This window comes from Dunckerocampus dactyliophorus, chromosome 11 (assembly GCF_027744805.1).
Source record: "Dunckerocampus dactyliophorus isolate RoL2022-P2 chromosome 11, RoL_Ddac_1.1, whole genome shotgun sequence".
Taxonomy (NCBI): Eukaryota; Metazoa; Chordata; class Actinopteri; order Syngnathiformes; family Syngnathidae; genus Dunckerocampus; species Dunckerocampus dactyliophorus.
In genome coordinates, this window is record NC_072829.1 from 14,097,841 (window position 1) to 14,169,929 (window position 72,089).

The window sequence follows — 72,089 nt, forward strand, 5'->3', positions numbered from 1 at the left end:
TTTTGAGCACTAAGCCATATAAAATATACATAACATATTATATACAATTTAGTCATAAGCCACATAAAATTTTAATGACAAACATAAACAGAAGTCACCCACACACACCAACAAGGACACGTCCCACACACACACACACACACACACACACACACACACACACACAGTAGACCGTGATCACTATTATCCCCAAACAAAACAGACTAAAAGAACTATTCCCTGCACTCCAATTTTCCTACTTGACCTTTTTCAATTCCCCCTTTTTTTTCCAAGCCAATTTTTGTTAGATCATAAACCCCGTGTCAAACCCCGCTTATTTAGCCCACAATTTTTAACCCCAAAATAACCGGTTAAAACATAAAAATTGAAACAGAAAATTCAACTCTCACCAGGTGCTGGAATCGTTTCTGTTTGTGGATCGCAGCAGAGTCACATCTCCAACATTTTTGCTGAAGGTAGAGGTGGAAGGACGTCCCTAACTGTTTTTCCCTAACTGACCCTACCAGTCACAAATTACTTTCTTCTATTTTATGTTTTTTTGAGCCAAACACGCTGTTTTCTCTTCTTTTTTTTCTTTTATTTTAGAACTACACTCTCACGCGACGTCTTTCACTTATACGTTTGGAGGAATTTCACCTCAAGGTCCGCAACCTCCGAGTGGTACTTAGGGGACCCAAACCCCGGGCCTCAAACCCTAGTTTAATGGACTTTAACCACAGAGTCCGCAACTCTCACGACGTCAACCAACTGCGAAGCTCTCCTGTCTTATCTTGATAGCGGCAAACCATGTGTTCAGAAACGTTTAGGAGTATCTTTATGCGACAACAACCAATATGAAGAGTTTGAATAAACAGGTCTCTTCTTACCTTTATGTGGGCCGGTCCTGATATTCCAGACACCTTTCCGTCCACCCGAAAATGTCTTTTCCTCCTCTGGAGATCACGTCAGGGTCACCATTAATTGTTGGAGATGAAATTCCCCACAACCTCCTAAAGGTCAAAGGACCAAAAGGACCAAAATTAATTAAGCCAATTTCACCTTCCCCTTGCGTGCTCTTTAATCTCTCAAAAAGACTCTCTCACCAAATTAGATTTACAAAATGTATTGAAGAATAAGTCAGACAGGATATCTCGCAGTCTTACATAGCCCTGGACCCCGTTTCCCATCTTCTGGCCGAATGAAAGAGTCTCCATCGATTGTCCCATCTGTCATTTTTATACTTGTTTTGCTCAGACCATTGGCGCCGGTCTCTCCAAACATAACTTTCTCCTGGATTCCTTGACGAAGCTTGTGACGCCAGCAGATGATAGCAGATGACACTTACTGTAGTTGTTGACATAAACAAAACATTCTTTTCCTCAGCCTCTCAAGGCTTAGGTCAGTTTTGTCTCTTCCCTTATTTGGTTGGTGATCCCAGCTAGCCTATGCTATGATTGACCTCTCACTATTTGACCTTTGACACACTTAAACAGTCATCATCTCTACAACTAGTTGTTTGATAAGGCATTACTTCTATAAACTACTGGTAATCGCTTACTAAGTTTATTCGATTACTTGATTAAACAGTTATATCTATACTCTACTTATTTGAAGGCTCTCAACTAATGATTAAATCAATAAACATAAATGCAAACAGTTATTGTAAAACCTACTTGTATATGTTATTTACCCACTCCGTATTTTTTTCCTACAACCCCGATCCACCAAGGAAACAACATGTCATTAACATAAACTCAATATCAAGGATGACTTTGTTGTGGCTGAGTGGCTAAATAACAAACCACAAATAGCCTCATGTGCTGTTCTGTTCTATTCTGTGTTGTCCTTATTCCAACCCCAAATCAAACTGCAACAATAAATATAAAGACAATGTAGAGTAAAATCTTTATAATTGGCCAACATTTACATTATTTCCAGTGGGAAAAATTGCATTAATGGATTTGCATACATTACATTTTTTTGTCTGATCTTTTGGAAGGAATTAATAATGAAAATCGTATTTCTGAAGCTGTGGTTGTGGGCTGCATCCGCAATTCTTTTTTATATGACAAATAATATTCATTTATTAACTTATTTAACGTTTTTCAACAACCAGCAGAACATGAACATGGGCTGTTCTCCCGGCCTCACAAAGGTGATGTTCATCTTGTCATGATGTTGCTTGGCATTGTTGACATTTTCTACCGCCTTGGAGATGGTTTCAGCCACCACCTTCAGCAGCTGGTCGTGCCGCCAGCGCTAGCGATCCTCCCCCACGGCTTTCGGCAGCTGCTGAGGAAGTGTTTGAGTGAAGCTCTCCCAGAGCATAGCCCACATGCTGGAGAGTCGCCCTTGCCCCAGAGGTTGACGATAGCTGGGCTGGGTGAGACATTAAGACACTGCTTGGATGATGAACCTGATGCGCTCGGGCTCCGCTTGCCAGATCTCAGCCCAGGACACTTTCCTGTCCAGCGCCCCCTCCCATGTCATCCAAGCTCCCTGCTGCTGCATGCCCACCATCCTGCTGCTTTGCTGTTCATCAACTCCTGCCCGCATCTCCTTCAGGACTAGCTGGTGTTTGAGCCTTTTCATAGCAACTGCTCCCAGCCCTGCAGGCGCTGTGCCTCAATTAGGACTCACGGTAATAAGGAACCAAGTGATTATCAACACAAGATGTGTACTTTTATCTGGTGCCAACAGGGCAGACTGTCGATTTCGGTGCATGTTTATCAAATAAAGCGCAGTGAAACATTTTTATGACATTTTAAAACCAATTGTGGTCAATATGTGCGTAAATAATAAGCTAAAAATCTATCTATATAGCATATAGAATATATCCATTCATACAATATATTACTTAACAAGCTGAAAAATTTATTTTATTTTGTAGTGGTGGTGTGCCACAATCAATTACATGTAGCGGAAACCCTGCGTGCTACCCCAGTATAAGAAATAGACGGGCAGAGGTCCATGCTCTCATTGCATCTAAACCAAAGTTGCATTTGCCAACTTCCAAACATAAAAGTGCACAAATCCTCCATTTACTCTTGTCCTAAAATGATTTGACATGTCGTCTCTCCATTCAAACTCTCCAGGCCCTGGTACCTTTGTAAAAATTTCAAAATCTCAGTGGGGAGTAGTGACCTTTTAGTCAAAGCTGTTCCATGTTTGAAAGATGAAAACGCACACACACACACACACACACACACACAAATGGACACACGCAATGTGAATGCTGACATGCATAGAAGTAGGACAATGCAGAGAGGATGCACTAATGCACCAGCCAAACAAGGACACACATACACACACACCAACAAACACTTCATGCATATTTAGGTCACACAGCCTTCTAACCTGACACACCTATCCATCTCTCTCTAACACACACACGCACTATTTACACGACCCTTTTCCTAATGAATGTGGCAACTATTATGAAATCCCCATGCTTGTTTCCTCCCCTTAACGAGCTTCAGTCAGCTAACGACGCACTTTGAAGTGGCAACAGAGTTCTAATATTACACAACATTGAAAACGCAAACCAAGGAGGGAAGAGGCCAGAGGTTTACAGACAGCAGAGGACATGAAAGAAAAGTTAAAAGACCAAAAAAAAAAAAAAAAAAAAAAAAGCAAAGCAATTCAGACGCAAGAAGATGGAAGACGAGTGAAGACAGCCAATGTTTTGTCCAAAGGGGGGGGGTGGATGCAAAGAAGCAAAGTGCTGCAGACAAAGCAGTTTTTATTTATTTCTTTATTTTTACCAATATCCCCTCCAAGGGAAAAGGGAAGTAAGGAAATGAGATCACGACAGCAAACTACAAGGGAGAATAAAAGAGTAGATGAGGGAAACACACGGAAACATTTTCAGTATTTTATCGTTTCAGCCTCTCATCCACACAGAAACGGCCTTCTGGTTGTCCTGAAAACGGCATCCAGAGTATGGACATCTGAAAATGCCGGCTCATTGTTTCAGTATAGACGAGAAATCCGCTTCATTCATCACGTGACCAGAAGTGAGACTTGACCGCAAGCCAATGTATCTGAATATTTCAAGTGTCATGACTCACCGCAGTGAACATTTTTTTGTCTTATACTCCCAAAATGACTCGCAAAAGTGATTCCTCTTTGTCTTAAGACTAGAGGAGCCTTGGAAAGCGGAAGACGACGGACTTATGCACAAGTGTTCTTTCTTATTTTATAGTGTGGTGTGTCATGTGCTTCCGTATGCGTGTCTGTTCACAGCGCAACACGTAGGTGTGCCTTGTATTACGTCGTTTTCACCCCAGTCATGCCTCCTCGCCAGTGTGTAAAAGGTGCAAGGAGAGAGGGAAGAAGTTGCCAAAACAATTCCTGGTGTACAAAAAAAAAGGGAAATGCAGGCACAAGCCAAAGAAATGAAAACAGCAGAGTAGACGGCAAATACTCAATGTGCAAACCTGACTTTAAACATGCACACTGCACATGCAGGACCGAGGAAATACAGGAGGCAGGTGCACGGACATGCAGGAAGGCGCCTGCAACATCTCGCTCATCCTTGTGGCGTGGTTGTGGCTGACAACAACCTGTTTTGTTCAATAAAGCAATTGTTGATTGATCACCTCATTCAGACGCTACAGTATGTATTCTCTATTACTTGCATAGTTCACACTGTCAGACGGTTAATGATAATGGCTGAAAGGAGCTTCCCTGCTATCTTGTACAAGCGTCACGTAGACCGTTTGTGAAACATCGGGAAGGCAGGCCCTGCGGATGCACTCCTGCTTTACCGAGCAACTGAAGCGATCAGATTATTGCTCGGATAAGCAAGGTGATCTTGAATAACATAGAATCTACGTTTAATTATGTGAAGAATGTGGAGATTGAGACAACATCGAAATTTCAACAAAACTTTAAATCATTGTGGTTTCAATGATATTTCAATGATACTACCAGAAAAAAAAACAGGGCTCATTTAATGTGGTTCAACACCAGCATTTCATAAAAATATTGATTTATTTTACAGTCAGGATGTCGTAGGCTTAAAAGATTTATCGTTTAATCTCTTATAATATCTGACACACAATTTTAAGCGTCACTATGCATGCGCGTCATATCAAGGCACATCTCTCTGTTATGACGGCAGACGGAGCCACAATAGCGTCCCCCCAGAGTCTGCAGCTCTTTAATAACTTTATTCTAACCTGAACACATCAACAGCAGTGCAATTCCAACACCATATATGTATATAGTATCTCCAACTCACAAAAACGTCTCTAGTCAGCTCGTCGGGGGAGCGACACTTCCTCATTGTCACTAGACTACAGCGAGGTGCATTCACTGACACTCCGAAAATCACAACAACATCTTTATTATACGTGTATGTGTGGTCTAAATGAACAGAAAGAAAAACAGATATAAACAGGTATTCTTATCTGTCACTAGCGTAACTCTTACTGCGGAAGTACAGTTTGCTGCATTTAAGTATGCTTGGAAATCCCAGAAAATACATGTACCCTCAAAACATGTGAATTCAAACTTATTGTATTTGAACGTAACCTTTCATGACTCAGAATAACTCAGTTAAATGATTCAGAAGAGAATAGGCGAAGACATTTTCAGACGTGGTATCTTTTAGCTTTATTTACATTTTCAGTTCATTTGGAACTGTTAATACATACAAATATATATAATTGTGTCCAGTCATTTATCTTTCTCTTAATGAAATACAGCAAAATACGCATATTTCACATAGTTGCAAATTGCGATTAATCATGATGAATTAATTTAAAAACTGTGATTAATTTGATTCGAATTTGTAATCATTTGACAGCCCTCGTTTTGTTTAATTTCATTCATTTCCGCGCCTATAACCTCTTGCTCGGTGTGGCGCGTATCGGAGCCACTTTTTCACATGAAGTAAAAACATAATACACAGTACTTTGAACAACTTTTGTGTGTGTAAAGTACTTCTCTCAACCTTGGCCACAGCTCAGACACATCCCTGTCCATCATGAGTCAATGCTTGAAGGTTTTGGGAAACGTTCATCTTCCTGGTCATGAAATTGTATTAAACTGGAGATTGAATGTCACTGCACCTTGAGCTAGGTCGGGAGATGTCCAAGATCTTTCCGATCCCGGGTGACTGGCTGGTTGAAAAAATCGGGGGTTTGGAGAGATGTATTAGGGTGTCTGACTGCTGTTGAGTCATCTGAATAGTTAATTTGTGATGGAATTTTTTCACAACATTAGTAATGACTGTTTGTTCAACTTGACTGGCAAATATGGCATCACGGTTCGAGTTATTAGGCTATTACAAATGGTTTCACAATCAACAGACCAATTTTATTAAGTCCGGTTGTAGACATATTGTTGTATCTCTTAAAAACAAACACATATCTTATTCATGTTCTACACGTACAAAGCCATACACATCGATTTCACCAGCTTCCCTTCTTTTTTTCATTCCTATTCTTCTTGAAATGGCAATTGACACCGTGTGTTACCGCCACAATTAGTGTGTAACAGGACTTAAAGCTGCTAATTTTCAGGTGCGCTGGTCTACCACAAGATGGTCTCCCCCACTCAACTCTAAATCCGTGATTTCATCAGTTTGGTAAGGTTGAATCAGCATCTGTTTTGCATTGAAATTTCAATGTTAACCATTCTGATGGAAAATCGACAACACCCAAGATTGTTTCAATGTTACCTTGCTGTCTGGGTGATTGTAGATTTAGAATATTGTCCATAAAATAAGAAAGAAAATAAAATGAAAAAAAAAAAACCTTTGTGGCAGAGGCAGTATGAATAGATGTAGATTAGTACGTACCATACTTCAAGTGCAATATAATGTTTTACCATCCTAGGGCGCTGGACTTATTGCAGCCTCAGCAGCGCGCAGGTGCAAAAGTACGTACGTAGAGTACAGGAGAATGCGTGCAAGATTTGACAGGGAAAGGCCGTATTTCAGGGTTGCTCCACCCAGTGTGCGTATCTTGAATGAAGGCGCGCAGTGACAGACTTTCGTACAGGGGGAGGATCCTACGCAGCCAGAATCTGCTCAGCTGCACGCCTTTTCCCCCTTACGCAAATGGGACAATTTAGAGCCCCATTAACCTAACATGCATGTTTTTGGAATGTGGGAGGAAACCAGAGTACCCGGAGAAAACCCGCGCACGTACGGAGAGAACATGCAAACTCCACACAGAGATGTCCAACAGAGATTCAAACCCAAATCTTCCCGATCTCCTGACTGTGTGGCCAACATGCTAACCGCTAGGCCACCATGCTACCCCTATAGTAGACATAATAAGAGAAAATAAGACATAAATAAGCGTCATGCTCGTGTGTGTTGCTGTAAATGTGTTCCGGTGCAAGGGGAGCTGAGTGGGGGGTGGGACAGGACGTGACGTCAGTGGTTCAGAGCTGAGTTTTAGCTTGTAGTAGACAACAGTAGCCCGTGTTAGTGATTACTGTGCCTCTTGTGATATAATTCAAATCTGAAATTAAAGCCTATTGCTCCGGCGACCAAGTCTGGTGCTTGTGTGTCTCAACCAACATTGCAGTAACATTACTACACCTAGTGACCGGTGTAGAATACCACATATATCATTCACAGCGCCTTTGATTGCGTCCTCCGAATGCCTTATATTTGTATTTTACGTCATTTAGCCATTTTTATGCTTGAAAATGCTTGATGTTGGCAAAATGTGGAAAATTTGCTTAAATATGCACATTTTTGACTAATAGGGTGCATATATATTTTTCAAAACCCATGATAAAGTGAAGCCGCAAAATTCAAAGGATTACTGAACTTAAAAAATTGATTCATTCCATCTTCTGTATACTTCATTTGTCGCCTTGTTTAGGCACGTGTAGAAACTCGCTTGTACTGAAGTGTATACATGCACGTTTCCAGTCACATAAGATCGGTATGCTAATCCCAAATTTAAACAGTTCAGCACGATCTAATTAAGTTGTTTACAAGCTGTTTTAAGCCAATTCATGCAATAATTCTTTTTTTTTTTAGTGCATGTAAGTGTACTGAGTATTAATCGCATGGCGAAGCTGAAAGGAAAACATCGTATGAATGCATTTATATTCTCATGGTGCACAGTGGTGGCGTGTGCTGAAAGATGTGTTGGGAGATGTTGAATGGTGGCGGTGGAGAGAAAGAGAGAGGACAGAGCAGATGAAGAAAAGCTCATCTCTCTTACCCGCGCATCACACTCACTCTTATCAGCCATGGCCAATTGAGGAAATAATTGTATCTTCCCTGTTCATATTTGAAACGCTGCACTGTATCCCTCCTTGAACAATATGAATGTGCAATATGAATCGGCACCCAGCTAACAGCATTAATATACATTTAATAATCTGTTGTGAATAAGTGGAGAGATGTCGTTGCTTCTTTTCTGTGCCTGATTTCAAAGACAGATACAAAGCACTTGTGGCACGCGTCTTACTCAGGGGAACCAGAGCTTCAAGCATTGGCAATAGAGTTATTTTAACCTCTTGAACCCTGAGCACGAGAGGGATATTTTTGCTTGAAGAAACCTTATCCAAAATAAGTAATGGCAGCATGAGAGTAAAAGAGAGATTTGGAGGATGAACGCAGAATGTTTTTACATATTTTACATATCTGTGTGACTGGATAAGTGTAAATGAAGATGTTACCGCTGAAATGCGTTAGCTTTCAAATGGTGCCAAATTGGCTGCCTTTTCCTTTACGGTGGCTGAGTGGTTAGCATGTTGGCCACACAGTTAGGAGATCGGGAAGACCTGAGTTCGAATCTCCGCTTGGGCATCTCTGTGGGGGGTTTGCATGTTCTCCCCGTTCGTGGGTTTTCTCTTCCCACATTCCAAAAACATGCATGTTAGGTTAATTGGCGACTCTGAATTGTCCATAGGTAGGAATGTGAGTGTGAATGATTGTTTGTCCATTCGTGCGATTGGCTGGCGACCAGTCCAGGCTGTACCCCACCAGCTGGGATAGGCTCCAGCTTACCCCCACAACTCTAATTAGGTTAAGCGGCATAGAAGATGGATGGGATGGGTTTTGCTAAGCTTTTCTGTTTACGAGGGTGAATAGCATGTATTTGTTATTGGGCTGTCAAAATTAACGCATTCATTATCATCATTATTAATCTGAGGAAAATGTTAGCGCAATGTATCCCACCTGCGCTGCAAAATTATTCAAAATCCCTGAACTGTCTCCGGCACCGCATTTTGGGCAGTTTGTCCAAGCTGTGTTACTGTCGCCCATGCCGAAATGAGCCGTTGAAGTGGCGATCAGCTCATTCAGGGGCTCATGACAAGCTTGCGATATCTCACCACTTCTGTAACCACTGTTCCGTGTGAGAGACTGTTCTCAGTTGCAGGCGACGTTGTAAATAAGAAGCGGTCAGCTCTCCTCTTGGATAATGCCAGCAAGTTACTTTGTGCTAGTAGCTGGCTGAAAAGGGAGCAACAATGTGGATAAATGTTGAAGTGCATCTATGTTCCTTTCTTTATTAAGTTTTTTGCTCATGCAAAATGCAACACAATTAATATAAATTTGAAAGGAATTATATTTAATCATGATTAATCAAAATTAATCCACAGTATGCTTGTGATTAATCCAATTAAAACTTGTAATTGTTTGACAACAGTAGTCTATTGATACAAGCATTGCATAGCAATGACCATAGCAACATAGTTGTCCCCATTACAAGGGTCTGGTAGTTTTTAAAGGTAAAAAGGTATTTATGGAACAGGTGCCGGCCAGTGCAATAAAGGTGGTAAACCTCACTCCTTGACTCTTTAAAGTACCTGCTGAATGTCCAGTTGACAGTCCGGGATTTTAGTGCTCTCAACTGTCATTCTGTGAACCTTGCTTCAAGTCCAGGGCGGAACTCATACCTATGGAGGACAAACAGTACAGGAAATGGATGGCTAGATGGATTTAAAATGAGCTTTCATGGCAAAAAATAAGGTTTTGAAAATGAGCGAGATTACCTGACACATTGTGTAAATGTTTCCTATACATCACATTGGCACGACCGGTCAAAAGTTTTAGACACCCCAATTTTTCCAGTTTTTTTCGAAATTCAAGTCGTGCAAATCCAATGGATAGCTTTAAATGGTACAAAAGTAAGTGGTGAAGGGTCAGAAGTTAAAAAAAAAAAAGGTAAGGTTACCCAAAAGTGAAAAATAATGTTTATTTCAGAAGGCCTGTTTCAGGGACCACAAAATGGGTCAACAATTTTAAAGCTGGTCTGCAGAAATGGAGGTTGATCAAGCCTTGGCAGCTGGTGCAACTAATTCTTACAGGTGTTCCAAGTTCTGGAGTACTTATTACCTCCTCTGTCTGCATAAAAACAGTGTTCAGAACACACTGTGGTACTACACCCTCTTGAACATCAACAATGGAAGAGAGACAGAGCATCTTAACACTTAAAAATGTAGGTTTTTCCTCCAGACAAATCTAAAACTTTTCACCGGTAATGTATGGGTTCTTTTGGGTGAAACCCATTTTGTCCCATTAAAATTCCATAGGTTGACACAAAGTGAACATTTCAGTGTATATTACAGTATGTTTCTACTTCACAGGGAAGACGCTGTTTACTGGCAGTTATGCTATAATCCCTGATGCGCCTTAAGCAGGATGCAATAAATACAAATTGTCTATTTTTTTCAATATGTCGATCTCAGTGGAAAAAGCAAGCAGATATAACGCTGCACTGTAACATACTGAGTAGTCAGGCATAAAATCCTGTTATTGTAGTCCCTGTGAAAGGGATTTGGTCTTGGGGCTGTCTGCCGGTCACAATTCTTACACAATCTTTTTCAGACTATCAGGGATTATTGCCCTATAGCTGAGCAAGAACACTTCATTTTTTTATGATATCCTGCACAACATGGCTGCGGCAACTTCGGCCAACTAAAAAGTTAGTAATGGTTGTTTTTGCATACCAGATAGATTATTAAGATTAGTGTTGTATATGAAGAAGCTAGAACTAAAATTCAAGGTGAAAGTGACCGTGAGTTTGAAAGCGATACCCCGATAGTAACAAGATTTTTGGAAATTGTATTCCCTGGGGGTATACAATGAGAGAGATTCACTCCCTTGATCTAGGAAAAGGCAAACTTTCGTGGAACTCCAGAGGCAGCGTCATCTGAAGGAGCAGCTGGAAGAGGCCTGCACAGCTGTCAGTTGGCACATTGTGTTTTACTTTCAGTACAAAGGAAAAGCTCCGATGTACTTGGGTGTGTAACAATAGATGGGGATATTTTTTGCAGACCTGTTGGGCTGTATTGTATATATTCGTATTTCAACATTGCAATGGTTCATGTAGGTTTGTCGTGCACAAACGATGTCCTCGAACAGGAAGGAAACGGAATGCTGGAAGAAAACTGCATTAAAGTGAAAGTATGAGTAAAGTTTGGCACATTTTCTTACCCAGTAAACATGGAGACAACTGCTCTGCACTTGCCCTTTGATAAACTTGTTACTGAGAATTGTTCACGGGAGATTCCTAGAAATAAACTCATTAGAGCTGAAGAGGGAGATTTACTCTGAAGTCTATCGCGGCTTCAGGAGGTAGAGTGCTGCACAGAGAGATAAGCTTTGGTGAAATAAGCGGAAAACTTCATAGGCAGGATGTTAACATGGAAAAGAAGGTGTGAATGCGGAAAGAGCTGCCCTTGGGTCATAATGCTGAGTCATGGGCAAAAGCTCAGTTAAGTTCAGCTTTTATTACTTGGCTTCGGCTCAATCAAAGGTTGTTCTTTATTATCATATTTAATTGTATGCTGTTGCAAGTTGCAAATCAGCAACATATCTACAGTGGAACCTTGGTTTTTGAACCCGCCACTTTTCTTATGATTCGGTTTTCAACACAAATGTATGACAAACCTTTGCCTCGGTTCTCGTACAACAACAAAGGGTTGTATTTTACCCTTTATTACTTTGTGTGGTATTAATAAAGATGTGGACAGACAGAGAAATGCTTGTTCATTCAGCCATCTTGGATCACACACCCAACACCAAATCTGCCAATACAGTAATCTCTCACTACTTTGTGCTTCAAATTTTGTGGCTTCACTTTATCACTGTTTTCATGAATAAATTAGGCTGGTTCGTGGTTGAATATGGCCTAATATTAGTAAAAAATATGCATATTTGAGCACATTTTTACATATTTTTGGCCTAAATTAACCATTTTCAAGCATAAAAATGGCTAAATGAACTAAAATACACATATAAGGCATTCAGAAGACACATTCAAAGACGTTATATGATGATATGTAGTATTCTACACTGGTCACTAGGTGTCAATAATGCTACTATAATGTTGGGTGAGACACGCTAGCACCAGACTTTTATTGCAGGTTTAAATGATCTCACAACAGGCACAATAATCCCTAGTTTTTATGGACTACCGCTACGGCCATAACCCACGCCAAGCTAAAATGCAACTATGAACCCTCGACGTCACTTCCTGTCTACCCCTCTCTCTGCTCCCGTAGCAGTGGAAAACATTTACAGCAACACGCGAGCAAGATCTGTCTTAAATGTCTTATTTTCTCTTATTATGTCTACTATATCAGGTAATAGGAGTAAAGGTGACTATAGAGGTCTTATTTCATGTCTAGAGGGCTCTAATAATGTTAAAGTCGTGTTTAGAAGGTTGTAAACAGGTTTTCTATGCTCTAATTACAACAAGATTTCATTTATAGATCAGGAGAGATTTTAACATTACTTTTAAGAAAAGTAGAATGAAAAAATATTTTCAAATCTGACAATATCTTGCAATCTAATAATGTCATATCTACTACACACTCCATGTGTATGCTACCAGCCCCACCTCCACCCTCAGAGCCAAAGAGACTGTATGACTGACAAAACGGCTCACTCCGTTCATGCCGTTCTTCTATAGAAGAAACATGCCAAGGCGCTAAAACCAATGCACAGAGTGAACTCTCCTCCTGCCTGTTTGGAGGCAGGGGACAAAGAAAAAAGACATGCACGCACATGGCAATATACTGAAACCGGCAAAATGATCAAGTTCATTTTCATTTATTGTGTGATTATTTCATGATTTAATTATCATTCCAGGCCTAGTGCCCACGAGAAACATTTCTGAACGAGAAATCTCGTCCCGTTTTAATCTTGCGAGATCTTGTGACACGAGCTCTTGTGATACCTCTATTAGTTTTAAAAAAGCATGTTTTAGCAAGTTTTACATATTTTTTGTTTTCATGAAGAATTTTCATGCATAAAAATGACTAAATCAACGAAAATACAAATTCAAGACCTTATAAGAAGACGCATTCAAATAGTATTCTACACTGGTGGCTATGTGTCAGTAATTTTACTGTAACGTTGGGTGAGACACACAAGCATCAGACTTGATCACCTAAACAACAGGCTTTTATTGCAGGTTTGAATTATCTCACAACGGGCACAACAATAATAACATAATAATCGTAATAATAATAATCATAGTAATAACATGGGCCTACTGTTGCGGCCGTAACCCATGCCAAGCTAAAACTCAACTCTGAACCCCTAACATATCGGAACACATTTACTGCAACACACACAAGCACAAATTTTATATATGTCTTACATGCCTTATTTTGTCTGATTATATTTTATATTGGGTAATAGGAATGTAAAGGTGAGTATGGGGTGTATTTCATGTTTAAAGGGCCCTAACAATGTTAAAGAAACTGTATTTCTAAGGTCGTAAACATGTTTTCTATGCACAAACTACAAAAATATACCATTTATCACAGTCAGGTCTGGAATTAATTAACTGCCATAAACGAGGGAAAAGTTGCTTCAGTTTTTGTACGGATCGTCTTGTGTATTTTGAGATTGATTCAATGCTGGCTTCTGAACAATGCCAGCACCACAAAGTTAGGAATACATTGGACTCTCCAACATATCGGTATGCCAACCTGTATACCTTTTGGAATGAATTAAGAAGAAAAACTGAATACGGACAACACAAATGGAAATGGATGGGTAGAAGATTACTTCAGTCATGGCCAAAAACATTGGCATGGCAAAGATATCAATGTTTCTGGCCACAGATGCCAATATTTTGGCCATGACTGTATAGAGATATGGACAGTTATGTGGTGGAACTAGTGTATGCTACGTTAAGTGGTTTTCTCAGGTAATTTAATGAATTAAAAACAAATTGAATGTTCATTCCTATTACCTGCAACACATTAATTGCTAATGTGTTGTGTCATGTAGTCTATCGTCGTTCAGGTTAGGCCCAACGTGTGAGACAAGCCTCTTTATCATGCCTTTAACATCCTGCAATGTAGCAACACTGCAGCATGGCGGTGTGCACTAATTAACTCAGCTGGCAACTCATCATGCTTTGTTTATCCCACTCCTCTTTTCTGCATATTTATCAGGCTGGAGTTGGACATTGCTGTGTGGGTCTTTTTATTCATTCTCCACAGAAATGAATAAGATGTAACAATATCTCCAAACACTCCAAGGTCAGCAGAAAAAATAATCAAACAACAAGGCATGCACAAAGCATCCAAAGGAAAGCCTGGCTAGAAATACTAACAGTCCTTCATTCAGGACTTGGAAGATAACAAAATACAATACAAGGGAGGCTTGTCAACCCAGTTCTTTTAAAAGACAAATCTATTCTCTCAGTAGGGACTGACTGATGCTTGTTAAAACAGATTGTCTTGCCAGTCATGTAAACAGGACAGTGGGTCTCTGTTTGGAACCACTTTTAAATATTTCCATCATAGTCATCCAGATAAATTTTTCTTTTGAGGTATTTGTCTAGACCATTTTGAATATGTCAGTTTGAATATGACATGTATATGTGACTTATTTCCCTGCACAACATGAGAGTGGCACATCATTTTGACGGATTTCTATAATACAAATGTGTCGTTGAACAGAAGAACCTCCAAATTCAGTTTTCTCATTGTAAAATAAAGTAATAATAATCCATTCAGCACAGTTGGCAACACAAAAACATGATTAAAGATGCACACAATGTGTAACAGGTAAAGTCATATTTTACCACAAAACAAGTGACAAACATATAGTAGCTAGTGGTTACCTCGAACAGCCAACTTAGCAGTGCCCAGTGGACCCCCACACATTCACTGACTTTGATGATTTTCGGTCAAGCAATCATTTTTTATTTTTTTTTTTCTCCAAAAGAAGGTCATGTTTCTGCAGAAAACACATCTCATTCACCCAAAGTCGGTATGAATTTATAAACACGTGATAATACAGGTAAAAAGTACAATATACAGTCGTCCCTTGTTTATCACTGTTATTTGGTCCCAGACCCGACCGCTGAGTGAATTTCCGTAGTAGGATTCAATATTAATACATTGATTATTTTCGTAGTTAGAGCATAGAAAACCTTTTTATAACTTTCTAATATATATATATATATATATATATATATATATTTTTACCATTATTGGAGTCCTGTAGTCCCCTATAGTCACCTTCACACTCCTATATTCTTTGTTTACAACACATTGCTAATGTGCAGGTTATGGGATCACTGCAGTGCACTGCAATGGGGTGGCAGCAGAAGGCGGGAACCTTGGTGGTCCAATCCTGGGCTGCAGCTCTTGGCCACTTCTCTGGTGGGTAAGGAGCCTGAACTGGTGCGTAACGTTTATACTTATGCGCCAAACAGCAGTTCAGAATACCCGCCATTTTTGGAGTCCTTAGAGGGAGTACTGGAGATTGCTCCCTCGGTGGATTCCTTTGTTTCTTAACGAACACCTTGTTCAAGCATAAGGGTTTCCACATGTGCAATTGGAACCAGGACACCCTGAGTCACAGTTCAATGATTGACTTCATGGTCGTGTCGTCGGACTTGCAGCCACATGTTTTGGACACTCGGGTGAAGAGAGAGGCGGCGCTGTCACCCGATCACCACTTGGTGGTGAGTTGGCTCCGATGGTGGGGGAGGACGCCGGTCAGACCTGGCAGGCCCAAAGACATTGTGAGGGTCTGCTAGGAACATCTGGTGGAGTCCCCTGTCAGAAGGAGTTTCAACTCCCACCTCTGGGAGAGCTTTGACCATGTTTCGAGGGAGGCGGCGGACATTGAGTCTGAGTGGGCCATGTTCCGTGCCTCCATTGTCGACACGGCTGATTGGAGCTGTGGCCATAAGGTGGTCGGTCCCTGTAATCCCAGAATTTGTTGGTGGACACCAGTCGTGAGGGATGCCATCAAACTGCAAATGATGTGGTCCTGCTGGCTTCATGGAGCCATGACCTTCGACTCTCACTGGATCGTTTCGTAGCCGAGTGTGAGGCGGTTAGGATGAGAATCAGCACCTCCAAATCTGAGTCCATGGTTCCCGCTCGGAAAAGGGTGGAGTGCCATCTCTGGGTCGGGGATGAGATCCTACCCCAAGTGGAGGAGTTTAAGTACCTCAGGGTGTTGTTCACGAGTGAGGGAAGGATGGAACGCGAGATCGACAGGCGGATTGGTGCGTCTTCGAGGAAGACCCAGGACACGTTGTAGAGACTGTCTCTCAACTGGCCTGGGAATGCCTCATGATCCGCTGGGAGCCGGCTAGAGGGAAGTCAGGGCTTCCCTGCTTAGGCTGCTGCTCCCGACCCGACCTCAGATAAGCGGAAGAAGATGGATGGATGGATGGATGGATGGATGGATGGATGGATGGATGTTAGACATGCCATGACTGACTAAATGCAGTGTAAAGATAATCAGATCAGAATACTATGTATGACTTGTTTTTCAATATTTTGGACTAATAATAGGCCATAGTCAACGACAAAACAGCGATCATTTATTATTGTTATTTTAAACTGCGATATAGTGAGGGACGACTGTACATGCGCCACTGTTGGAAAGCCCATAATTTGGTGCAGATCTTCAAGATTCAAGAGTTTTTATTGTCATATGCACAGAAAAATAGGTAGTTCTGCTATGCAACGAAATTTTTGTTCTGTTCTGTTTTGTTCCATTTTTGATTCAAATCTTTTGATTCAAATCTGAATCTGATCTGATGCGAGCACCCCCTTCTCATGACTGATATGGCGTGCAGACATTAGCTTCAAGCCTCTTTGCATGAACACATGGGACATCCAACAGAACAGTCTTACATCGTACTTGACACTGTTATCACTCATTGTGTCTCGTCATGTGACGAGAGGACCACTGGCTGATACTGGCTGTGCTTTTTATCAATTGTTTCCACATTGCCTGTGCTCACTGCTATTTCCATGCTTATCATAGCCAACTGATTGCATTTTTTGGGTCCGGTATGGAAATTGCTGCATTTATCTACCAGAGTGGCTTTTCAAGGCATAGTTTGTGCCACATATGAGTGCGTGCTTAACCTGAGTTAGCCGATTTCCTACTCCTTTTTGCAAACATTTGTTTTATTTTAAGGAAGCAAAATCACCAAAATAATGTAAGTGATACTTGGTAACACATGTAAGTAATACTTAATAACAGTTAATGGTGCTTGAATCTTGGATATTTTGAGAATATAAGCCGAATGCTCTCCAACCGACTCTTTCGGGAAGTACCTGTGTCCAATCTGTCTGTCCACATAAAAACACATTGACCAGTTGTCATGCGCATTTTGGCCAATCAGAAGCCTGAAAAAGCTATCTAAAGCAAGGTCAAAGTTTATTTATAACAGAGCATTCATAGCATTGTAACACATCTGTTCATCAATATAGTAATGTATTAAATGTGCAATGGCGTGTACATTATCTTGAAAATCAGCACTCACACGGAGGCCAGGAAACAGAAATGTTGTTTTTTTTAATTGCATGCGCGTCTACCGCTGCGCAATAATTTCATGTTCTGTTCTGTCGACTGTTCTTTCTACACACAAACACTGAAGCCTGAGTTTTTGAAAATCTCCACTCTGGCCGGAGTGTTCCAAAAGCTCAGTTTATGAGGAAGAATGCCTACAATTGCGTGTGGATGAGAGGCCAAAACGCAGAGAAAAACACAGTGGAACCGTGGTCAGCATCATCGCTCTGTTCCAAAAGGTCTCACTCTAACCAAAACATATTCTAACCAAATCTAATTTTTTTTAGAAGTAATAATTTAAATCCAATTAATTTGTTCCAGAAAGCTAAAATTGTGAACACAAAAATGTTTTTTATAGTTTTTAAATTACAAAGATGTAACAAAAACACAATGTGGCAGCAAGATCAACACGGACGCCACCTGCCTTGAGTTATTTATTGAATGTTTTTCTTTTGATCATGGCTGCAAAATATTCCAAAATGAAGCCAAACAAAGTGGCAACTTTATGATAAAGGTGAGAAAGCAAGGATTGAATTCAAGAAAAAACTCATAGCAAAACATGAAGGTGGTGTCCGTGTTGATCTCGTTGCCACATTGTATCTTTAGCAACAATCACGTATAACTAAGCTCAAATGTTCATTTGTATTTTAATTTGTATGCATTTGGAATTGTTTTATGCATGTCAAAATGTAAATGTAAAACTATAAAAATGTGTTTTGTGCTAACATTTTTGAGACTTGTCGCATAACTATGTTAGTTAGCAAAGAACTACTGTACATAGTCAACCACTGATGACATCATAGACAGGTGACAGAGCTGACTTCCGCTTCTTGTTTCCATGGATTAGCTAGCTGATACGGTGCTAACAAGGATGTTTTGTGAACAAAACATTAAGAACACAGTTGGACTCATGCAGTGTATTAATAAATGACGAAACACACGCCATATTCTGCATTAACCAGAAAATGTACAGTACGCTAACCGAGGCAAAAAACGAAAAACAACCTAACCGATGCATATGCTCACCGAGGTTCCACTGTATGCCATTTTTAAATATACATATTAGTGTGGACATAATCTTAATTTGACCGCACGAGCCAAGGCTCTAACATTGGTGGTACAGAAGGTTAGTATACTGTGTGCGCCCCACAGCGAGGTGGTTCTGGTTTTGAGTCCCATCTCTTTGCATTTTGTCCTTTGCTTGGCTCTGGACTTTTATCTTTTTTGCTGTACAAATATACATTTATCACTGTTCATTTTGTATTTACCGCAGTGCCTGGAAGCGAAACAATGGATTTACGACTGCAAGTAATTGGATAAGATACAATGTTTTGAAATAGAGTATTAAGCAGAAAGTTTTGAATGTCAACAACGTTATAAATTAAACCATTAGAGCAGCATTTTTAGACAACAAATGGGGCAATTATCAGACAGTTCTGTCCATCTGTTATAGGTACTGTTATTCATATAACGCACTACATCAATAGGTTGTTTTTTTTTTTTTTTTTACTGTCCCTATTCATCCTGAAGACAAAATTGCCCATTTCCAATTGTTCCAATGTTTTTTGGGGTTTATTTTGTATCTCAGTAGGTAATTGTGTCCCACTTCTGAAAGACAACAAAAGAATGTCTACCCTAATTCCACTTGATCTGAGCCACTGGAGGCATGTGCATGCCAAGACAACAATAAACAATACATGAAAAGAACATGCTAAAGAAGTGCAGTAGAACGCGTAACATACATTCAACTTTCCATTCATTGAGTCAGATCTCAGTAAATTGTTATGACAGCAAATTTATCACTGATTACAAATGAATATGGGGAGTCAGTTAAAACGGTAAGGTCTGGTATTCCGTCTGATGTTTTATTCTGTAAGGAGTTCAGATCAGAGGGGGGGGAAATCCTTTTTTGCATATGAATGTGTGTGTGTGTGTCTTGTTGAAATTGTAACTGTTATTTGGTGGTGTTAATATTAGTCTCATAGTTAAAAAAAAAAAAAGAAAACATTGGAAATAAAAGCAAAAATGAGTCACAGAGGGGAGAGAAGCTCGGGGAGAGGCAGACAGACAGGGATGGAAAGAAACCACAATAAAGACGAGTAGAGCAATGCAGAGGGAAAGGGGCGACTGAAGAAAACCCAAAGGAACATGAGCCAGCGTGTGATGCATAATACAAAAGTCTGGTTTCCAGTCTTAATGTTGCCTGCAGTAAATCCCAAGGAGACCACCAGCTGAGCCTGACACATACATTCAAACAGGAACCTATGCTGCATTTGCTGAATTGAAAATGTTTTCCTAGATTCTATGAAAATACACCAAATTGAATTCAGAAAAGCAATTGGACCGTAATGAAAGCAATGATGCACATCAGAAAGAAAACAGGATAATGGTGACAAGAGGAATAAAGTCCATAACCATCATAGCTGAGTACAAGGTATCTTCATTTTACTAAAACAGGTAACCATGCACACCTTTTTGGGGGGAAGGATATCATCTTAATCATTACCCTGTAGTCCTTTATTGCATACCGAAACATGGTATCGTAAAGGCACCGTAAACGGTAGTTACTGGCAAAGTTGGGAGAAAGTCAGTGTTGTGCAAGCCTCAAGTAAATCTCAGATCCGGGTTGTTCAAAACTCGGTTATCTTAACCACTGGTTGAATTCTTAACCCGGCGTTAGCTAAACGACCGTTAAATATCCGTTGCTCAAAACATGGTTAGTCACGTCATTAGTTAAAAGGCACCGTCAAAGTTAACCGTGTGGTTGCCGTCACTCATCAGCGCCAATATATCCCACAATTGCTCATCTTGTTGACTTCCGGTTGAGCGAAAAAATTGATATCGAAACGATTTAACAAATTAAAAAAAGTAATTAAACAAAAATATTTTAGTTAAATATATTATTAATTAAAGTAAGCAATATTTAACATAGTTTCGAGCTTTAGAGCAAAATGAACCTCGGGCCTTACACCGGAACTACTTAACCAGCCTCCAAAGTAAGAGCCCAGATGCTTCGAGTGTTCAAATTGTATTCTGCAACAAATGAAGCTAAATGTTTCACAAATTAAAACAAGTGAGCAATTTTGAACAACACAATTAAATACAAATGTTTTTGGTTCAAAATATTTTGCTCAGCACCAGCTGTTATAGTTTGGAAAAAGACTCAAAATCGGCTCGCCTTCAAAGTAAGAGTCTTAGGGTTCAACCTAATATTGGTGTGAAGATGATGTATAATAGCTATTCGTGTATAACTGACACATGAGCAATATTTATCAAATGTATGTTTTATTTGTTATTGTTACACAAGTGTACTGTTCTGTCAAATTTGGCTTATTTGAGGATATTGTTAAAATGAGTGTCACATGACTGTACGTGTATCTATCAAAGAACATGACAATTCCTATGACAACTATGATGCTGATCGTTTAGAACTTATGTGGCAATTGTGATGAATTTCAATACTTATGTGACAGACCTGTGACACATTATTACACATTACTAATACTTAGGGGTTATACAAAGTAAACAAATGGGGAAAAAAAGAACAAAGACTCTTAAAGTATCGTAAAGACTTGAGTATCTTTGTCACAACTATTCAAATGATTGTACCAAGAGAAGACCGGCGAGACCACTGGTATGTGACGGCTGTTGTTGTTCCTAAGTTACAAACTGATTCTATTCTAATGATGCTATTCCGCTCTGATTTTAAGGTTATCAACCTAACCTGTGCTCCTGTAAATAGTTGAAGTGTGAAATAAAACTCAAGAAAATCTACTGAAGTTGAGTTGATAAAGCGTCCTCTGCAATCTTCTCGGCCTTCTTAAGTTAAGGCTGGTGAAAGTCCTAAAGAACTTGACATGTACAGAACACAGCTTTCAACACGTTGCAAAAGGCAAGACTATGACAACATCAGACACACTATACTTACAATTCCTCTGGAAAGTTTTAAAAATAATGTAACTATCGCCTCACTTTGCAAGTTCATAAAAATTATATTAATATTAATATTATACAGTATCCTCTCTGCCAAGGTATGGGGACATTAGAGCTCATCCTCAGCTGCTGTCCGAAAGCCCTGGGCGAAGGGCGCTACTGCTGGCGACACGACCAGGTCCTGAAGGCCATCGTGGATGCTATCTGCCGTGGGATCAACCACAGCAAGAGTCTTCGCCCAGTAAATAACACCATCGCCTTCGTCAGAGCTGGGGAGAAGCCGGCAGTACCTACCCGAAACACCTCCCCTGAAAGTTGATCTGGGGAAGCAGCTGAGGTTCCCAGTAGCAGTCACTGAAACAACATTGAGGACAAACATCGTGCTCACTTCGGCAGTATGGCAGGTAATTCTTTTGGAGCTGACGGTGCCTTGGGAGGACTGAATGGAGGAGGCCCATGAAAGAAAGAGGACAAAGTACTCAGAGCTGGTGGAGGAGTGCCGGAACAACGGTTGGCGGGCAAGGTTCCAACCCATCGAAGTGGGATGCAGAGGGTTCGTGGGCTAATCCCTCTGTAAGGCCTACGAGACACTGGGCATCACGGGGGCCAGCCAGCGAAGGGCCATCAAATTGGCCACCAACGCAGCAGAAGTGGCGTCAAGGTGGCTGTGGATCAAGAGGGGATAGGAGTGGCATGTAAGGTGGGGCCTGATCAACCTCGGCTGGGTCGTCTAGGGGAGGGGGTCTGATTGTTGAAAGACCCAAAACGCCTCGTGATCCCAGGTTACATCACTGATGATGTGTCCAGGGGCACCACAAGGTGTATCTGAGAATAATCCACATATTTGTTGTTTGTTCTTAAACCTGATTGGACATTAATAGATGTATGCAATAAGGCAGACTCTGTGGCAAAAGATGTTTGCTTGCTGGAAGTTACATAACGATCATGTTAGTTCAATACTTTGAATGGAGACACATTTCAACACATTCGTTGACATTTGCAAGTACTTTTAAGTCATTAGTCCGAGCCAAATCCCGAGTTACTGATGTCAAAGTCCAAGTTGAGTTGCAAGTCTTTGATGATATTGTCAAATCAAGTCCAAAGACAGCAAAATTGTGACTCGAGTCTGACTTGAGTTGAAATCGTGTGACACGAGTTCACACCTCTGGTAACGAGACTGAAGAACTAAGTAGCTATTGGTGCCTCATTTGGGCGCAAAATAAATGCCCACTTGGCTACGTGCAACAAGTTTTGAAGGTGATATTGTAAAAGTAACGTCTCCATCGGTCTCCACATTATCCACCAATCACGGTGACGGCGAGGTGCAAATAACTTAGCAAACACTGTTGTAATGCTAGTCTGACATCGCCACAACTATCAATTTCTGTGCGGAATGTATGCACTTAAAATACTGTAAAATCTTGAAATTTTTACCGGACATTACCTGTGTTGTTTGCTGCTGTTTTACGGTGATAATTATGACAATTTGTTGTCAATGTTATTTCATAGAGCAAGATTGAGGCTACAAGTGTCCAAAATGAGTTTCCTCTATAGGGTGGCTGAACTCCCAAAGAGATAGTGTGAGGAGCTCGGTCATCCGGGGGGAGCCAGTTGAGGTGGCCCTAGTCCGGATGCCTCTTGGATGCCTCCCTGGTGAGTTGTCTTGGGCATGCCCAGCCGGGAGGAGGCCCCCGGGGCAGACCAAGGACACGCTGCAAGGATTGTCTCACAGCTGGCTTGGGAATGTCTCAGTGTTCCCCTGGTGGTAAAGGAAGAGGTGGCCGACGACCGAAATTTGGACTTTCCTACTGAGACTGCTTCCCACGGGACCCAGACCTGGATAAGTGGACGAAAATGGATGGATAGACGGATTGATGGATAATATATTGAACTTGTTTCCCATGTGTTGGTATTACTTCAACACATGCATCTAATTACATTCAGGTTCAAGTCAAATAGTATAAAAAACAGCTTGTAATGGGTCAGTGTAGGTCCTAATGATGTGACAGCTGCCCAGGGGGGCGGGGCACAACGTGATTTAATTTCATGGGGTCTAGAAGTCCTGCTGGTGTCCCTGTTCGGGTTACAGTCATTTTGAAATTGGGGGTACCGGCTCCAACTAAAATTTTGCTGAGGGCTTCAATTTGGCCAGGGGAGGCCCCGATGATACACAAATGCTGGTGTATCTGATGCTTGTGTGTCTCACCAAACATTACAGTAACATTACTGACACCTAGTGACCAGTGAAGAATACTACATATCACAACATTTTTGAATGCATCTTCTGAATGTCGTGTATTTGTATTTTACTTCATTTAGCCATTTTTATGCTTGAAAATACTAAATTTAAGCAGAAACTACATACAATTAGCTTAAATATGCATATTTTTGACTAATATTCAACCACGAAACAGCACGACTTATTACTTAATGTTTTGGAAAAACTGATAACGTGTGAAGCCGCAAAATTTTAAAGCAAAAAGTGGCGAATTTTATCGTGGTTAATGAGATCCAGACCCGACCGTGGTAAGAAAAATACAATTCCTTATTTAAAAATGTAATATTTTTGTAGATAGAGCATAGAAAACCTGTTTATGGTCTTTGTGATGCGGTTACAACAAGAGGTTTGTTTGTCCAGTAATGTGTGTCACTGTTGTGAGGTGCCTGTAAAAAAATAAAAGTAAAATGTATTATTAATTTGCAATGATTATTTTAATTCAGAGAGAAAACCAAATGGCAGGTCTTGCCTTGAAGGTGGAAGGCAATCATGCCAGAAAAAGTGGAGGGTCTGAGTGGCTCCCCTGCAGTTTCACCACGCCTTCTCAATAGAAGGCTAACCTGGACGACACCTGTAAAATCATATGGTCAAGAAGCAGCACGGTGGATTCAACTCCGGCCACATTGGGAAGGATACCCGCTTGCACCTCTTGCAGGGAACCCTCATCGGGAACTTGAAGGCAACGTGGAAGAAAAGGTTGGCTGAACATGAGTGCAAACCTCCACCAAGGCAAAACAATCCGAAACATGATAGTCTGACATGTTAGAATGAAAATAATTATGTTTAACTGCCTGGATCTGGACTGCACCACCATCCTGCACATCCTGCTGTCAGACCACTACTATGACTACTATTACCCCAAGCTGGAATGTGTCAGCATCCAGTATGACTTTTACGAGTGGTTGAAGATAGACATCAAAGGTGGTTGTTGTTGTGTTGTCTTCTTTGGCGAGCTGCTACTGTCGTGCCACATCATGTCATCATGTGTTCCTCCTCCCCCAACAGACACTCTTCCCATGCCAGCGGTCAAAGCAGACTACATAGAGGTGGTGGAAGACAACACGCTGATTTTGGAATGCTCGGCTCCGGCGTCTTGTCTCATGCTGCCGCTCGCTCTGACATGGAAGCCACGACTGGGCTTGGTTAATGACATGCTGAAAGGATCAGTCATGACCTCAGTGGTGGAGGTGATCACCTCTTACCGCCACAATGCTGTGAACGTCTTCTGCGCTGCGGTCTACAGGAGACAAGGACAAAGCAACCTCCGCACTAACAACAGTTTGACCCTTAATGTCGTTTGTGAGTCTGTTTTTCGTTTCTTTAACTGGAAGCAGGCTGTTGAGTCCAAACTGCATTATTTTGGGAATAAAGTCATAATTACAAGAAGAAAAGTTGAAGTAGTTCGAAAATGAGAAACAAATAGATAAAAGTTGGAAAAAAAATTGAAAATGTAAACAAAACAGCAGAAATATTTTTTTAAAAAGCTGTAATTTTACAACAAAAAACTCCAAATATTTTGAGTAAAATATATTGAGAAAAAAACAAACTTGTAGTATTTTGAGGTTGAAATATTACAGAAAAAATACATTTTTTTTTTTTTTATAAAAGTAAAAAGTCGTAGTGTTATGAAAAACAGACAAAATAAAGTTGGATTTTTTTTTTTTTAATTACACTGTGGAAAAGTTATAATATCATGGGTATAAGGTAAAAAATATGAGATAAAGTCGTAATATTATGAGAACAAAATGTTCAATATTGAAATATTCAGAAAAAAACAACAGAAAAAGAGAACAAAGGTTGCAGTTGACACTAACAATATGCTTTTTCACCTATATCACAAATCTGTGATGCAGCATCCTTTAAGTTTTCAGTATGTTGCCCTCTGTGGCAAAAATGTGGACACCTCTGGTCAAAAATATGCATATTTAAGCAAGTTTTACATATTTGTTGCCTAAATGAAGCATTTTCAAGCATAAAAATGGCAAAATCAAGAAAAATGCAAATGTAAGGCATTCAGAAAACACATTCAAAGATGTGATGATATGTAGTATTCTACACTGGTCTTTAGGTGTCTTAACGTTACTGTAATGTTCGGTGAGGCACACAAGCACAAGACAAGACAAGATTGTCTGAACAAAAGGCTTTCATTGCAGGCTCGAATGATCTATTTTCTCTTTCTTATTTTCTCTTAATGTCGACTATATTGGGTGTTATTTCATGTCTGCAGGGCTCTGATCATGTTAAAAAACCACATTGAGAAGGTTGTACACAGGTTTTCTATGCTCTAACTACAAAAATATTCAATTTATAAATCAGTAGTCCTACTTTGTGGAATTCACTTATGACGGTCAGGTCAGGGACCAATGAATACTTGAGATAAAGAATGGATTACTGTATTCATTGTATCAAGTGTGTATGTATGCTAGCAAGGCTGTTTGTATTTAGCATGCAAAAATATAATTTATTCCTTTAGCATCCATAGTGGCTTCATTGAGTGTATTGGCAGCTCCAGCGGACATGTGCACCACCTGTCTGCAGCGTGCAAAGTGACCAATTGTCATTTTGCATGACAAGCTAACAATCTGGAAAGTCAGACATCAAACGGGAGTCAGCTCTTTGCGTGCCAGCGTGCAAGGTTTAGTTTTGTGTGTGTGTATTTTTTTTTTCGGATGTTATTTCTAGCAGCAGAATCGAAAACGTGTCTTCGTTCGCTGAGGCTCGAAGTGGAAAAAAAGCACACCTATATAAAGTAATCCCTCGTTTATCACGGTTTCCTGTTTCAAGATGAATTTCTAGGAAGTAGGATTCATTTTTAACCAATTGAATATCTTCGCAGTTACAGCATTAAAACAAACTGTTTTTTTGCTGTAATGGGAATTATCCCTCGGCATGTGTCAATCACTCTGCCATCACAGAGGTCAGCCAGGTGGGCGTGACAATGAGGAGCTTTGTCATCCTCCAGCTTCGGGACCAGGACAGTGTCACTTGTCTGCTTCAGCGTCAACCCAATGACAGTTTGACCTTCAACATGTTGTCTACTGGTATCAAAAAAGGTCTCTACGGGTCTTTTTGAAAAAAAGTTGTACGTTTTTTTACAGTTTTCTTATCAACCATTTCTGATGCACGTCTTTTGCCTTTTGAGGGCAGCTCAGTCTGACGGTTGTGAACGGTTCCATCGTGGGAGTGTCAGGGAGGCTGTTCTTGAGTCTAGTGCTACATTTGCAGGTGAGGGGTATTGTGAGAGCTCTTCTACACTATAAAGGGCATTGGCATTGTATCGTGTTTATGGTGTGTCGATGCTCGGAATGTCAAAAGAGGCATTTTGAGATCCCACTTTCTGGTAACAGATGAGGTAAGTTCATGTTCTGGAGCGTATTTAAGGTCCCCATGTGTCTCCATTTTGCATTCATTGTCATTTTTCTTCTCCATAGAGCACCTCGGCCAACATTAACGTTATTAACACTCAGCACACTGCACCTGTCAAGTTTGCGAGACTGCAGGCGAAGTCCAGCTGTGTCCATTTTTTGCATGACTGGCATTTGTGTTCTTTTATTGGCATAGAAGATTTGAAGATTGATCCTTGGGAATCTACCTAGCAGCAGGTGGCCAATCAAATGACCAGGAAAAAAATAATCTGATCTACATTACAAATTTTTCTAGATACAGTAGAACCTGGTTCCTCATTGTTAATCAGTTCCAAACGATCAGTCTAAAACCAAATTGTGATAAAATAAACATTTTTCCCACAGGAAATAATGTAAAGCCACTTCATCTGTTGAAATCACCCAAAATTAGCGCAAAATACTTTGGAAACCATCTCAAATAGTTCTGAATTCAGCATCTTTACATACATAACCAGAGACACCCAAAAAACAAAGACACTCTATGACTGACAAAAGGGCTCACTCCGTTCATGCCATTGTTCCATGGAACAAACACGCCAAGGTGCTGAAACTAAGAGAGCCCGTCATTCATAATGGAGACTTTTTTTTCTGAACGAGAACTAGTCACCTTTTAATCTTGTGAGATCTTGTGACACCCCTACTAAACAAGCACTGCTGGGAGGACGCTGTCTACAATATTGTACGATAACTGTGACAACATTCTGGCAGAAATTTTAATTGAAAAGCAAATCATTTGAAAATGGGGGCGTTTAAAAAACCGAGGTTCCACTGTCGTTGAAATTTGATTACATTTGTGTACCATTTTTTTGCCCATTAGATTTATAGTACAGTAATCCCTCGCCACTTCGTGCTTTGAATTTCAAAAATATAATAATAAATCATGCTGTTTCATGTTTGAATACCTTTTATAAGTCAAAATGTGCACGTAAGCTCATTTTACATATTTTTTGTTTAGCAATTTCAAGCGTAGAGATGGCTAAATGAAGTAAAATATAAGCACAAGGCATTCAGAAGATGCATTCAAAGACAATAATATTTAGTATATTCTACACTGGTCACTAGCTGTCAGGTCAGTAATTTTAGTGTAATGTTCGGTGACACACACAAGCACCAGACTTGATCACCAGAACAACAGGCTGTGAATGATCTCACAACAGGCACAATAATCCCTAACACGGGCTACTGTTATGTTGGTAACCCACACCAAGATTAAACTCAACTCTGAACACCCCAACGCCACTTCCTGTCCTCCCCCCACTCGGCTCCCCTCACACCAGAACACATTTACTGCAACACACGCACGCATGCGTCTTACTTAGGTCTTAAAAGTCTTATTTTCTCTTACGATGTCTACTCTATTGGGTCATAGATATGGTAAAGGTAGCTATAGGGGTGTTATTTAATGTCTAGATGACTCTGATAATGTTAAAAACAACATATTTAGAAGGTTGTAAAAGGTTTTTCTATGCTCTAAACACAAAAGTATTCCATATATAAATAAGCAATCCTACTTTGTGTAAAATTACTTATCACGCTCGAGTCTGAAACCAATTTACCATGATAAACAAGGGATTACTGTATGTCACTTTTGGAAGAGAAACTTGAAATGAAAAGAATATTACACAGTAGTAATTGTTAGTTTTCTGACCAGTATTTTTGTTGTTTTGTTGTTTTTTTTTTGTTCGAGCATCATCAGTGGTCCTGTTAAGAAAAAATAAATAGGTATATAAATAGAAACGTGTAGTGTAAATGTCTGTCGCGGTCGGGATGTCGGGGCTCGGCATGGTGGACCCAAATGCAGAGATGCAAAAAAGACAACAGTAGAATTTTGCTCAAAAAGGCTTTGCTGCAAAGTCCTGGGTAACTCAGGACCCAAAAATACAAAGTTCCAGCTTGTAATGTCCAAAACACAAAAAACATGCAAGGGGCTACAACAACATTATAAGGGCACAATTTCAACACAACGACGAATGACGGCTTGACAAAGACAGTAAAGTGGGAACTAAATACACAACACACCTGGACTACACACTTGGAGGAAAAACAAGGGTCAGGGCATGACACAGGAGCAAATTACGACACAAACATAGGAATACACAGCACAAACCCAGAACATAAATTCAACTTGGGCCCTTTACAGAAGCAACGTAACGGACATATAGTCATGTCATGAATGTCCAAACCTTTTCCAGCGAGGGCCACATAATAAAAAATGAAAGGATGAAAGGGCCGCTCATATTTTGTAAACCAACACATGTACTGTAGATATGCTAAGAAGTTATATCTTGGTCGCGGGGGCAGCAGTCTCAGTAGGAAAGCCGAGACTCCGTTGTCCCCGGCCACCTCCTCCAGCTCCACCAGGAGGACACCAAGGTGTTCCCAGACCAGCTGTGGGACATAATCCCTTCCATATTGTCGCAGGTCAGCCCAGGGGGTTTCTCCCGGCTGGGCATGCCCAGAACACCTCACCACAGAGGCGTCCGGGAAGCATCTGGACTAGATGTCGGAGCCACTTCAACTGGCTCCTCTCAATGTGAAGGAGCAGCGGCACTACTCTGAGCTCCTCCTGGATGACCGAGCTCCTCACCCTGTCTCTCAGGGTGATTCCAGCCTCCTTATGGAGGAAACTCATTTCAGCAGCTTGTATCCGCGATATCATTCTGTAAGTCATGACCCAAAGCCCATGACCATAGGTGAGGGTGGGAACATAGACAGACAGATAAATTGAGAGCTTTGCCTTCTCTCTCGTCACCATGACGGTCCGGTACAACGACCTCATTACTGCAGACGCTACGCCAATCCGCCTATGAACCTCAAGTCCAACCTTTCATCACTCGTGAACCAGACCCCAAGATACTTTAAGTCCTCCACCTGGGGCAGGACCTCAGTCCCAATCCGGAGAGAGCAATCCACCCTTTTCCGACCGAGAACCACGGCCTCAGATTTGGAGGTGCTGAGTCTCATCCCAGAAGCTTCACACTCTGATGCAAATGGCCCCAGTAAACGCTGAAGGTCACAGCCCGATGAGACCATCAGGACCACATCATCTGCAAACGACAGTCAGGACCCTTTCCCCAACTCGAAGGTGGAGGGAAATGACCCTCTCGTTCACCGGGGATGACTCCAACACAGAGACACTTAATCAGCAGTGAGTCCGACTATGTCTAGTCGGAATGTCTCAACCTCTCGCAAAAGTTCGGGCTCTTTCCCCACCAAAGAAGTGACATTCCATATGCCAAGAACCAGATTTGGCCGCCGAAGACCAGGTCTCCCAGGCGCCCACCCTCGACCGCCACCCAAAGCACATTGCACCGGACCCTTATGCTTGCCCCCGCAAGTGGTGGGTCTATGGAGGGAGGATCCCGCATGGCTTTTTTAGGCTGGGCCTGAGCAGGCCCCGCAGGTGAAGGCCAGACCACCAGACGCTCGTCTGCGTTTTTTCATAAGGTCTTCTGCATCACTCTTGGTCTGGACCGTCCCCTAGGACCTGTTTGCCTTGGGAGACCCTACCAGAGGCATATAGCCCCAGACAACATAGCTCCCAGGATCACTTGGGTACACAAACCCCTCCACCACAGTAAGGTGGTGATTCACAGAGGAGCTTTTAAAAAATAATGTCTTTAATATTTCAACTCCATGCTACTAAAGTTATATTTTTCCACATCCAGTAGACACATCAATTATATGTTTTAATATTCATCGCAATTATTGTTTTTAGATATTCTTTTTTACTAGATATATATATGTATTTTTATGATAGACACACAACAAATGTAATATTAAAAAATAAAAACACTTGGAATAGAATATCAATAATTTTGAGCAGGACTGTGGTACACCCCATGTTTGATAAAAACGTTTTTAGCATTTTGTTCTTCCCTGGAAGTAAGTAATTTTTTCAGCAGAAAACATACTTTTTCCCATAAGTGGGTAAAAATGTATAAATATGTGCTCATGCAGGTAAAATTTACAGCATACATATAGAAAGCCCACATTTTTTAGATGCCATGTATGCTTCACTGACTTTTTCATCAAGCTCCGATGTCGCACTTTGTTTGGCGGTCCTTCAACTCATCATAGTTGTGTGCTGTGAGATGCAGAAGCACTACTAGCTTCAACAGTCAATCCGGTCTCAAAACTTACAGTAAGGTGACCACAAGTTAATATATAATACATGAACAGGCAAGCAGTGTGGTTTATGTAGATACGACTTGGAGAAGCGCCTTTTCAAGCCTGCTACCATGTCGCGCTAAAGACCAGGCTAAAGGCTACACCATGAATCCCATTACATCTGTTCATCCAATCATCTTACATCATCTTATGTTACATTATTAGTGGTGACTAGCTGTACATTGTATACTTTAATGTGCGTGGGCTTAAAACTGGATTGTGCTGCGAGCTTCAGGTTATAAACTGTAAATGCGAGAGAAGAGACCCATTTGCAGGTAAAATGTGTATTTATTAATAAAGATTGCTGCCGCAGCGGCAGAATCCCAGCACAAGCATTTATATGACAATGCTCCGACAAACTAAAAGAGTGCGCACCTGAAATAAATAGAAGAGTGACAGAAACTATTACAAGGTGCGAGTGATTAACGCAAAACTGGAGAACACCGAACAGGGCAAGGCAGGAAGTGAATAAAAAAATAAGAGTATACAAACAGGAACTAAGACATAACAAGGGAACATAAACACAGTCTTACTTGAAGAGTTGTGTAGGTTGCCAAATTCCATCCATCCATTTTCTATGCCGCTCATCCTATTTAGGGTCGGGCGAGAGGCGGGGTACACCCTCGACTGGTCGCCAGGCAATCGCAAACAACCATTCACACTCACATTCATACTTATGGACAATTTAGAGTCGCCAATTAACCTAACATGCATGTTTTCGGAATGTAGGAGGAAAGCGGAGTACCCGGAGAAAACCCACGCACTGGGAGAACATGCAAACTCCACACAGAGATGCCCAACGGAGATTCAAACCCAGGTCTTCCCGATCTCCTGACTGTGTGGCCAACATGCTAACCACTAGTCCACCCAAATTCCCATTATTTTTGAATGACATTTTTTGTCATTCAGGCCTTTAAAAGCAAATCAAGTAAACTATGCTGAAGCTCTTATTACAAAGGAAAAATAGTAACATAAAAATGAGTGTTATACAGCAGTGATAAGAATGACGCCTCTTTTAAGAGAACCAGTTGTTTTGATTCGGCTTTCTAAAAAGAGTCATCTCCTTCGGCTCTCAAACGGCTCCTCAGGTTTTTTGTTGCTTAAAAATATTTTTTTTACATTCTTAGTTACTGCGTCTGCATAGGCTCTCAGTCGTACAGGTGTTGTCCAAAGAGGGAAAGGCTTCTTGAGACGTCATCTGTACTTCTGTGAAGAAGGTGTCGGACGTTTCGCTCCTCATCCGAAGAGCTTCGTCAGCGAACTAACAAGTGCTGGTAGCCTAGGCCTTAAATACAGTACGAGTGGGCGGAATTGGTGTGCCAATGCCCTTCTCCTATTGGTTCCTTACACTAAGCCTGGGAGGAGTTGTGGTCTAATCCTCTCCTTCCATTAGCACCTTCAATCAAAGGGAAGTGTACACTTCTTAATTAGTTTTTTACCAAAATATGTGTAAAATGTGGAAAGCTAAATTACCCTGAAGGAATTTACGACAACATAGCGGCAGAATAGCAGCACAGTCGTCCCTCACAACATGGCGGTTCGAATTTCGCGGCTTGACTCTATCACGGTTTTTCAAAACTATTTTAATTAATAAATCATTCTGTTATGCATATTTAAGCACATTTTATGTTTTTTTTTTTTTAGCACATGACCACATGGGTCTTATTTATGTCTTCTTTTCTCATGTTATGTCTACCATATTGGGTAAAAGGAGTGTAAAAAGTGTGACTATGGGGGTGATATTTCATGTCTAGAGGGTGCCAATAATAATAAAAAAAAGTTTTTAAACAGTTTTTCTATGCTTTAACTCCGAAAAAATATTGTATTTATAAATAAGGAATCCTACTTAGCAAGAATTCACAGCTTTATGCCAAGTCCTGCACGTGTCAGAAGTGTGAATGGAGAGGATTGTTTTGAAATTTCCCCTACAGTGGTGGCAAAATGTGATTACATTAAATGCCCAGGTTGAATAATTCAGAAAACACCAACAATATTTAAGATTTTACATTCCATTAGTGTTTAAGTTACAGAATGTTTATGGTTGAAAGAGTTCATGTTTAAAGGAGACGCTAGAGGCTCATCTTTCACAGTCGTCATTAAAGTTAATAGAGCCCTGATGGACCACATGAAATCTTTTATTAGTCCAGTGCTTACCTCATTTTTACACTCGTACGCCAGAGAAAGGCTTTATGATCACGGCAGCTGGACCTAAGAAAAGACTCCATCATCCCATCATTTAAAAATCTGAAAATGTTTCAGAGTCCTACATTGTGTTTGCCCTAGACAGTGGTGTCTAAAGTGCGGCCCCAGGCCCATTTCCAGCATATGGCTGTTTTTTTTTATTGGCCCGCAACACATTTTAATCTATTTAAGAAGAAAACACAAAACAAAACCATTAACAGCAAAACTGGAAGAATCAGCAGTAATTCTACAGGAATAAAGTCAAAGTATGAGAATTGTATTTATTTATTTATGAGAATAAACTAAAATATTGTCATTTTAGGAGCATAAAGTTGAAATATTAAGAAAAAAGACATAATATTATGAGAAATAAACAAATCAATAAATAAAGTTGTAATTTTTGGCATTATAATGTTACGTGAATTGTTCTTGTAATTATGACTTTATTCCCATAATACTTTAAGACAAAATATTATGGGAATAAAGTCATAATTACAAGAAGAAAATTTACAAGAAGAAAGTTGAAATGGTTGAAAAATTTAAAAAAAAATGAATGTTTGGTGATGGTCGGAGAGTGAATTGGCAGCCACGTTTCCGATGACCACCACCAGTGTGTGACTGAGGAGTGACTGAATATTGGGTTCACTTCATTGTGAAGCGCTTTGGGTGCCTTGAAAAGCACTATAAAATCTATTCCATTCTTATTGTTATTATAATTTCACGAGAATAAAGTCCAAAAAATATGAAGAGAAACAATTTGTATTCTGTTGAGAATTTTTTTTTTACAACAATAGCAACAGTATGAAGAAAAATAATGTCTTTTTAGTAGCACAGAGTTGAAATATTAAAGAAAAACGGTGTTACTTTTTAAAAGTCATAATATGAGTAATAAAAAAAAAATAAAGTTGTAACTTTTGGAAAATTAGGTTGGTGAAAACCTTGTAATACGGGAATAAAGTCAAATCAACAAAAGGAAAAAAAATGAAGATTATTTAAGAAGAAAGTTGCAATATTTGGGAAATAAATAAAAAAAACAGCAAAAATGTGGAAAAAAGAGCAAAGATCTAAGTTGATACAATATGCTTTCTCACCTTTATTACAAAGCTGAGATGCAGTTTTTTTTGCTTGAAATATACTGTATATAACTTTTTAGCATATGTTGTTTGACCAAAATTTCAAAGTGGCCCTTGCATCTTTTCATTTTTCAGTATGTTACCCTCGCTGGAAAAAGTTTGGCCAATCCTTTCCTTTCTACTGTATTGGATTGAAAATGTTTTGGACATCATTTTCCTAAAGGCCGTGTTGCGATTTTGATAATAAATAAAAAATGTTCAAACTTCCTCAAAACTACTCACCAGCTTCTTGGGGTTTACGCACACTTGTCCATCCCTATCATCGTGCAATGGCTTGTTGTTCTTGTCCCATTGTTTACCACATTTCCTCTGACTTCTAGTGGACTATTTCCAGTGTTATTTGGAGTCCATCCATCCAGGGTCGCAGGGGTATGCTGAAGCCTATCCCAGCTGACTTTGGGCGATACGCCGGGTACACCCAGGACTGGTCGCCAGCCAATTGCAGGGCACATAAAGACAAACAATCATTCACACTCACGTTCATACCTATGGGCAATTTAGAGTCGCCAATTAACCTAACATGCATATTTTGGAATGTGGGAGGAAACACGAGTACTCGCAGAAAACCGAGGCACGGACGGGGCAAGCAATCACTTCCCGTTGTACTGAAAGGACGCTCACGGAAAGAGCTCTGTTTTTTACTACCGAAGTTTAAAACTTTTTGGGAATATTACTGACCATAGCTTGTGATCACAACTCTAGAAGAGTGTGCTGACATCTCTGCCATAATTCGGACTAGCGAGAGGACTGAACTCATCAAAACAAACAAATAGTTGGAGCCGACAGCCGTAATAGGCAAGCTATCAGGCTAGCCGCTATCAGGCTAGTCGCAGCTTTGAATTGGCGGCTGCTCACGAAGCCGGACTCTTAAAATATCTTGGAGTCTTCTTGAAGAGATATCTCCGGCTGTAACAAGGACTGGTGAGAGACACAAACTTGCTGTTACAACAAATATAAACACCGAAGGCAGTGTAAGAAAAGCTAACCGGCTAATTGACAACACGGCCAGACGGTGTTCCTTAGCAACCGCAATAATGCCCTCGATAAAAGAGAAAAAAAAGCAGATCTGATGGTGGCTTGTGCAGTTCAGGTCGAAGCACTCCGGATTCGATTATAGACATGGAGTCACCTATGACGAAAGAAGGTGCGGGTTCTGTACCCGCACCCCCGCTGCCGAGACCTGCCGACGAGCATGTAAACTATTTGATGCGCCGACTGACTTAGCATGCTGATAGACAACAAGAGACAGTGACAAAGCAGCTGCTAAAGACAGCGGGAAAGCAAGAAGATAGCCAAGCACCAATACTACAGAAACTTGAGAAACATGAGAGGCTGGAGCATATAGATGAGAAGGTACAGATGCTGGATCACATGCAACAAAACATGGGTTCCATAATGCAGAAGGTCCAGAACTTTAAGTATGAAGTTCTACGTCTGAGAGTGGAGAACAAAGAATTCCAGGAGAGTAATGCAGCACTGAGAGCCACTCTCAAAAAAGAGATTGCAGAAAAAGACAAAATCATTGAGCAACTGAAAATCACCATCGACGACATGGATCAGGATACACGTATGAATGATGTGATCGTGACGGGGCTTCAGATCAAACCCAGGTCTTATGCCAGGGCAGTTGGGAATAAGGATAAACCAGACAAAATGGATGTCGCTTCAACAGAGCAACAAGTTGTCACTTTTGTGCAATCAAAGGAGGTGGACATAGACATCCAAACCATCGACACTTGCATCCCACTGTATGGCACGACCAGCACTACACCAGTCATCATCATCAACTTCACGAACAGGAAATTCAAGACCGCGCTGCTGAAACAAGGAAAGAAGCTGAAAGGTACAAACGTCTACATGAATGACCATCTGGCAAAGCGCAATGCTGAAATCGCTAAAAAAGCATGTGATCTGAGGAATCAAGGAAGGATCCAAGGTACTTGGAGTGCTAATTGCAAAATCTTCCACAAATTAAATGGAGGACCAGAGGCCAGAGTTCTTATTGTCTAAGACATCAAGGATCTAGATAAATACTGAGGACCATACCAACATGGAAAAGGAAAACAGCTCCAACAACGTCATTAATATGCCACAAGATCTACAATTGGACACATTTTGTTTCACAGATCACAAACAATTGGAATTGGAAAAAGACAAAGATCCGGACACAAACTTATTTTCTCATATGACAAATGACAGTTGTTATTATACGGAGGAGCAATACAACAATAATCTTAATATCAGCAATGAGTTGCCAATTATCCACATAAACAGCAGAAGCAAGTATGCGAACTTCAACAACATCAAACAATATTTGCATCAATTCAAGGAACCCTTCAAAGTAATCGCAATCTCGGAAACTTGGATTAATGCTAACAAAGGTATGCACTTTGAGCTGGAATTATATGAAATGACCGGCATAAACCAGACTAATTCAAGTGGCTGTAGCCATGGACAAACATCTGAACTACAAAATGATAAAGAATATGTCATTTTCTATTGATAACATCTTCGAATGTATAACGATTGAAATCTGTAAAGAAAAAAGAAAAAATGTATTAATAAGTTGCTTATAAAGAACTCCAAAGTCAACTCTCATATGTGGAGACTTCAATATTGATCTTCTGAATCCACATAAGTACAAAGAAAGAGATGACTTCATAGACACAATGTATAGTTCGAGTCTGTACCCTAATACCACCAGACCAAGCAGAACAACAGACCGCTGTACCACCCTTATCAATAATATATTCACCAATGACTTTGATAATAACACAACTAGTGGCCTGCTAATCAATAACATCAGCGACCATCTTCCAGTGTTTACAATTTACAAGGAACATTATAATAAAAGACAGATGGAAGCCATAAAGACTTTCCAAAGACTGCGCACAAAGGATTAGCGTCAACAATTTCAGGAAAGATCTAGAAGAATAAAGAGTGTCTACAGCGCAAAATATGTGGATGAAGCATATGATCGCTTTATAAACACTTATATGGAGCTCTATGATAAGAACTGTCCCTGGGGAGAAATGTCCAAGAAGCAAAAGAAAAAATAAAAATAATAATAATAATGAGCCATGGCAGACAAAAGGACAAAAAAATGCCCGTAAGAGGAAGAATACATTATACAGGACATTTATCATTCATCAAACTAAAGAAGCAGAAAAAAAATGTAAGACAAATAAAAATAAGCTGACAACAATCTTGAGAGTGTGTAAGAAGGAACATTTTCGGAATTTACTGGATCAGAATAAAAATAACATTAGAAGAACTTGGGGCATTTTAAATAGTATTATAAGGAACCACACTAAGAAAGCAGACTACCCTCACTATTTTATGGTTGGAAACACTAATAAGGATGAGGTAGTTCAAATGTTTATGAACTACTTTGTAAATATTGGACCAAAACTGGATGAAAAAATTCCAAAATTCTGGACAATGGAGGAACCACAATGGAATGGAACCACAGATAGGAATCTCAATTCCATGTTTCTCACTGATGTAACTAAAAAGGAAATCACTGACATTGTCAATAATTGAAATGGAAACAATAAAAAGGGTTATCAATGAGATTGTAAAACAGTTAACATATATCAGTATCTTATTATTTCAGACTGGAAAATGTCCTAACAAAATGAAAATAGCTAAAGTAGTTCCAGTCTTTAAAAATGGAGACAAATATCAATTTATCTTATTTTTTTTTTATCAGTTTGACTTTCCTTGTTACCCCAATTTTCTAAAATTACCGAGAAGCTATTTAATAACAGCTTGTACAAATTTATAAAGAAGAGTGAATTACTCACAGGTAGTCCATACGGATGCAGGGCTGTTCTCTGGTATTACCATATCTAACGTATTGTGTGTGGATATGGGGTAATAACTATAAAAGCAATCGTCACTCGCTAAATGTACTGCAAAAAAGATCGGTGAGGACAATTCATAATGCAGCGTGTGGAGAACATACAAATCCCTTATTTTTAAAATCACAAATATTAAAAATCGCTGATTTAGTACATTTTCAAACCGCTGAAATAATGCATAAAGTTAACCAGGTAAACATGATGTGAGCTTTGTTTCTCATAATGCATCTCTTTCTTATGCTTTAAAAGGGTTTAAGGTGTTAACATCGCCACTTGGATCCAGTTATGCAACTGCTCATTATGCATCAACATACAGAGTGAGTGAGAGAGGAGTGTTATTCAAGACCTGCAGCTGTTGAGGCTCACTTGTCACATTCTGGGGACCAACTCCTGGGGGACCAGGCAGAGCCGACTGACAAGGGAATCCCTGAGGAGTACTCGATCAGTACGTTTACATACACCAAAAAAAATGGCATGAATTGGCTTAAATCTAGCTTTTAAACACGCATGTAAACACCTTAATGAGAGTGTTTGGCTTTTAAAAGCCACATTAACAATTGGAAACTAGTTCTCTCACCTTGCAAGTCTGCGCTACTGGAGTGGAGCCGGCGTTCTGTGCACGCGCCAGTCGCCACGGCGGGATGTAACCTGGAATTAACTGTGGCCAAGTGGTGTCATGATTGTGTAAAATTGTGTAGCTTCTAAATGTTCGCTGTATACACATTGTTGGTAGCGGTACAAACTAACATGTGTCAATGTTCAGTGGTTGTTGCTTGTAGCTGTTCAAGTGTCCATGTTTGGTGGGTGTAACTTTAGCTACAATCTAAATTGTTGCCGGGTAGGTAATTAATGCGGAGAATGACAGACAACTGTGTCTACCATTAGTGGCTATTAAAGACAAACAGCACATATGAATCGAGGAAGCCGAACAGCCATACTTTGTGATGTAAAAAAGTAGCCACCATACTGCGGCAATCTGTACTGTTTCTGGTCACATTGCTAGCCATCCAGGTCAAGATACTCGTCATGAATTGAATAGACGACAACAGTTATGTCTGGCAGGTTATTGTTTTGCGTAATCACTTCAACTGAGACATAATTGATAGTACAGCACAATGTAGCTCGAAGAATTCCTTCTCATGCACAACATACTGAATGTAGGAAGAACATGAACATTTGTCTTTGAACCATCACATACAAGCATGCAGTCTTTACTGTGCAGAGATCTTTTGATGGCTGATGTTTGTCACGTTTCGTGATCAAAACCTTAACCTGAAAAAGAAAATATTGTGAAATGTGACTTTGAAGTTGGACCTTAGTCTTCATTTCTACGTAAGCACAAGCTCCTTGTATTGCTGTACCTTATTACAAAACAGTCATTTTGCGGTCTCACCCTATCACGGTTTTGCAAAAATATATTAATACATTGTTGCTGTTTTGTGGTTGACTATACAGCCTGTTATTAGTCCTAAAATATGCAGGTTTAAACACATTTTACATACTGTTGGCCTAAATTATGCATTTACATAAAAATGGCAAAATTAATTAAAATACAAACATAAGGCATTCAGAAGACGCATTCAAAGACGTAATGAAATGTACACTAGTCACTATGTGAAGGTAATGTTACATTGATGAGACAATAGCCACTGCAGGAAGTACTGGACAGAATGGGAAGTAAAAACAACCGGGAATTCTCCCAATGCTGTGTTAGTCTACAGCCGTGGTCGCCAACCTTTTCGAGACCAAGATCCCTGGTCTCAAAAAGTAAAAAGTGACACATACAGTATTTAAAGCTTTGTCTTCAAAACAAAAAGCTCCATGTTAGTATTGGGTGTTGGTGTCAACATTTCAGCTTTTTGTCGTTGTGTCTTTTTGCTCTATTTTTACCATTTTTGCTGTTTTTATGTTGTTTCTGCAGTGATGCAATGAGAAATGAGCCACTGACCGCGGATGACCCCCTCGCTGTACTTTGGCCAGCTCTACTTTTGTGGATCTTTGTCAGGGTCGGGCTTGTTGCGTGGGCTATACGAGCGAACTACATCTCGGCTTGGTGGCTCAGTGTCGTGGGCGAGCGATGGTGAGGAGAGAGAGAGACTGGTCAACGCAACGCAGCCCTCATGATCCAAAGCTCTAAGATTTTTTTTGGAGGTGCCCGTCTATGGAGTTATATTTGTGCCTTCATTTTGAGGTAGCAAAGGCAGATATTGAGCCGTATCAACGTGCAATAACTACTGATGTGTGCACAGGCACGTCACTGCGCACTGTCACTCACTCTCTCTCCCTCACGTAACTGCTACATGCTTTTGAGGCGATCTGATGTATGTGCCGCCGGTCAGGTTTTGAGGGCTGGGCTCCTTGGCGGGATCTTGCGGGTTGCGTGCCTGGAGGGCGAGGCATACGGGCGTGTTCAGTGGTCAAAATGCATGCCTATTGGTCGCTCTCCGGGAGGGGAGGGCACTGATGTAATAATGATAGTTTTTTTCACGATCGACGGGTTGCTGACCCCTGGTCTACAGTATATTATGTCTCTCTTCTCTTTCTCTTATTATGTGTACCATATAGGGTAATAGAAATGTAAACATGACTATAGGGGCTCTAATGTTAAAAAACTTATTTTTAATAAATTGTAAATACAAATATATTCCATTTATAAATAAGGAATCGTTCTTTGCGGAAATTCACTTTTAACAGCAATACTGTATTTTGTCTGTGTGTCAGTCACAATTACAGACGTGTTAACCAGCACATATTTTGTGATAAAGATATGCGTTTTTATCTCATAGTGTACTGGTTCGATTTGTCCCGCAAAACCACACAAAAGCTGTGACTCATGTCAATTAAAAATAAAGTCCAAGATTAAGAATGTCTGATCATATTGCTCGACTGATATTATCATAAAAATGAGATATTGGGTCATATCATATATTTTTTCTGCTGATAATGATTCTGATGCGCGAATGATGACATCCTGGTCCACACAGCAGCAAGCTTGCTAGTTCAACATGTATGCTGTCTGAAATGGTTTCCAAGGTAGATCAAAGATGGCGCCCTCCGTGGCGCCAGAACCGATGATGCAGTCAACACTGCCATCCACACAGCCCTTTCTCACCTACAGGGCCAGGACACATATGTCAGAATGCTATTTATAGACTATATCTCTGCTTTTAACACAGTCAGCCCCCACAAACTCACAGATAAGCTCCTCACACTTGGCCTGTCTCCCTCCCTCTGTAACTGGGTGTTTAACTTTCTAACAGGCAGGCCCCAGTCAGTCAGAGTCCACAATCGCACATCCAGCTCAAGAATTGTGAGCACTGGGACCCCACAGGGGTGTGTGCTGAGTCCACTCCTCTACACGCTCTTCACCTACGATTGCGTGGCCTCCCAGAACAACACCAGCATCATTAAATTTGCGGATGACACTACAGTGATCGGCCTGATCACTGGTGGTGTTGAAACATCATACAGAAGAGAGGTGGCGGACCTCATAGCTTGGTGTCGTGATAACAATCTCCTTCTCAATACAGATAAGACTAAAGAAATGATCATCGACCCAAGAACAAGGGAAAAGGAGCCGCATAGACCCCTGTTTATTGATGAGACTGAGGTGGAGAGGGTGAAAACCTTCAAGTTCCTTGGTATACACATCAGCGAGGACCTCACCTGGCCTCACAACACCCAACAAATTATGAAGAAGTCCCAAAGGAGACTGTACTTCTGAGAAGACTGAGGAAATTTGGCATGTCCACCACAATCCTGAGTTGCTTCTACAGATGCACTATCAAAAGTGTCCTTACCACCTCCATCACTGTTTGGTACGGTAACTGTACAACACGTGATAGGAAGGCACTCCAGCGGGTGATCAAGACCTCACAGAACATTGTTGGGACAGCCCTCCCCTCACTGCAAGACATTTATAAAACTAGAGTCCTACGAAGAACACACAACCACATCAAGGACAACACACATCCACAACACTCATTATTCACACTACTACCATCAGGCAAACGCTACAGGAGTTTGAAGTCCAGGACGACAAGACTGGCAAACAGCTTTTACCCACAGGCCATCAGGCTTCTCAACGAAGCACTCACACACGCCGCACGCAACACACACTCATAGCACTTTATTTATTTATTTACTTATTTATTTGTATATTTATTTGTATTAATGTCTCTTCTTTTTGTTGTTGCTTAATTTATTGGTATATATGTTTATGTTTCTTATGTTCTTATTTTTATTCTTTCTTGTGTTTTCCTTTCTTTTCTTGGGAGAATGAACAGAATAAGATTTTCATTGCATGGTATAACTGCTGTTTTACTATGCACATGACAATAAAACTCTCTTGAATCTTGAAGTTTTGAAGTTAGTTTGAGGGAAGAGCTGCTGCCAATATCGATATTGTTTGATATTGGTATCAGTAATGAAGTCCTGAACTATATCGGATATCGTTGAAAATGTCATGTTCTGTGTGCTCTCTGCTGCCCTCTATCTGCCATGGGTTGCAGCACACTGCTGAGCAATTTGGGAGGAGCTAATTGACACACCTGTGTGCTATTAACCATCCGGCCTTCTTAAGCTGCATTGTGGACTACACTCATTGCCAGATTGTTATCCTGCTCGTGTGTTAGCCAGGGTATCCTGCTTGGGTCTCAGCAGCGTTTTGAGTTAGTATTTTTTTCTCTGCTTCCTTTTCAGCAGCTCCTTTAGTTCTTTGTTTTTTTTTTCCCCCGCTAGTTTTTCCGAGCTCAGCAGCGTTTTTCGTTATAGGTTTTTCCTCGTGACTAGGTCTGGGTTTTTTTCTGTTGTACTTTGTATTTTTGTGTATCCTGTTTTTTCTACTGTGTGGACGCTTTCTGTTTAATGCATTTTTGTTACACGGACAGTCTCGACTCTGCAATTGGGATCCGGTACTCTTCTTGGCTTCAGCCAGTCGTCACAGAAAAGCCAATATGTAGCATCTCTCCCCAAGATTGATAAGTCAGCAATAAGCCTCGCTGATGACATTCACCATCATACAGAAATGTTTCATGTTCATTTGGGCAGTCTCGACTCATTTGGGTCCGAAATGAGTCAACACTATGCCTGGGGGCCATTTGTGCATTGCACTTTCTAAAAATAAAAATTTAACAAGAAAACAGGAAGAAATGAAAAAAATCAGAAGTAATTTTACAAGAATAAAGTCAAAATATTTGTAATCTAACGAGAAAAAGGGATTTTACAGGAACAGAAATAGAGAAACACTATGCTAAGCCATATGACACCTGCACTTTGTTAAATTTGCAGCAGTTTGTCCATGCAGATTTACAAACCTCAACTTCATTGTAACACATTGTTATATTGCTTTACCATTTTCTCATGTTATTCAGAACTGGTAAAGGGAACATGTTGAATGGGAATTAACAAATGTATCAGCAAATGATGTGAAATGTATTGATGATGATACAAGAGGGGGTAGGATTGAATAAGCTCTGCTGATCCTTTCGGACATTTGGAATTGGAAAGTGATATTTGATGTACAGTACAACGATGTGAAAGAATGTGCGAAAGAAATAATGTTCAAATAAATCAAATCCTCAAGAAAAACGTAACGATAAATTTTATTGAAAAAAAAATATTATTAATTTAATGATGTCATTTTAGTCAATTTGAAATATTCAGTATAAATGTTTTTTTCAGTAATAATATGAAAAACAAATAAAATAAAATAAAATTTTTTGGAAAATTAGGTTGGGGAAAAGTTATACTGTTACAAGAAAGAAGAACATTTTCAAGAAGAAAGCTCAGCAACAAACAACAGAAATGAAAAAAAAACCACCTGTAATTTCAGCAAAATATTATAAAATAAAAATGAATATAATAAGATAAGTAGTATAATATATTGTAAATTCCGGTGTATCAGCTGCTACTTTTTTCTCAAACTTGGAACCCCGCAGCTTATACATGAGTGCGGCTAATATGTGGCTAAAAACTACATTTCCCATGATGCTTGGTGTGGACATGTTCTAATCTTGTGACATCTTCTATACATCAGAATTACTACTAATCGTTTAAATATATAATTCAGAAAACGCTATTACTACAACAGTCCATCATAAGGGCAAAAAAAAGTTCAGGAAACAACCAAAACACGCCGAGAAGCCACCATTCTCTGCGTTTGCTAACCCTGCTGTCGCTGTCATTGCACACACACTTCAGTGAGCAACATCAGTCACAGTTTATACTATAACCAAATGTAAAACATTGTTGGATTTGGAATTATTCAATAAACACTATAAATATACCGCCAAGATTCCACACGTCTGCTGACATAATTAAACAGAAATACAGATACATTAAATATACCGTAAAAATATAATATAAAACAAAACATATAATACCGTGTTGTTTTCTTGGAGATGAATAAAGTATCCATCTGAATTTCACAAGTGACCCTATGTAAACATTACACACGTAGCGCAACAGGCGTGCAAGTCATATCCGCTGACATTCTTCTTCCTCTTTTTGTTTACGGTGGGTCACAACCAACGTTTAGGTGCATACCGCCACCTACTGTACTGGAATGTAGACGTGTTGTGCACATTTGCAATGAACCCGGTAGTGACAAGCTTCCATCATACAAGACACACAAAGAAATATGACGCCGCTTTCAAGTTAAAGGCAATGGATTTGAGCATGAGCGGCATAGAAGATGGATGGATGGCAATGGATTTGGCTGTCAAGACAAGGAAACATGGCTGCTTCACATAGGACAGCTGCCATTGAAGGAGGACACAGCAAGAGATGTACTTGTACAACATTGTTGGAGTTTAAAAACTACACTTATAAAAACGTACCTAATATGCATCAGCATTGTTTTCCCAAATTTCCATTCGTAAGGACAAAAACATGCATATGGACAAAAGGTCAAAACAAAGCAGTGTTTTACAGTTCAGACAGCCACACCTCCTCCACTTGAATTATTCTGGTTTATGCCGGTCATTTAAGATCCTTCCAGCTCAAAAGCCGTACTTTTGTTAGCATTAATCCAAATTTCTGAGATTGCAATTACTTTGAAGGGTTCCTTGAATTAGTTCAAATATTGTTTGATGTTGTTAAAGTTCGCATACTTGCTTCTGCTGTTTATGTGGATAACTGACAACTTATTGCTGATATTAATATTACTGTTGTATTGCTCCTCCGTATAATAACAACAGTCATTTGTGATGTGAAAAACGTTTGTGTCTTTTTCCAATTCCAATTGTTTGTGATCTGACAAACAAAAGGTGTCCAATTGTAGATGTTGTGGCATATTAATGACGTTGTTGGAGCTGTTTCCCTTTTCCATGTTGGTATGGTCCTCAGTATTTATCTAGATCCTTGATGTCTTAGACAATAAGAACTCTGGCCTCTGGTCCTCCATTTAATGTGATAAAGATTTGGAATTTGTACTCTAAGTACCTTGGATCCTGCCTTGCTTCCTCAGATCACATGCTTTTTTAGTGATTTCAGCATTGCGCTTTGTCAGATGGTCATTCATGTAGACGTTTGTACCTTTCAGCTTCTTTCCTTGTTTCAGCAGTGGGGTCTTGAATTTCCTGTTCGTGAAGTTGATGATGATGACAGGTGTAGTGCTGGTCGTGCCATACAGTGGGATGCAAGTATCAATACCTTGGATGTCCACCTCCTTAGATTGCAAAAAAGTGACAACTTCTTGCTCCGTTGAAGCGACATCCATTTCGTCTGGTTTATCCTTATTCCCAACTGCCCTGGCATAAGACCTGGGTTTGATCCGAAGCCCCGTCACGATCATATCATTCATACGTGTATTCTGATCCATGTCATCTATGGTGATTTTCAGTTACTCAATGATTTGTCTTTTTCTTCAATCTGTTTTTTGAGAGTGGCTCTCAGTGCTGCATTACTCTCCTGGAATTCTTTGTTCTCAACTCTCAGGCTTTGAACCTCATCCGTCAAGTCCTGGACCTTCTGTATTAAGGAGTCCATGTTTTGTTGCATGGGATCCAGCGTCTTTACATTCTCCGCTAAAGGCTCCAGCCTCTCAAGCTTGTCAAGTTTCAGTAGAATTTGCGCTAGGGTATCTTCTTGCTTTCCCGCGATCTCTTGCAACTTCTTGGACACTTTCTCTTTATGTGAATCAACATGATTAGTCACTTGACACTTCAAATAGGCTGCATACTCTTTGTCAGGTCTTGGTGGCGGGGGGGGCCTGGACTGCTTCGACCTGAACTGCTCGAGCCCCTCTCAGATCCGCTTCTTTTTTCTTTTATCTTTGGCATTATTGCCGTTGCTAAGCAACACCATCTCAACGTGTTGTTGCTTAGCCAGTTAGCTTGTTTTACACTGCCGTCGGTGTTTAATATTGGTTGGAGCAGCGTGTTTGTGTCTCGCCAGTCCTTGTTACATCCGGAGATATCCCTCCAAGACTCCAAGATATTTTAACGGCTGTCGGCTCCTACTACTCGTTTGTTTTGGTGTGTTTAGTCCACTCACTAGTCCGAATTAAGGCAGAGATCTCAGCACTCACTTGTAGAGTTGTAATCACGAGCTATGGTCAGGACTAATCACATAAAGTTTTAAAATCCAGTCATAAAAAACGGAGCTCTTTTCGTGAGCGTCCTTTCCGTACAACAGGAAGTGACTTATCTAATGACTTGAACTTGACTTTATGCTAATAATATTTTTACTTTATTCCCATAATGTTATACTTTTTTCCCCAACCTAATTTTCCCAAAATTTGAACTTGATTTTGTTTTCTTTGTTTCTTATAGTATTACGACTTTAAGAAAATAACATCCATCCACTTTCTATACCGCTTCTCCTCATTAGGTGTCAGGGGGGCATGCTGGAGCCTATCCCAGCTGACTTCGGGCGACTGCCGGGGTACACCCTGGACTGGTCCCCGGCTAATCGCAGAAGAAAATAACATTTATTTCAAATATTTAAACTCTGTGCTACTAAAATAAAACTGTGCATAACTAACTGGTAACTGAAAATATTTTACCTGCAGTCTTGATTTTTAATCTTTTTTGTTTTATGGAATGATTTATGGAATATTATGTAATGATTTTAGAATGACTTTATGAAGTGATTTTACCCTTCTTTTCTGTAAAGCACTTTGAATTACCTTGTGTATGAATTGTGCTCTATAAATAAACTTGTCTTGCCTTACTAAAATGACGATAATATTACAAGTTTATTTTTGGAAAGTTGCAATTTTTTTTTCGTTGGAATACGACTCTTTTGTCCTAATATTTTATTAACCGTAATTTCCAGTGTACCGTATCGGCCGCACCCACTAAATTCGAAAAAACAGATTTGCTCTTATATAAGCCGCACCGGTGTATAGGCCGCACATGTCCACGTCATAAAGTGACATATTGTGGCGTTCACAAGTCCGTGAGGACCAGTCAGCTCTTTATTTGACAGGAGTCAATCATGAGCTATGAATAAACTCATGAAGAGCTTGTCAACCCATTGGAAATTGCAGGACGCCATTAATCAATATAACAGTCTGACTCACGGTTGATTTTACAAACATCTTACAAACAATATTAAATGTATCAGAAAGCAACGACACTCAAACGTTATTCCTGGGAAAATGCACAGAAAGACATTACACAGAAAGATTTTTTAACTTTTCATAGAACAGAACACATCATCAATTGGGCGAAACTAACCTGTCTCACGACGGTCTAATCCCAGCTCATGTTCCCTATTAGTGGGTGAACAATCCAACGCTTGGTGAATACGTGTCAGAACTGAACAGCGTCCTAATTCGTCCGCTAACACTGTGCATTTGCATCGTTGGTGTTCCACTTGAGTCCTGTAGGAGCTGGTAGCGCAAGTTTAAGACGGCTGTTTGACTGTCAAAACTGGTCAAGACGGAGAAGACACTTTTGCTGTCTGTAGACTTGGAATGCTCATGCTAATAACATTACCAACAGCATTGCAATGTGCGTTTCGTAACTGTGTCTAACTTCATCTGTGCCGAAATCTCCTAGAAAAAGACACAGGTCCATATAACATGCCTTAAAGCCCTATAACAGGATTTGAGCTGGCTGTTCATCAATTTTGCACTCGTGATGGGAAACTCCATTCCTTTTCCTGACTCCAGTTCTGATGAGTCACTTACAGTACACGTGCAGAAACTCGTACATGTGAGTCAGTGAAACTCACGGGCTGAGCGAGTAAATCGTTCGCTTTATCGAGTTTGTGATGCAGATTGGGCAGGAAGGGGAAGAAGATTTGATTTGAGGCAAGGACCAAACTTGTGTTGCTATTTCCACAAGGTTAATACATTCATACAAATGCAGTCAAAGCAGCAGTTGCACAATTAATGGCACGTTACTTGGTTTCCTTTTTAACGGAAACGAGTAAAAAAACGTCAATAGGACTCAAAGATTGGGAGAACCAGTCGTAACTCCGCATCATCCTTAAAGACAACTGTCAAAGATAACACAACAGAAATTCATTGAATGTCTTATGACCCGTCAGGAGATAAAAATTTCCCTCTGAACATCTGACATCTGACCCTGACTCAAAAGTGAGCCAGCCTATTGGTATTGGGTGTTGTGGGTTGAGCTCCAAAATACAGATACTAGACACACACAACATGTTTTTTAAAATGCACAGTGGAGCTATATATTAATGAAAATGGCGAGTGGGCGGTGTTGAAGTTGAATCACTAGTTGTTTTCACTCATATTAATCATAAATGAGCACTGGGAACTCTGTCTCGACTTGCCTGTTGTTTAGATACCTGTTTTAGTGGTGTTCTCGGCTCCCCAGCCACCGTTAGATACAACATTAAAAGAAATCACAGTGCAGTGGTAATAGGATAGAGGAGCCATCCCAAATAACTGCAGATGATAATGCTTCACAGCCACAGGCTGAACATCCAAAATATCTGGGGAATAAATGTGGGAGGCAGAGTGTTAGTCTATTTCTGTACTGGCAATCTTTTTAGTCTTTAGAGCTTCTAACATACTTTTTTTTTCATGCTTGGTAAAATGTGTAATTGTCCCTAATGGGCGTCTGGTTTGAGGCAAAGCTCGGAACACAGTACACCCAAAATATAATTGCAGAAACATGTCAAGATGCATAAAAACACATCCTTTAAATTGTATTAATATTACAGATGTAGTTGGAATTTCTTTCATTTTCTTCCATCATGTGGTAGGTTGGAATTGGTGGTTATTTTATGACATAAGTACCGTATCGACCCAAAATATAAGACGACTCCTCTTTGTCAAGACCTGCTTTTGGAAAAGTATTTGTATTGTAAAATGCATTTTAAAAAATCATGTTTTCATTAATCATACACTCCTGATCAAAATTTTAGGACCATTTTAAAAATGGCAGGAATTTACATTTTGCACTGTTGGATCCTAAGGAGGTTCAAAGTAGACCTTCAAAATGCAAAAAGATGAAATGGGAATGAGACGAAAATATGTTTTAGTAAGCAATTTATTGCAAACAACTCACCCATCCATCTTCTATGTCGCTGACCCTGACTAGCATCGCCAGTATGCTGGAGTCTATCCCAGCTGACTTCGGGCGAGAGGCGGGGTACATCCTGGACTGGTCGCCAGTCAATCGCAGGGCACATATAGACAAATAACCATTCACTCTCACATTCATACCTAGAGTCAATTAACCTAACATGCGTGTTTTTGGAATGTGTACCCCGGAGAAAACCCACGCACGGGGAGAACATGCAAACTCCACACAGAGATGCCCAACAGAGATTCCAACCCTGATCTTCCCGATCTCCTGACTGTGTGGCCAACATGCCATTGCAAATAACCATTAAACTGAAATAGACTGTTCATTTGGTGATCAAAAGTCATAGGCCCTCATCTGTGTGGCAGTGACTGAAATAAGCCCACGAGTCCAAAGGTCATAGTTCATTCATGCCGCTTGTCCTCACTAGGGTCGTGGGGGTATGCTGGAGCCTATCGCAGCTGACTTTGGGTAAGAGGCAGGCTACACCCTGGACCCTCGCCAGCCAATCGCAGCCAAAGTTATAGTTTTACAAATTATTTTAACAGGAGTGAGCATAAGCAATAGCCATGCCAGCGCTGGTGACGATCGATTAGCTGCCAATGAAAGTCAAGCGAAGGCCAATCGATCTCTAAAGAGGAACGGTTGGAACTTATTCTGATATTAATGTAAAACTGTTTTCAGAAATATTAACATTTGTGAGAAATGTTATTTGAATGGAAACAAAAAGGGTACACATGGTTCATAAATACACAGAACTTGATAGAAAATGTCCTTTGTGCCAATAGATGGCAATCACATGAGGTGTAGATGTTGAGAGTGGCGTGGGAACTTTATCTCAGCCATGGGAAGGATGTACATTTTGGGGCACATCATCAGTAGTGTACCTTTGAATCAGTGGGGATTTCGGCCTTTCAACACTAGACACCCTCATCAAAGGTGGCCAACTACAGGGTGACCAAGCCTGAGCCTGTGTCCCATGCCCAATCATGAGTAAAGTAGTGCCTGGAAAGTGGAGGGAGATGAGCTAGGCAGTAATGTCCCGCGCTGGGACCAAAAAACTGCCCCTCCCACCGGGTTGTTGCTCAGCCTCCCACCTTCCCCCCACGCCCCACCCTTGGATAAGGGCAGGAAGGGGGTGGGTTTAAAACCTCTTTAGAGTCATCAGGTGGGTACCCTCCTTCATTGGTGTTTCAATGATAGGCCCATGACACCTCCAGAGTGCTCATCGACAGCACCTCTGCTTTGAGCCCAGCAAGTGTCCTTGCGCTTAATCCATAGCCACTGACTGCTTTTTCGGCCGTTTCAGAGACTGATCTTATTGTCTGTCGCAGAGCCTGTCCATGAATGCCAAGGTCTTTCATAAACCTGATGGTAGAGGAAGCCACAAATCTCTGCATCCTACTTCAGCTGGATAGACCTTGGCCTTCCATTCTCGTTGTTGCATCCGTTGACAGATCTGTGTAGCACAGTTTCTTTCGTTCGTAGGGCTCTTTGGTGGAATCCTCCCATGGGGCCGTGAGCTCTATGATGTAGACCACCTTTAGTGAAGGGGACCATAGCACCAAGTCTGGCCTTAGGGTGGTGGTTGCAATCTCTGGGGGAAAGACTAGTTGCTTGCCAATATCAACTAGTATCTTCCAATCCCGGGCCATGGTAGCTGTCCAGTTTCTGGTTTGGTAGCCGGATGGTTAGGCTGTTTCTGTCCCTCTCAAATGAATGTTGGCACAGAGATGGAATTGGCAGCTATCGAGCGCAAGGAGTTGATGGTGTTCCTTTTGTTCTCAAGGGCTGCTGCCAGACTCTTGAGGACCTGATTGTGCCTCCAGGTGTAGCGGCCTTGTGTGAGGCTGGTCCTACAACTGGTCAAGATGTGTTTGAGAGTCGCTGAATTTGGGCAGGGGGTGGTTTTTGGGGGATGGGAGCACGTCATATGTAGCGCTGCTGCTACCTTGTCGCCTTCAATATACACGGTGAACTTTTTGTTTCAGAAAAGCTTTCACTCTGCTACAGGAACTCTTTTCCTCCTTCTTTTATGACTTCTGTCAAAGAGAGTGGTTCAATGAATGTAAACGTCCCTTTTTTAGTTGTTAGGATATTAGTTTAAACTGGTTCCAGCCAGCCTTGGTTGGATAGCTAAGCTCTTCTCAGACAGAGACAGAAAAGGTGGCTTATCAAGAAACTGTGTGTGTGTGTGTGTGTGTGTGTGTGTGTGTGTGTGTGTGTGTGTGTGTGTGTGTGTGTGTGTGTGTGATAACTATGAGGACCGAGTGTGTCTGTTCCAAGTGAAAGGCCTTGCAATTGTGTCTCATGTCTCTGTGGTAGATAAGCACAAATATGTTGCAGTACTTATCTAAAACAGTGGAAAGTATTCTCTTCCTAAAAACTAAAAAAGTACCACCATATAAAATACAAATCAAAAAGATAGAAAACAAGTTCATTTCAAAGCACAGCGCTCTGAGTTTTACACAAAAAGTCAGTCACTTTTTGCTGGATAATTATTTATAATTATTGTTGTAATCTATGTTATTGACAACATTTTTTAGACCCTTTTTTTAATTACTTACATGGCAGAATAATCAGAGTACATCGTATCAAAAGCAATAAACTTTAATTTCTCAAGAGTATTTAACATTGTAATTGGAATGTCAAGAGCTTTTAAATAAATTAAACAAACCAAAAAAGTAAAAAAAAAAAAAAAAAACCTCAATGAAAATAAAATGGACTGTTAGTCTCTTTTAGCAAAAAAATGCACTTCAATAAAAATCTAAATAACAACCAAAAACAAAAAAAAATACACCCTGTCTCTGTTAAGAAAAAAAAAAAAAAACTCTCCAATAAAAAACACGCACGCACACACGGCTATGTAGTGTATTGTTAAACTAATGTAGGGGATCATATTTGAGCTGGACAACAAATCTGTGCTGGTGGAATAAAATGCAATGTTTCTGATATCCTTCAACAATCGCTGTTTGTGACATGTATGTTCCCCCAGGCAATTAGTAATGTCTGTCAAACATTTCTAACATTTACCGAAATGTTGGCTTTTTAACCGTATTGAAAGCTTGCATTTATTTTGCAATGTAGCGAGCGACACTGTCTGTGAGCGTGCACTATTTTGCGCTGTTTCGTTTTATATTTGACTGTCGGGACGAAGGCTCTGCTATACTTCTACACGGGCTGTGGCATTCGACTTCATTCATATTAGCGTTTGATGGCTAATTTGCTAACTGCTAGCACTCTGTGTATCCACTCACTAGTAGCCCCACCTCCACAAAGAGGCTGAACGAATGGGTTCACTCTCTCTGTTCATTCCACTGTAGAACCAATGCACACAGACACATGCAGAACGAACCCTCTTGTCATCCAGCCTTTGTGGTACAGAGAGCTAATGAAAACAAACAGGCATATATGTACATGTCAATTTATCAAGCCGGCAAAATGATCGACTGCGTTTTTTTTTTAATCGTTGTATTAATCGATTATCGTGACAGGCCGTGGCGAGAGGCAGAGTATAACCTGGACTGGTCACCAGCCAATCGCAGGGCACATGTAGACAAACAACTATTCACACTCAAATTCACACCTATGGACAATATGGACAATGTGGGAGGAAGCCGGAGAACTCGGAGAAAACCCACGCACACTGTGGGGCTCATGTCGAAAACACGAACACATCCTATGTAAGCATTAGCCTTTGAGTTCACTCGGCTTTTATAACTAAACAAATGACGTACTACTGACCCCTGTTACAGGATGATATCATTTGCCTTAATTCGTCTTGTTTACTGCTTCCTCCATCTCGCCACAAATCTTCCAGCAACAAGTATTGGTGAGAACTTTGTTGCAGAAGTATCCTGAGTTGGTCATACGTCTTGTTGGTACCGTGGTGGACCCACTGCAACTGTTCCTCATCTTCTTATCGTCTTGCTTAAGTTTCTTCAGCTTTTAACCAATGTGTTTGGTCGTGTATTCTACATTTAGACCCACCTGCTTGTCGGCTATTCTTGACTCAGTTGTTTTGCATCTCCGCCTCTGTTTATTCCAAATATAGCCACACACCCAACTCATGAAGGAGGTGGAGCACAGGATCCACACCCACCGGCCCCAAGGGGACAGGACTCATCTCACTGGTGAGGTAGCCTTGACTAGTCATGGAGCTTTCTCAACTGCTCCCCAGGCATCGGTATGATCATTCATTCTAATGTTTGGAAAACATTAGAAAGAAAATTTTCCTTTTGGGACTTATTCAGCTTCAGTTCAGAAATAGTCAATTACGAGTGATTTTTAAATGATTAAATGTGTACCTTATCAAGCACTTCAACATTTGCACACTGGCATTCCTGTTTATTGGACATAATCTCATTGCTCCTTCTTAGTTCCTGAAAAAATGCTGGAAAACGGACAGTGTTCAGAAAAGTTGGCCTATTTTATTTCAACCAGGGACGTGCGGTCAGGGGAGGCAGGTGAGGCAAAGCCTCACTGAATTGTAAATGTACAGTATACTGCTCAAAAAATCCTAGATCTGAATGAATGAAATATTCTTATGAAATACTTTGTTCTTTACATTAGTTTAATGTGCTGACAACAAAATCACAAAATGATGTCAGCCTCCCCTGTGGGCTCCTCTGGTGGACAGAGGCAGCATTACAGCGCCCCGGCAGGAATAACCAATAAAATGCTTTGCTGGGACAAGGTTTGCTGGGATGAAGTTAAAATAGCTGTTGATTTGTATTTTAAACTCGTATTGGTACTTGCCTTGCATATTTCTTACCTGGCTTTTGAGTGTTAAGTTGCTGTGTGACGATTTTAGCACTCTTTGTAAGACGACACCGTGAGTCGGACCTTTATATTGAGTAATGACCTCCTGCGATTTCCAGTGGGTTGACAAGGTTGTCGTGAGTTCACTTATAACTTGTGATTGGCTCCTGTCAAAGAAATGGTAAATGGTCTTTCACTTGTACAGCACTTTTCCACCTCCAAGGCAGTCAAAGCGCTTAGACACTGTTAGCACATTTACATACTGACGGCACAGCATCAGGAGCAACTGGGGGTTCAGCATCATGCCCAAGGATACGTCGACATGATCACGGGAGGATGGAGGATCGAATCCGAGACGACACCCCAATGCCTCCTACAAAGACCGCTATTAAAACACCTCCAAAACTTCCAACAAGGCTTTATGGTTTTATATACATGCTGTAACCATGTGGTAACAGGTACATTCATGATGACATGTAATACTTACAGTTTTTTGCCGTATTTTGGTCCTTTTAAGCATTACCAGAACTTCCTTCCTGGGCACATGGATTTCACATATTAACACAGAAATGAACGCCGACACCTAGCAGCATTAACTTTTCCAAACTCAAAACTAAAAACACAGCAGCAGTGGCAGCAGCTCCAATAATTAGCGTTACTTTTTGGTAGTGGCCTGAGGCATTGTGAGTGTGGCACTGATTTGCTGCGGGCGAGTCTGACGCTATTAGCTAGCCGGCTATTAGCTAGCCAGTATGATGTCAATACGTAGTAACGTAGTTCGATCTGTGTAACAATGTTAATAATAATAATAATAATAACAATGTCGCTTTAGCTTGGTTAATATGCACGTCACATTAATATGTAAATGGAGCATTGCTGGCACTTTTTGGACTTTTTTTCAGAAGACTTTATGGGCGGAGTGTTTCCCATTACGTGCATTCTTTGGTGCGTCTTTTTAGCTTTTTTTTTTATATGTTTAGAATGCACGGAAAAGAGAGAGACATGTGTTGATGATCGGCAAAATTCCATAAAAAGTGCAGTTTTCCTTGATTGAGCAACCTGTATTAACATTAAACAAAACTCCAAAGGTCAGTGCCTCACCGACCATGAACCTCACCACACGTCACTGATTTCAACTCACCTTTATCGATGGAAGTGTTGAGTTGCGTTCTACCTCACACTCATCCTCTCAAGAACAAACACACAAATCTGGTTCACTGCGGCAGCTGCTGGGCTTGCATCTTATTTAGTGGGTATTGATTTCTTTCCTGGCATCGGGCCTTGCTCTTCCCTCATTATTATGCCCAAGCTGCCCAGGGTGGAGGACAACCAATACGGCAGGTGGACCAGAGATATAATCTTTTGAAAATAAACAGGAACACATCTTGTCCAGTGATAAAAGTTCTGTTGAACTGCATGTAAACATCCCACATTTACCATCATTGCTTTGCAGTGCAGACAAAGAATTTTGTTTGGATTTACACTACATGAGTTCTGTTTGTTTTTTTGTCTTTTTTGTGTTCTCACGTATCCGACTTGGGCCATGCATAATGGCTGTGGAAAGAGAAAATAATACACGGAATCAGATCTCCTCAGGTTGGAATCAGGCCTCTTCCATTTATAGATACATCTGAAAGTTATATGCATTGTGTCTGCACTGTAAATAAGCATTTGCTATACCTTGTCAGTTATTTTTTGAACAAATCAGGACTCAAGGGGAAACTTGTCTGCATTAACTCGTTCACTTACTCACAAGGTAAATCAGAAAAGAAACTGGGTAACAACAGGTGCTAGACAAAGACTCGGGTTTCACTGTCTCACGGGTGCTCAACAAAGACTCGGGTTTCACTGATTTACAGGTATTCGACTAAGACATGAGTTTCACCGACTCACGTGTGGTTGACAAAGATTCAAGTTTCACTGTCTCACAGGTGCTTCACAAAACTTGAGTTTCACAGTCTCACGTGTGCTCGACAACTCGAGTTTCACTGACTCAAGGGTATATATGATGAAGACATGGGTTTCACTGTCTCACGGGTACTTGACAAAGACACAGGTTTCACTGACTCACGGGTGCTCGACAAAGACTCCAGTTTCACGACTGACAGGTGCTTGACAAAGACTCCACCTTCACTGTCTTACAAGTTCTCGACAAAGACTTGGTTTTCACTGATTTACAGGTATTTGACTAAGACATGAGTTTCAGCGACTCACGAGTGGTTGACAAAGACTGGAGTTTCACTGGCCCACGGGTGCTCGACGAAGACTCGAGTTTCATTGACTCACAGGTATATGATAAAGACTCCAGTTTCAGCAGGTCACGCAGGCCCTCTCCACACGGGAACGTTCTTGCGATTTATTTGTTTTGCGTCCACACTGTGGCAGATTAGTAAATAGTTGCATCCAGACGGGAACGGCTCACCGGGTGAAAACGATGAAATACACATGGCGCTGTAAGCAGACACACAGACGGAACCACGTGACACATCAAACTACAGAAGAAGAAACAACGCATACGCATAAATCTGTCGGCTTCCGGTTTACAAGGCCCACTAGACTTACCACGAAGTGGAATTACTTTTACAAGTCATTTTGAAGAATAAGACAACAAAATATCAAGAAAATGTTGACTGGGGTGAGTCATGTCCGTCAAAATATTCAGAAATTATGTTGGCTTGTCATCAAAGCTCACTTCTGGTCACATGATGGCGACGACAGTGGTTTTGGCCATTTATATGGAAACAAGCCGGCATTTTCAGGTTTTCCCACATTGAAGAGATTCTTGTCCTTGCCCCACTGAGCCAGTTGACCTCATCGTCATTGGAAATGAGGCTCACCACAGTTATGTCATCCGCAGAAACCTACTGATGTAGTATGTGCTGGATTTTGGCACACAGTTGTGGGCCAGCATTGTGAAGAACAGAGGGCTGAGGACTCACCCCAGAGGGGCTCCCGTGCTCACTGTGATGGTCTTGGAGTTCACGCTGCCGACTCGCACGTTTTGTGGCCTCTTTGTGACAAAATTCAGCACCCAGTTGCATTGAGAAGTGTTTAGTCCCAAGTGTCCAAGTTTTTGAATGAGCTGCTGGGCGATGATTGTGTTGAATGCTGAGCTGAAGTCCAGGAACAGCATTCGCATATATGAGTCCTTTGAATCCATGTGGGTGAGGGCTCGGTGGAGAACAGCAGAGATGGCATCCTCCGTGGATCTGTTTGACCTACTGTATATGTAAACTGAAACGAGCTGTGCGAGAAATGGAGGATGGACTCGATGGTCTGCATGACCAACCATTCAAAGAACTTCATGATGATGGGAGTCATCATGAGTGCCACAGGTCGGTAGTCATTGTAGCTGGATGGGTTGGGCTTCTTCGGGGACTGGTATTATTGTGGTGGCTTTGAAACATTTGGGGACGGTCGTTTGACTCAGGGAGGACATGCTCGAGCTCCTCGGCAAAGTCAGTCCTTTACAACACAGCCAGGTATGATCATCTTGTTGTGGATGACATCATCTATGCATTTTGTGATGTATGCTGTGACTGCCTCTGTGGACTCCTCTATGTCTGTGTGATCATTGTGGGTAGCTGCTTGTTCGAAAATGTCCCAATCTGTGATATAAAAATAGTCCTTCAGTGCAGAGGACGCTCCCTCTGGCCACACAAGAACCTCCTTCTTTGTTGGCCTGATTGCTCTCACTCTGGGTCTGCATGGGTATGCAGGTCTCAGCATGATGGTGATGTGGTCTGTGAGGCCCAGGTGGGGGCAGGGGTGATGCCTCGTACAGTGGTCACCAACCATATTTTACTGTTGGTATGGTGTTCTTTTTCTGAAATGCGGTGTTACTTTTACGCCAGATGTAATGGGGCATATACCTTCCAACATGTTCAACTTTTGTCTCATCAGACCACTATCGTCAGACCAGTATTTTCCCAAGCACTGGTCTTGGAACTCTGTCATGCAGACCATTTTTGCCCAGTTTCTTTCATATGGTGGAGTCATGAACACTGACTTTAGCTCAGGCAAGTGAGGCCTGCATTTCTTTGGATGTTGTTGTAGGGTCTTTTGTGACCTCTTGGATGAGTCGCCGCTGCGCTCTTGGGGTAATTTTGGTTGGTCGGCCACTCACCACTGTAGCATGTTTTCGCCATTTGTGGATAAGACTGATAGAGCTCAATCGATCTCAGTTATGCAGGCAATCACTTTTTCACACAGGGCCATGTAGGTTTGGACTTTTTTTTTTCCTCCCTTAATAATAAAAAGTTTCATTTAAAAGCTGCATTTTGTGGTCAGTTGTGTTGTCATTGACTAATATTTAAATTTGTTCGATGATCTGAAACATTTAAATGTGACAAAGATGCAAAGAAATAAGAAACCAGAAAGGGGCACTTTTTCGATACATTTTTAAAATATTATATGTATTTATGTATTTATTTTGTAGAAAGGTGTTTAAAATCAAGTAAAATGTGATATATGCTTAAAGCGTTGTCTTTAAATATATAAAACTTTCTGTTATTACAGCTGTTTCTCTTTGTGCTCTATTTTTTATTGTATTATTTGCTCTACTTTTTAGCATTTTTGCTGTTTTTTAATTTTTTCATTTGGTTTCTGTAGTGATGCAATGACAAATGAGCCACGGGCCCCTGAGCCGCACTTTGGGCACCCCTACTTTTGTGAATCTTCGTCGTCAGCGTTGGCTCCATGAGCAAACCACAAATCTATTTGGCTTGTTGTCGTGGGTGAGCAATGGTGGTTGAGGAGAGAAGGGCTGGTCAATGTGTTACAACAGTTAACCCCAATGAGACGCGTGAGATTTTTTTTTTTATGGAGGTTCTTAATTTTGAGGTACAGTAGGAAAGGCAGATAATGTGTAATAATTACTGATGTGCACGCAGGCATCGCTGCGCTCTGTCACTCCCTCTCTTCCCCTCTCTTAACCTCTGCACACTCGTCGCTCAACGTTTGTTGCTTGCGCAGCGAGGCGAGTCGGTGTGCGTGCGCTGGCACCTTCGGCAGAACTTTGGGGAGTGGGCTCCTGGCTGGGGCTTGCGGTTTGCATGCCTGGAGAGGGGCAAGGCGTACGGGCGTGTTCAGTGGACAAAATGCGTGCCAATCTGTCACTCTCTGGGAGAGGAGGGCACTGATGTGATAATACATTTAATATTATTTATACATTTAATATTCTCGCAGTCGGCCGGCAAGGTTCTAAATATCGCCTGGTGGATGGCGATCGACGTGTTGTTTGTGCCTTACATGCTCCCTTGCAAACCATGCACAATGTATTGCCCTTTTTCTTTGGACAATCTATGTGTTGGTGCAGTTTGGGCAACACAATCCTGAAGTCATACTAATAATATGCTTTTTCACCTATATCACAAAGTTGAGATGCAGTTTTTTCTTGAAATATATAAAAGTGGCCCGTGCATCCTTTCATTTGTCAGTCTGTGGCCCTTGGTGGAAAAAGTTTGGACACACCTGTCACAGGCCGTACGTCATTCCACCCACTGACATTGTCATTTTGGATAATACGTTCTGACCTTATTTGCCCGGTTCTGCTCCATTTTCTGTGTCTCTTCTCCTCCACAGCTCATTTAATTTGACCAGTCTCTTGGCCAAACACTCATCTTTTTCTGCCTGTAATCACAAGGAAAAACTAATACGCTTTTTAGCCAGCACTTCTCTTTCTATCTTGTGTGACTTTCTTTCACGAGTTCATGTGTGAGCCACATCCGTGTGGGGAACAGCACACCAGCTTGCACTTCACATCCCGCTATCCATTTCTGGCCAATTAATGCCTGAAAAAGATTTTAATTTCAGATGGGAAATTGAATTCTGTCACGATATGATCTGTAAATGAGGACGTTTAAGCCTCGCACACATGGTGGCTGTGAGGATGACGCTCTTTAATGTCATCCATGTGAATGTGACAATTAATGAGCATGATGACACAAAATGAAGAGTATTAGCTCACTAATTGACAGGATTGGCACACTAAAGAGATTTACCAGGAATCCATATGCTGTTGTTTTGATTTATTTTGATTATTTTGATTTTTACCTTTCTAGCATAGCTCAGATTAAATATGTTTGTGGTTTGAGAGTGTTTCTTGTCTTTGACCTGAACCTCAACTCTTTCTGTTTGAATTACAGCCCTCATTCATTATTATTTACTAATATTCCCACAACTCCTTGATTCTGTATTCAAACAATAATAGTAGCAGCCTTGACATTTGTCTAAAAGTATAAAAATGAAACATTTTGCAGCATGTTTGTGTGTGTGTGTGAAAAAGTGTGTGTGTGTGGAGAACTATTGGTTGTTCTCAATGATGTCCCTCGTTGCACTCTGCCTCCGCTGAACCCAGACAAATGGTAAATATAACCTTTAGTTGCTGAGACATGCTCTCTCTCTCTCTCTATCGCTGTCACACACACACACACACACACACACACACACACATGCACCGATACATAACATAAAAAGAATATTCAAAAATGTTGAAAAGGGCTCAAACTTTCTTGGTGAGACTATTTTTTTTCATTCCCAGAGCTAGTGGTCATGATTAATGCATCAGGCATCAAGTCAACCTTGCAATTATGGAAGCAAAACCACAATTACGCATCGAGCCCCCATTTCTGAAGATATAATTATAGTTATGTGTGCTAAGACTTGGAAACAGTAACCCTGTTTAACTGTTGAACTATATTTTGCCATAATTGGCATTTTATCCCCTGAAACTTAAGGACAAGAGATTAAAGTAAAGACTATTTCTTCTCTTTAACTTTTCTTCCTGGTTCTTTGGCCCACTTTGCTATTGGAGAAGTAGTCAACGGTCAATCAATTTAAAAGGCATTTAAAAATAAGAGCAATATATTTGGTTACATCGCTGAACTCTATCATCAATGGGGAAGATCGAAGAATGAGCCCAGAATGAAAGTAAACAGAGTCTGTATATTATTTGCTGTGCCCCTCTAGAAAGTGAAACTTAAGCTTGTGTGCCCGGAAAGTGAAAGTTATGGTTGTGTGAAACAAACTGGCTGCTACAGTACTTTTCCATGGGTTATTTGTGCAACTCTAGTTGTGTGCTGCAAAAAACTGAAGGCTGTGAATATGTACACGTGATTTTTTAAAAATATATTTTGGATTTATTTGGAAACATTTCCAAAAACACTTTTTATAATGTTGTTATGGCCGTGTTGTGTGTAGAATTCTGAGGGGAAAATGAATGCATTCATTTTGGAATAAGACTCCGAATCAGTCAAAAGTGAAGGCTGTTTTTTATGTATATATATTTTTTTCATTTATTTGCAAACATTTCCAAAAAATTTGTTATCATGATGCGGTGTTGTATGGAGAATTTTGAGGGGGAAAAAAAATGAATGTATTCTATTTTGGAATAAGACTGTCACATAACAACAAGATGAAAAAGTAGAGGCTGCGAATACTTAATGGATGCACTTGGAATTTTCAGGACAAATTAATAATTTATTCTGTACTGTTTTGCAATGCAACTCCGTAAGTGACAGGCGCCAACAAGTGGTAAAAACATAAAACACAATGACTAACACTGTCCAGTCAATGATAAGATTTATTATTTATTTTTTACTTATTAAGTAGCATATGCCGCTGTTTTCCACTAGCATGCTTTCATTTCATTTACCGGACACAGGAGGTTTTACGCCCACTTTTCCCGAGTGTTGCCGAAGAGACCGGAAGATGGTTGTTTTTTTTCGGTTGACTTTTGTTTATTGCTTTTTTTTTATTGAGACAAAATTAAACATATACAACAAATATGGCATCAATTCCAAGTACATTTCCAGGACGAAATAGTGCCACAACAAGCAGTTGAAAAACAGAAAGGAAATTAAAGAAATTAAACAAAATAAATGGTAAACAAGAAATACATGAAAAATGAAATTATAAGATAGGGGCTGCCTACAAGATTCAGATCATTAATTGGATGAGATAGTTCTACGACTTGTTTTGTCTGAGGTTTCCAATGAACAAAGCTACTTTGTGGAAAACACCTTGCCGTTCTTTTGAACCAACTAATACACAAAACACGACACGACAACATATACCTTAGAATGGAAGTTGGACTAACTGAAGTTGTCAGGTTTTGGACGGGTGTGATACTACAAGTGTGCACGTCTGATGGCGCTCACAGAGATCCAAGGAATGCTCAGGTCATATGTACTGTATGTATGCTCAGACACTTGAAAAATTAGAGGGAACATTGCTTATGGTGAACGATGACGCCTGCATGCAGCCCGGTGTGTAGCACCACATCAAACAGTCGTATTTTGACACCAAAAATGACGAATGAAAATAGACAGAAAATCATATATATGTATTTAGTTGTGATGCAGTAGCTACAATCTCCAAGGATAATTAGTGTCCTAATAAAACGGCACTTTTGTCTAAAATACCACATTTCTCAATCCACACTGGTATCATATCATTGTAGTTGCACATTACTTACAGACACAGGGTAGCGGAGAGGAGACATGAAAATGGAGAAGCATGTGAGAGTTTGTTATATGTCAATCTTTTGATCTGCCACAATAATGTCATTAATAATGAAGAATTAAAGGAAAAATACCTAAATGTGAAGGCTTTTCTCAACAGTTTTTTAGGTGAGATAAAAAAAGATTAATTCAATCAATTAATAATTCATGAATCTCTCAATTTTTACAAATCACAATACATCACTAATTATAGTCATGATCAGCAACTTACAACCCAAATCATTCAATAATCATGAAAAAAATTAAAGAAAAAAGTATCAATCAGTATTCGTATAGGCAATATTGTCCCTGTATTTACTATTTGCAGTATTCACTCACCCATACTGTTTATGGAGCATTGGTTGCTCCGTTATTTTTTCTCTCCACATTCATTTTTTGTTAAATGGGCCAGTTTTGTAAACTAGAGTTCTTCCTGACGGTGCTGACTAGACCACCACTAATCAAATGAAACATTTAAATCCTGGTTCACGTCTTCCCCATTATAGTCTTTTAACGTGATGAATCATTTACATGAAGAGCACTTCTAATGAAATAAGCGTCAGGAATTTCACTGCCAATCGTGTTACTTTTGGTTTAAAATCAAATCAGTTTCATATGAGAGCTGGTGTACTTTGAAATACAACTTCTTAGTTTCAAGTGGCGGATTTGCTTTGAACACTTTCACCTGCTTGGTATCTGTCCTGCTACTACTTTATGATGCAGCTCCCACTGGCCTTGTGTCAAGTTTTCATGGCTGGAAAAGTTTTTCTCTGAGGATGTCAGCCTACCGCCTTTGACATGTGTGTGGGTGTGCAGCCTCTGCAGTCCTCCCTGCATTGTTTTGTGCTTACACTGCCACTCTGTGGGACAATCTCCACTGTAATTATCATTTGGACAACTGTGTTCTCATGCCCCTGCTTATTTGATCTATTCCATCCTCCTATACAACTTTGATTGTTATTCCTTCCCACAGTGTCCTCCCCTGTCAATCACTAACAATGATTAAGTCCTCCTGCTTCATAGCTCAGTCTAAATCATGACCTGGGCATGCGTATTGTCAATACACACTGCTCTGCTGGCATCAACAAACACCCACCTTGGATCCGTGAGGAAACCGACCATCAAATTCCATGGAGGCAGCCAGATTCCAACTCTGGGGTCTAATTGCCATCAACATGTTCATTTCCCCACTGTGTCTTCTTCCAAATGAGATGTTACATTCCTGTCTGTCAGGAAAGCGACAGTCACCTTGGGCTTAATCTTACATCCTCTCATGCCGCTACATCTTAATGCCAACTTCCTCAACCTGCCACCCTTTTACTCATGTGAGGGCGCGGCCCTTTTGACTCCATGGCTGTGTGTAAGGATAGAAGGTCACATGTTTTCAGGCAGGCTTCATTAACCCTCATTTACTGGATTTCATTATCCAGGAGGCACAATGGGGAAATTATGTCCAGGTCAGGTTAGGTTAATATTGTTAGGGATCAAAAAGTGCAAAGGGTAAAGAGAAGACAAGGGTGACCCCTGCGATTAATAAGAATAACTAATACCTGGATGAGATGAACTGTTCCACTTAGTCTTCCACTTGTAAAGTCCCAATGATCTTCTGTGCACTGAAACCAAAAACTACAAAGATGTTGCTTTTCATTCTCTACTTTCTCTAACTTCCAAAAGTTCATTTTTAAAAGATTTAATAGGATGTCAAATATTGCAATTCAACTGTTTCTGCCAAATATCCTGAATGAATTTGTATAAAACAAGCTACAGTGGAAACTTGGTTAGCATAAGCGTAAATTAAATTTACACCAAAAGTTTGCCTCGGTTTGCATACATTTCCCAGCTAGCGTACGATATGGCGCCTGTCATGTCACGTTATTAATACACTGTGTGAGTCCAACTGTGTTCTTAATGTATTTTTATCACAAAGCATCCTTGTTAGCAGCTTGCTAATGCATGGAAACAGGAAGCGGAAGTCAGTTCTGTCGCCTATCTATGATGTCATCAGCGGTTGACTGTATTTCTTTGGTAACTAACACAGTTACACCACAAGTCTCAAAAATGTTAACACAAAGCTCATTTTTATAGTTTTACAATTATCATTTTACATGCATGTATATAAATCATGAATTAAATATTAAATGAATAATAATTAAATAATTATAATAAACAATAATAGATAGATATTAAATATAAATATGACAAGACACACGGCATTACCGGAAAATATACATAAACTGATGCAAAATTATGCTGTAAAATGTTTACATGAACCAAAAAACACGCTAACTGAAGTGTACACGAATTGAGGTTTCATTGTAATTCATTCAGTTCAGCATCTCCTACTTTTATGTTGTTTTTGTGATCATGGAAAGAAACAAAAAAGGCTGCTCAGTACACTATGGCTAAGTCGACAATAATGATATAAGAAAATCAACAGAATGTATACCAAAAAATGAGATGTGTTAAGTCATTATGCCGGTCACTCGTTAAATTAAAGTTGACCAGTTAATTGTATTTACGGTGTACCATAAAATATGGTTTATGGTCACACTTTTGCCTCTACGTTGCCTGTACACTTAATGCTTTTATAATGGCAACGGTTACATTATAACACGTTATTCATGACAGAGAAAATTCATTCTAAGTCAGAACAAGGATCAGCAAAGTCTTCTATGCTGGCCGAAACACTATAAGAAGCACTGACCTACATTTACAACTTAAATTACATTATTTCTTCCATAAAATTGTATTCATTTCTTCCCAACAGTCTATAGTTTCTTGGCTGAGCAAGGCCTGCTCGCTGGCCTACAATGACATCAACATTTTCCGTCCTCAGACTGGTTGATCAGGGAAAAACTGTCTGACGGAAGAGAAATTGACATTCTTAGTGAGTATCATGTATTTTATTTAAAGGTTTTATGTTATTGTCATGTTTTTACGTAAATATTGATTCTGAGCCGTTCCAGATGATGTTGTAGTGCAGAGGTTTGGCATTGTCTTAACTCCATCACCAATCTATTCTATTTATACTTGTTACATTTAGTTGGTTACTAGCAGAAATGAAAGTCAGGTGCATCGGTGACGATGTATTGGAAGATAAAGGGCTATGTGGGTGTCTTGCTTTCCTTTCTTTTTTTTTTTTTGTCCCGTCCAGCCATTAGGGCAGATAGTATTGTTGATCTAAATGCCCTTACGTGCTCAACAAATTTGCTCTGCTAGGTAAAAGTGTGAGATACACTTTCCGTTTTATACAGAATTTATTTAACTTTGAAGTTTTGTTGTTAGGCAAATTTGGAGCGGCCGGACCGGAGCAGGAGGGGATAGAGAAGAAGAGAGAAGAAAACAGAGGAGGGAGTGCGGGAACAACAGGGGGACAATAAAGAGAGAGACAAGGACAACAGCAACAACAATTGCGACAACAATAACAAAACAACAGAAACAAAGAGGAGTACATCAGCACGTCTATGACAGCTATAAAGACAATGACGGAAAGAACAAAATAATATCAACAACCACAATGATAATACTGCATTGAAACAGTATTACATAGTAGTAATAGTGGTAATGAAATTATTAACTATGATATTGAACAGAATGACAATAACTGTAATGCACACAATTGTAAAAACTATAATCATATTGCCAACATCACCGTCGCTGTAATAAAACCAACAACATAATAACACCCTGGTTAACTCAGTGAGTAATGTGGGGAAGTACGTATGTACTGTGAGTGTGTATATGTACGTGTGTACAGGTATCTCTGTATGTGTGCAAGTCGTCATGTATATAAAGGTGCACGAATGTGTGAGCGTGTAGTTGTCACTGAGAATGCACAAAAGGAGAGGGACTGCCTCCCACCACCAGAAAGCCACCGGGCACCAACACCAGCCTCCAAAGAGCCAGCCCACAGAACCCTCCCGCCGGGAAGACCAGCAAGGGGCCGCAGAGAGGCAATCCCAACCAGAAACACTGCACTGCACTGGCAGGCCGAAGGAGAGCCAAACCCCGAGACCGGCGAGAGATCACACCCCACAGACGGGCATCGGGGGCCACATACCAGCAGGCCCAGAGACACCCCCACAACTGGAAAGGAGCTTGCCAACGGCCTCTTTTATTGTTGGAATGTTATTGTACACTGTATTATTTTTTCTCTCCTTTTACTCTTGTTACTTTTAATGTCTTTATAATTTTAAAAGCCTCCTGTGGACAAGTGTTGCGACTTAGGGAGGGCATGCATTCTCCAGATCCTACAACCCAAAATGGTGATTTACAATAAATATTATTAAATTAATTGTGGTGTCTTTATTTATCATTTTTTTAACTACAACAATAAAAAAAGAGCACTGACTCCCTGATCCCTATCTACCGCTTTCCTTCTTCTTCTCCATATCTGCTGACTTCAAGCTTCTCCGCTCTGCGCTTTAAGGGTAAAATATTGGGAGAGAAGTGGCAGAGGCACAACAGAAGACTTCCCACAGCATATGCAATGTGTCAGCTAAAATTCAAGTGCAGACAGGGCGAAGGTGAGTACTTGAGAAAGTGTGGAAGAGGAAAGAAAAAAGGTTAGAAATGAGATGGGGCCGCGCTTTGGATACCCCGCTTTAAACTATATGCGTACTGGTGAGAAGGTAATGGTGCATGGGTATTGGGGGTGGTACACATAAAATTTCTTTGAGGTTGGCTGGTGTGCATTAAAAGTTTTACCGAGGAAAAAAATATAACCCCCAAACGAGTACACTTAATAAGACAAACACAAGACTCATTATTTACAGTATAAAAAAACATACATTTTTTATTATACAATATACCATTGTTTTTATTCAGAAACCGTAAGTACATTTTAGCGATCATATTTTTGACTACAAACTTACATAAACCATGAATTATTCATAACAACCACTTCTAATCACTTTTTGCAAAATAGAAATATTTTTACCATATTTTATTTAAGCCCATTAACTTTTTTATTGAGAAAAATGCCTTAAGAGCAGCACGCTCCCCGCCTGGCCTCAGTGAGGCCACCATACTTAACAAACATTATACATTTAGTCCTTTTGCATGAGAAGAATAACTTCAGTAACTTTCCGCATAAAAGTCTTTACACGGCCTTGATCCGACGCATTCACCTCAATCTTCCTCACTTTGTGGTCTCAGCCTGGGAATGTGGCAGTAGCCCTCGCCATGGGCCAACTGTTACGTGTGACCTGCTTGTCTTTAAGCAAAACTAGGTCACCAACCTGGAGGTTTCTGCAGGATACAGTCCATTTCTGTCGTGGTTGTAATGTGGTCAAATATTCGTGCCTCCAGAACTGATTGGCAAGAGCCTGGACTTGTCTACCAACTGCTTGGTATAAAGATCTTTGTCCAGGAAGTCTCCAGGTGGGGGTAGAAGGCAAGATTTTTGTGTGATGAGCATTGAGGGGGATGGGATGAAGGGGCTGTCTGGATCAAAGGATACTGGGAGGAGCAGGCTTGCATTTATGATGGCTGTAATTTCGGCCATGAGTGTGCACAACACTTTGTGAGTCAGCTGTACCTTATTTTGTAACAGCATGGAGTCCAGGATTCTGCGGGGCGACGCCGATCATGTGCTCCCAAGATCCTCCCATGTGTGGAGGCGTGTGGCGGATTGAATTCCCAGCTGCAACATTGGTCTGTTGGGTACCTTTGGAGTGATTTGTCCATTCCAAGTTCCTTAGAAGCTCCAACAAAATTGGTGCCACGATCAAAGAGCAGCTGTTTGGTGGGGCCTCTTAGTGCAAAGAAGCGGCAGAGGGTGTTTATGCAGCTGGATGTGTCTAGAGGTTCAATTACCTACACATGGACAGCTCTCGAGCTCATGCAGGTAAAAACATGATAGTCCACCGCTTATTTTCAGCTTGTCCGCCTCGTTGTTTAGTCCAAGGCCCGAAGACATCAAGGCCGACGAAAATATAGCATTGTCCATAATTTTAATGAAGAGCATGTCTTTTATTGAGAGAGCTGGTTTATTGTCATCTTCCGTACGGGTAAAAACTGTCTGTCCCAGGATTTGTTCCGGTGCTTTCACTGGCCTATTTGTGTGTGGCATTTCTCTGAGCTGCCAAAGACGGTCGCATAGTCCAAAAACTGTAGGGTGGCCATTATCCAGGACTACTGTCTTGAGAGTGCTGACAGTCGGCCTATGAACATTACCCAGACAAACCTCCCCGATTATTCCCCACCCCAGATCTAAGCGTTGGCGAAAGGCGCGTTATGGGGGCCATTGACTCTCTGCCAAACCTTGTGTGCACGTAAAACATCTTGCCCAAGTAGCAGGAGTATTTCAGCATTTGGATCTAGTCCTGGGATGTACTTTGCTAAGGGCTGGAGGTGTGGTTGGTGTAGCACTGCGCTAGGGGTTGGGATTTCACTCCGATTGTTGGGAATGTCTTGACACTCGATAAGCGGGGATAGAGGAATAACTGCTGACCCATCTAGTGACTCAAGCTCAAAAGCCACTTTGCCCCATGCTTCTGCAAACCCCGAGCATGTCCTAAGGTTGTAGGAAATAGGCTTGTTTTTAACATCAAAAACTTCAAAGAACTCCAGCCTGGCAATGGAGTGACTGCTCTGATTATCTAATATTACATAAGCTTTTATAGCCCTGTCCTTGTGACCTTTGGGGTGCACCCATGCGAGACATATCTTAAAACATAAACCACCCTACTAACCTGTACCACACACATCTGCGCAGGTTGTCGTGACTTCGACTGTGTCAGGATTGTTTTCTCCCTCCTCACAATTCTCTTGTGGGGGAGCTTTGTTGGCCTGTGGAGGACCAGAGTGCATAACTGTGTTGTGACTCGTGCTACTGCATGCAGAGCACTTTACTGTAGATTGAGTGTCTGTAGCATATTCCTTTCTCTTTGAGGCCTTTCTTTCGTCGAGTGGTTTGCTCCTAAACGTTCTGCATTTATAGAGTGGGTGTGGCTTATTATGCAATTGGGCAATTCCTGATGAAGTCCTTGTCGAGGAGTGAAACATCAGTTTTGTGAACAGTGATTGGCTTGCTTGAGTTAAAGTTGTTTGTATAAAGTTTTTCTGGTTTTGAAAAAGTTTGGCTGTTCTTGCTGGTTGAAACTCGGGTCATTGTGTTTATTTGCTTCTTTGCATAGTAATTTGAAAAAGTACTCAAAAGGTGGGAAACAGCCTTTATTTTCCTCTTTATACTGGGAGCCATGTGACATCCACTTCTCCTGAAGTCCATATGGGAGTTTGTCCACAATTGGACCAATTCCACGAGAAGTGTCCAAAAAGTAGCAGGCCAGAGGTTTCCATCTTCCTTGGCACCTTGAATCTCTTGTAGCAGATCCCCTACTTCACACAGCTTGACATGATCTTTGACTGTTATTCTTGGAAAACTGTCCAGTCGTTGGAAGAATGACCTTTCAGTTATTTCGGGTGCTGCATAGCATTCATTTAGTCTCTCCCATGCTTTGTGCAAAGCTAATGTGGGGTTGTTAACATGCGCTGAGCGTATGCGTTTCACCTGGTCACTTGATTACTTTCCTAACCATTTTGTCATGAGATCTGAGTTGGGCCTCAGCTGTTGCACCATTAAATGAATAGTACCATGCTCTGTAATTCTCTCGTCTGTCGTCGACCTGATAAAGTCTGGACGTGATAAGATCTCATTGTGTCAAATATTGGGCAAATGGCTCAGCGGGATGTGAGATGCTGGCTGGGGTGTTATAGCGAGGCGTGAATGGTGAGCTCCACGGACTGAAAGGAGTGTTTTGTTTCTCTAATTTGGGTTTTGTTTCATCTGTAGATTGTAGCACTGCAACATTGTCCTTTGTTAGCTTTCATTCGGAGCTAATGTGTGGCGGCTCTAAAGTGTCTTTATTGGGGGGATGCCACGTCACAAATGTGATGGGTGAGCTTACCTGAGGGCCAGAGGTAGTTGGTAATTCACGAGGACATGGAGAGTGCTTTGTGTCCATTTGAGACTGTACGTATTCACTTGTACGTCCTCATTTTATTTTTTCTAATGAAGATTCTTTGCTCTCAGAGTCATCTTGTGTCACTTCTGCTTCCTTCAGCACTTGTGCTTCAGCAGCATCAGCTTCCCTTTGTAATATTAACACTTCTACTTCTGCATCTATTTTGGATGTTCCAGTTCACTCTGTGCTTTTTCCACTTTCAGGTGTGCTTCTTTTGTTGCATATGACGCTCTCACCTTGGCAGCCTCCGCTTTAGCTCGAGTATGGGCAGCGCTTACCGCTGATGCAGATGAGTGACTAGTCCTGAAAATGCTTGTAGACTTGTTTGTGGACACCATTTTAACCATGATGAATCTCGATTGGTGTAGTGTTGCAGTGTTTTCAACAAAGATGTTGGTGACACCGAGCTAAGACACAAATTAAGACCCCGGAGTTCATTTGCAACGTTTAATTGTCTCCATTTATATGTGTGGTGAAAACTGTAATGACAGAAAATCAGGGGCGGATCTAGCTTTTTTGAAAAGGGGGGTGTGGCCGAGGCCATAGGCCGTGGCGCTGGAAAAATTGTTAAAGTTAGACGTCATTTCCTGCAATCTGGTGATATCTGAGGCTAATTTTAGGTCCTTAATGTCAAGAGTT